The sequence below is a fragment of the Orcinus orca genome, chromosome 4 (genome assembly GCF_937001465.1).
Source record: "Orcinus orca chromosome 4, mOrcOrc1.1, whole genome shotgun sequence".
In the NCBI taxonomy this organism is placed as follows: domain Eukaryota; kingdom Metazoa; phylum Chordata; class Mammalia; order Artiodactyla; family Delphinidae; genus Orcinus; species Orcinus orca.
Window position 1 is genome coordinate 59,769,226 of NC_064562.1, and position 72,089 is coordinate 59,841,314.

The following is a 72,089-nucleotide window of genomic DNA, read 5'->3' on the forward strand; positions in this document are numbered from 1 at the left end:
CTCCTTGCTCAACGAAGTGGACTCAACACCCCATATTAAAAGCCTAAGAATATACCTGACTGGTAAGAATCTGAAAACCTATCGATTTATATGTCTCCGAAAGAGAATCAAGCGTGTGTACAGCGGCATAAACGCAGCAGTGACAGGATTGGTGAGGTTCGGTGAGCAAATGCAGACCCTCTGAAGTAAGACTGCATGGTACCCATTCCATGGGTCTCAACTCTGCAGGTTTAAGGGATTCTTCCTTCAGCTAAAACATGCATGTGGAACCCAGAGTATGATCCACCGTGTGATCAGGAAATGTGTTCAAATGTCTCTCAGTTTTCTTCCCCTGGTACTCGGGTGCAACATTCCAGACGCTTTACTAACACTCTTCCCACTTAGAGAGTCAGTGCGTTTAACCTCCTGTTTGGCCCAGTTTGCAATATCTGCAGAAGATGAACAGCAATAGGGAGAACCAATGAGAGACTAGCTGGAGGTGTCTGGACTGGCAAATTTAACTCTCATTTCCCACCAGGAAGAGGAATTAACCAAAGGCTCAACGTGCCGTGCCGGAACCACACTAGGGCCTGAAGAATTCTTGCGGTGTTGCGGCCAGCTTACAAGAAAGCGAGTTGAAGAAAGGAGCTCAGGGGCACTGTAATTCACAAACCTGCAGAGTTATAAATGACAGCTCTCCTCCAAAAATATATTGAAGTAGTCTGCCAAGAGGACTTGAAAGCGGGGCAGAATTGCAGGAAACCGATTTCAGGACGTAGACTGGAACTGAATGTAAAGCATAGGAAAAGAGGCAGAACGTCCACAATGATGCACTTGGACAAAAAGGGTGTATGCTTTTCTCCTGAATATATTCATGAAAAAACGCATACGAACTTTTTGGCCAACCAAGAAAGCTTGCAAAGGAAATCGGCACTACAATGAAGTCTCACTGCCCCCCTGTCAAAAGGGCCATCTGAAAAAAATGTAAAATCCAGAAAGGCAGGACAGGCCATGGAGAACTGGGAGCCTTGTTATGCTGATGGGCGGGATGTAAATTGCCAACAGCCACTCTGGAGAAGTGTATGGTGTTTCCTGAAACATGTAAAAAACAAAGCAACAGAGCCTAGGGCACTTCCACTTATGGTCCTATAGTTTAGGGAAATTAAAATCAAAAAGACACAGCCACCCCAAAGTTTGGGACGGCTCTGTTTACAAGAATATCATTTTGAAAAAGAAAAAAAAAGAACATTGTTTACGGTACAAGTTCAATATCACAGAAAGCGAAAAATGGATAAAGAAGATGTGGTACTTACGTAAAATGCAATATCACTCAGCAATGAAATCTATGTCATCAGGTCTGTAGCAGCATAATGAGTGGATTCACGTACGATGATTCTAAGTGAAATAATTCATACAGAAAAAGAAACATCATAAGGTATCACTAATAAACGGAATGTAAACTTGGCTACACAGGAACTGAATTACAAAACAGAACAGGGTCTCAAATGTAGAAAACCAACTTATGCTTGCTTAAGGGGAAAGGTGAGTTGGGGTGCTGCATAAAACCAGAGATTGAAATTAGCACAGATACCATTCCATAAGCCAAATATGTAATAGACAAGAGCTACTCCTTGCTCAACGAAGTGGACACAACACCCCATATTAAACGCCTAAGAATATACCTGACTAGAAAGAATCTTAAAACCTATGGATTTATATGTCTCCGAAAGAGAATCAAGCATGTGTACAGTGGCAAAAACGCAACAGTGATAGGACTGGTGAGGTTCGGTGAGCAAATTGAGACCCTTTGAAGTCATATTGCATGGTACCCATTCCATGGGTCTCAACTCTCCAGGTTGAAGAGATACTTCCTTCAGCTAAAACATGCATGTGGAACCCAGAGTATGATCCACCGTGTGATTGGGAAATGGGTTCAAATGTGTCTCAGTTTTCGTCCCCTGGTACTCGGGTGCAACATTCCAGACGCCTTACTAACACTCTCCCCGCTTGGAGAGTCAGTGCCTTTAACCTCCTGTTTGGCCCACTTTGCAATTTCTGCGGAAGATGAACAGGAATAGGGAGAACCAATGAGAGACTAGCTGGAGGTGTCTGGACGGGCAAATTTAACTCTCATTTCCAACCAGGAACAGGAATTAACCAAAGGCTCAGCGTGCCGTGCCGGAACCACACTAGGGCCTGAAGCAATCCTGCGGCTTTGCGGCCAGCTCACAAGAAAGCGAGTTGAAGAAAGGAGCTCAGGGGCACTGTCATTCACAAAGCTGCAGAGTTATAAATGAGAGCTATCGTCCAAAAATATATTGAAGTAAGGCTGCCAAGAGGACTTGAAAGCGGGGCAGAATTGCAGGAAACCGATTTCAGGAGGTAGACTGGAATTGCATGTAAAGCATAGGAAAAGAGGCAGAACGTCCACAGTGATGCTCTTGGCCAAAAAGGGCGTATGCGTTTTTTCCTGAATATATTCAGGAAAAAACGCATACGCCCTTTTTGGCCAACCAAGCAAGCTTGCAAAGGAAATCTGCACTACAATGAAGTCTCACTGCCCCCTGGTCAAAAGGGACATGTGAAAAAAGTGTAAAATCCAGAAAGGCATGACAGGCCATGGAGAAATGGGAGCCTTGTTATGCTGATGGGCGGGATGTAAATTGCCAACAGCCACTCTTGAGAAGTGTATGGTGTTTCCTGAAACATCCAAAAAAAAAAGCAACAGAGCCTAGGGCACTTCCACTTATGGTCCTATAGCTTAGGGAAATTAAAATCAAAAACACACAGCCACCCCAAAGTTTGGGACGGCTCTGTTTACATGAACCTCGTTTACGGTACAAGTTCAATATCACAAAAAGCGAAAAATGGATAAAGAAGTTGTGGTACATATGTACAATGCAATATCACTCAGCAAAGAAATCTATGTCATCAGGCCTGTAGCAGCATAATGAGTGGATTCAGGTACGATGATTCTAAGTGAAATAAGTCACAGAGAAAAAGAAACATCATAAGATATCACTACTACATGGAATGTAAACTTGGCTACACAGGAACTGAATTACACAACAGAACAGTGTCTCAAATGTAGAACTCCAACTTATGCTTGCTTAAGGGCAAAGGTGAGTTGGGGTGCTGCATAAAACAAGAGATTGAAATTAGCACAGATACCGTTCCATAAGCCAAATATGTAATAGACAAGAGCTACTCCTTGCTCAACGAAGTGGACTCAACACCCCATATTAAACGCCTAAGAATATACCTGACTAGTAAGAATCTTAAAACCTGTGGATTTATATATCTCTGAAAGAGAATCAAGTGTGTGTACAGCAGCATAAACACAGCAGTGATAGGATTGGTGAGGTTCGGTGAGCAAATGCAGACCCTTTGAAGTCATATTGCATGGTACCCATTCCATGGGTCTCAACTCTCCAGGTTTAAGGGATTCTTCCTTCATCTAAAACATGCATGTGGAACACAGATCATGATCCACCGTGTGATCGGGAAACGTGTTTAAATGTGTCTCAGTTTAAGTCCCCTGGTACTCGGGTGCAACATTCCAGACGCTTTACTAATACTCTCCTGACTTGGAGAGTCTGGGCCTTTAAACTCCTGTTGGCCCAGTTTGCAATGTCTGCGGAAGATGAACAGGAATAGGGAGAACCAATGAGACACTAGCTGGAGGTGTCTGGACGGGCAAATTTAACTCTCATTGCCCACCAGGAACAGGAATTAACCAAAGGCTCAGCGTGCCATGCCGGAAGCACACTAGGGCCTGAAGCAATCCTGCGGTGTTGCGGCCAGCTCACAAGAAAGCGAGTTGAAGAAAGGAGCTCAGGGGCACTGTCATTCACAAACGTGCAGAGTTATAAATGACAGCTATCGTCCAAAAATATATTGAAGTAAGGCTGCCAAGAGGACTTGAAATTGGGGCAGAATTGCAGGAAACCGATTTCAGGAGGTAGACTGGAATTGCATGTAAAGCATAGGAAAAGAGGCAGAACGTCCACAATGATGCACTTGGCCAAAAAGGGCGTATGCGTTTTTTCCTAAATATATTCAGGAAAAAACGCATACGCAGTTTTTGGCCAACCAAGCAAGCTTGCAAAAAAATCTGCACTACAATGAAATCTCATTTCCCCCTGGTTAAAAGGGCCATCTGAAAAAAGTGTAAAATCCAGAAAGGCAGGACAGGCCATGGAGAACTGGGAGCCTTGTTATGCTGATGGGCGGGATGTAAATTGCCAACAGCCACTCTGGAGAAGTGTATGGTGTTTCCTGAAACATCTAAAAAACAAAGCAACAGAGCCTAGGGCACTTCCACTTATGGTCCTATAGGTTAGGGAAATTAAAATCAAAAAGACACAGCCACCCCAATGTTTGGGACAGCTCTGTTTACAAGAACCTCGTTTACGGTACAAGTTCAATATCACAGAAAGCGAAAAATGGATAAAGAAGTTGTGGTACTTACGTACAATGCAATATCACTCAGCAATGAAATCTATGTCATCAGGCCCATAGCAGCATAATGAGTGGATTCAGGTACGATGATTCTAAGTGAAATAAGTCACACAGAAAAAGAAACATCATAAGATATCACTACTACACGGAATGTAAACTTGGCTACACAGGAACTGAATTACAAAACAGAACAGGGTCTCAAATGTAGAAAACCAACTTATGCTTGCTTAAGGGGAAAGGTGAGTTGGGGTGCTGCATAAAACCAGAGATTGAAATGAGCACAGATACCATTCCATAAGCCAAATATGTAATAGACCAGAGCTACTCCTTGCTCAACGAAGTGGACTCAACACCCCATATTAAACGCCTAAGAATATACCTGACTAGTAATCTTAAAACCTATGGATTTATATATCTCCGAAAGAGAATCAAGCGTGTGTACAGCGGCATAAACACAGTAGTGATAGGATGGGTGAGGTTCGGTGAGCAAATGCAGACCCTTTGAAGTCATATTGCATGGTACCCATTCCATGGGTCTCAACTCTCCAGGTTTAAGGGATTCTTCCTTCAGCTAAAACATGCATGTGGAACCCAGAGTATGATCCACCGTGTGAACGGGAAACGTGTTCAAATGTGTCTCAGTTTTTGACCCCTGATACTCGGGTCCAACATTCCAGACACTTTACTAACACTCTCCCCACTTGGAGAGTCAGTGCCTTTAACCTCCTGTTTGTCCCAGTTTGCAATTTTGCGGAAAATGAACAGGAATAGGGAGAACCCATGAGAGACTACATGGAGGTGTCTGGACCGGCAAATTTAACTCTCATTTCCCACCAGGAAGAGGAATTAACCAAAGGCTCAGCGTGCCATGCCGGAACCTCACTAGGGCCTGAAGCAATCCTGCGGTGTTGCGGCCTGCTCACAAGAAAGCAAGTTGAAGAAAGGAGCTCAGGGGCACTGTAATTCACAAACCTGCAGAGTTATAGATGTCAGCTATCGTCCAAAAATATATTGAAGTAAGGCTGCCAAGAGGACTTGAAAGCGGGGCAGAATTGCAGGAAACCGATTTCAGGAGGTAGACTGGAATTGCATGTAAAGCATAGGAAAAGAGGCAGAACGTCCACAATGATGCACTTGGCCAAAAAGGGCGTATGCGTTTTTTCCAGAATATATTCAGGAAAAAACGCATACGCACTTTTTGGCCAAGCAAGCAAGCTTGCAAAGGAAATCTGCACTAAAATGAAGTCTCACTGCCCCCCGGTCTAAAGGGCCATCTGAAAAAAGTGTAAAATCCAGAGAAGCAGGACAGGCCATGGAGAACTGGGAGCCTTGTTATGCTGATGGGCACGATGTAAATTGCCAACAGCCACTCTGGAGAAGTGTATGGTGTTTCCTGAAACATCTAAAAAACAAAGCAACAGAGCCTAGGGCACTTCCAATTATGGTCCTATAGCTTAGGGAAATTAAAATCAAAAAGACACAGCCACCCCAAAATTTGGGCCGGCTCTGTTTACAAGAACCTCGTTTACGGTACAAGTTCAATATCGAAGAAAGCGAAAAATGGATAAAGAAGTTGTGGTACTTACGTACAATGCAATATCACTCAGCAATGAAATCTATGTCATCAGGCCCGTAGCAACATAATGAATGGATTCAGGTACGATGATTCTAAATGAAATAAGTCACACCGAAAATGAAACATTATAAGATATCATTAATACACGGAATGTAAACTTGGCTACACAGGAACTGAATTACAAAACAGAACAGGGTCTCAACTGTAGAAAACCAACTTATGCTTGCTTAAGGAGAAAGGTGAGTTGGGGAGCTGCATAAAACCAGAGATTGAAATTAGCACAGATACCGTTCCATAAGCCAAATATGTAATAGACAAGAGCTACTCCTTGCTCAACGAAGTGGACTCAACACCCCATATTAAACGGCTAAGAAAATACCTGACTAGTAAGAATCTTAAAACCTATGGATTTATATGTCTCCGAAAGAGAATCAAGCGTGTGTACAGTGGCATAAACGAAGCAGTGATAGGATTGTTGAGATTCAGTGAGCAAATGCAGACCCTTTGAAATCATATTGCATGGTACCCATTCCATGGGTCTCAACTCTCCAGCTTTAAGGGATTCTTCCTTCAGCTAAAACATGCATGTGGATCCCAGAGTATGATCCACCGTGTGATCGAGAAATGTGTTCAAATGTGTCTCAGTTTTCATTCCCTGGTACTCGGCTGAAACATTCCAGACGCTTTACTGCCACTCTCCCCACTTGGAGAGTCAGTGCCTTTAAACTCCTGTTTTGCCCAGTTTGCAATTTCTGCGGAAAATGAACAGGAATAGGCAGAACCAATGAGAGACTAGCTGGAGGTGTCTGGACGGGCAAATTTAACTCTCATTTCCCACCAGGAAGAGGAATTAACCAAAGTCTCAGCGTGCCATCCCGGAACCACACTAGGTCCTGAAGCAATCCTGCAGTGTTGCAGCAGGCTCACAAGAAAGCGAGTTGAAGAAAGGAGCTCAGGGACACTGTCATTCACAAACCTGCAGAGTTATAAATGACAGATATCGTCCAAAAATATATTGAAGTAAGGCTGCCAAGAGGACTTGAAAGCGGGGCAGAATTGCAGGAAACCGATTTCAGCAGGTAGACTGGAATTGCATGTAAAGCATAGGAAAAGAGGCAGAACGTCCACAATGATGCACTTGGCCAAAAAGTGCGTATGCGTTTTTTCCTGAATGTATGCAGGAAAAAACGCATACGCCCTTTTTGGCCAACCAAGCAAGCTTGCAAAGGAAATCTGCACTACAATGAAGTCTCACTGCCCCCCGGTCAAAAGGGCCATGTGAAAAAAGTGTAAAATCCAGAAATCAGGACAGGCCATGGAGAACTGGGAGCCTTGTTATGCTGATGGGCGGGATGTAAATTGCCAACAGCCACTCTGGAGAAGTGTATGGTGTTTCCTGAAACATCTACAAAACAAAGCAACAGAGCCTAGGGCACATCTACTTATGGTCCTATAGCTTAGGGAAATTAAAATAAAAAAGACACAGCCACCCCAAAGTTTGGGACGGCTCTGTTTACAAGAACCTCATTTACGGTACAAGTTCAATATCACAGAAAGCGAAAAATGGATAAAGAAGTTGTGGTACTTACGTACAATGCAATATCTCTCAGCAATGAAATCTATGTCATCAGGCCCGTAGCAGCATAATGGGTGGATTCAGGTACGATGATTCTAAGTGAAATAAGTCACACAGAAAAAGAAACATGATAAGATATCACTACTACACGGAATGTAAACTTGGCTACACAGCAACTGAATTACAAAACAGAACAGGGTCTCAAATGTAGAACACCAACTTATGCTTGCTTAAGGGGAAAGGTGAGTTGGGGTGCTGCATAAAACCAGAGATTGAAATTAGCACAGATACCGTTCCATAAGCCAAATATGTAATAGACAAGAGCTACACCTTGCTCAACGAAGTGGACTGAACACCCCATATTAAACGCCTAAGAATATACCTGACTAGTAATAATCTAAAAACCTATGGATTTATATGTCTCCGAAAGAGAATCAAGCATGTGTACAGCAGCGTAAATGCAGCAGTGATAGGATTGGTGAGGTTCGGTGAGCAAATGCAGACCCTTTGAGGTCATATTGCATATTACGCATTCCATGGGTCTCAACTCTCCAGGTTTAAGGGATTCTTCCTTCAGTTAAAATATGCATGTGGAACCCAGAGTATGATCCACCGTGTGATCGGGAAACGTGTTCAAATGTGTCGTAGTTTTCGTCCCCTGGTACTCAGGTGCAACATTCCAGACGCTTTACTAACACTCTCCCCACTTGGAGAGTCAGTGCCTTTAACCTCCTGTTTGGCCCAGTTTGCAATTTCTGCGGAAAATGAACAGGAATAGGGAGAAGCAATGAGAGACTAGCTGGAGGTGTCTGGACGGGCAAATTTAACTCTCATTTCACACCAGGAAGAGGAATTAACCAAACGCTCAGCGTGTCATGCCGGAACCACTCTAGGGTCTGAAGCAATCCTGCGGTGTTGCGGCCAGCTCACAAGAAATCGAGTTGAAGAAAGGAGCTCAGGGGCACTGTAATTCACAAACATGCAGAGTTATAAATGACAGCTATTGTCCAAAAATATATTGAAGTAAGGCTGCCAAGAGGACTTGAAAGCGGGGCAGAATTGCAGGAAACCTATTTCAGGAGGTATACTGGAATTGCATGTAAAGCATAGGAAAAGGGGCAGAACGTGCACAATGATGCACTTGGCCAAAAATGGTGTATGCGTTTTTTCCTGAATATATTCAGGAAAAAACCAATACGCCCTTTTTGGCCAACCAAGCAAGCTTGCAAAGGAAATCTGCACTACAATGAAGTCTCACTGCTCCCCGGTCAAAAGGGACATCTGAAAAAAGTGTAAAATCCAGAAAGGCAGGACAGTCCGTGGACAACTGGGAGCCTTGTCCTGCTGAAGTGCGGGATGAAAATTGCCAACAGCCACTCTGAAGAAGTGTATGGTGTTTCCTGAAACATCTAAGAAACAAAGCAACAGAGCCTAGGGCACTTCCACTTATGGTCCTATAGCTTAGGGAAATTAAAATAAAAAAAAAACAGCAACACCAAATTTTGGGACGGCTCTGTTTACACAACCTCGTTTACGGTACAAGTTCAATCTCACAGAAAGCGAAAAATGGATAAAGAAGTTGTGGTACTTATGTACAATGCAATATCACTCAGCAATGAAATCTATGTCATCAGGCCCGTAGCAGCATAATGAGTGGATTCAGGTACGATGATTCTAAGTGAAATAAGTCATACAGAAAAAGAAACATCATAAGATATCACTACTACACGGAATGTAAACTTGGCTACACAGGAACTGAATTACAAAACAGAACAGGGTCTCAAATGTAGAAAACCAACTTATGCTTGCTTAAGGAGAAAGGTGAGTCGGGGTGCTGCATAAAACCAGAGATTGAAATTAGCACAGATACCGTTCCATAAACCAAATATGTTATAAACAAGAGCTACTCCTTGCTCAACGAAGTGGACTCAAGACGCCATATTTAACGCCTAAGAATATACCTGACTAGTAAGAATATTAAAATCTATGGATTTCTATGTCTCCGAAAGATAATCAAGCGTGCGTACAGCGGCATAAACGCAGCAGTGATAGGATTGGTGAGGTTCGGTGAGCAAATGCAGACCCTTTGAAGTCATTTTGCATGGTACCCATTCCATGGGTCTCAACTCTCCAGGTTTAAGGGATTCTTCCTTCAGCTAAAACATGCATGTGGAACACAGATCATGATCCAACGTGTCATCGGGAAACGTGTTCAAATGTGTCTCAGTTTTCGTCCCCTGGTACTCGCGTGCAACATTCCAGATGCTTTACTAACACTCTCCCCACTTGGAGAGTCAGTGCCTTTAAACGCCTGTTTGGCCCAGTTTGCAATTTCTGCGGAAAATGAACAGGAATAGGGAGAACCAATGAGAGACTAGCTGGAGGTGTCTGGACGGGCAAATTTAACTCTCATTTCCCACCAGGAAGAGGATTTAACCAAAGGCTAAGTGTGCCGGCCCGGAAGCACACTAGGGCCTGAAGCAATCCTGCGGTGTTGCGGCCAGCTCACAAGAAAGCGAGTTGAAGAAAGGAGCTCAGGGGCACTGTAATTCACAAACCTGCAGAGTTATAAAAGACAGCTATCGTCCAAAAATATATTGAAGTAAGACTGCCAAGAGGACTTGAATGCGGGGCAGAATTGCAGGAAATCGATTTCAGGAGTTAGACTGGAATTGCATGTAAAGCATAGGAAAACAGGCAGAAGGTCCACAATGATGCACTTGGCCAAAAAGGGCGTATACGTTTTTTCATGAATATATTCAGGAAAAAACGCATACGCCCTTTTTGGCCAACCAAGCAAGCTTGCAAAGGAAATCTGCACTACAATGAAGTCTCACTGCCCCCCGGTCAAAAGGGCCATCTGAGAAAAGTGTAAAATCCAGAAAGGCAGGACAGGTCATGGAGAACTGGGAGCCTTGTTATGCTGATGGGCGAGATGTAAATTGCCAACAGCCACTCTGGAGAAGTGTATGGTGTTTCCTGAAACATCTAAGAAACAAAGCAACAGAGCCTAGGGCACTTCCACTTATGGTCCTATAGCTTAGGGATATTAAAATCAAAAAGACACAGGCACCCCAAATTTTGGGATGGCTCTGTTTACACAACCTCGTTTACGGTACAAGTTCAATATCACAGAAAGCGAAAAATGGATAAAGAAGTTGTGGTACTTACGTACAATGCAATGTCACTCAGCAATGAAATCTATGTCATCAGGCCCATAGCAGCATAATGAGTGGATTCAGGTACGATGATTCTAAGTGAAATAAGTCACACAGAAAAAGAAACATCATAAGATATCACTAATACACGGAATATAAACTTGGCTACACAGGAACTGAATTACAAAACAGAACAGTGTCACAAATATAGAAAACCAACTTATGCTTGCTTAAGGGGAAAGGTGAGTTGGGGTGCTGCATAAAACCAGAGATTGAAATTAGCACAGATACCGTTCCATAAGCCAAATATGTAATAGGCAAGAGCTACTCCTTGCTCAACGAAGTGGACTCAACACCCCATATTAAATGCCTAAGAATATACCTGACTAGTAAGAATCTTAAAACCTATGGATTTATATGTCTCCGAAAGAGAATCAAGCGTGTGTACAGCGGCATAAACACAGCAGTGATAGGATTGGTGAGGTTCGGTGAGCAAATGCAGACCCTTTGGATTCATATTGCATGGTACCCATTCCATTGGTCTCAACTCACCAGGTTTAAGGGATTCTTCCTTCAGCTAGAACATGCATGTGGAACCCAGAGTATGATCCACCGTGTGATCAGGAAACGTGTTCAAATGTGTCTTACTTTTCGCCCCCTGGTACTCGGGTGCAACATTCCAGACGCTTTACTAACATTCTCCCCACTTGGAGAGTCAGTGCCTTTAAACTCCTGTTTGGCCCAGTTTGCAATTTCTGCGGAAAATGAACAGGAATAGGGAAAACCAATGAGAGACTAGCTGGAGGTGTCTGGACGGGCAAATTTAACTCTCATTTCCCACCAGGAAGGGGATTTAACCAAAGGCTAAGCGTGCATTGCTGGAAGCACACTAGGGCCTGAAGCAATCTTGCGGTGTTGCGGCCAGCTCACAAGAAAGAGAGTTGAAGAAAGGAGCTCAGGGGCACTGTCATTCACAAAACTGCAGAGTTATAAATGACAGCTATCGTCCAAAAATATATTGAAATAAGGCTGCCAAGAGGACTTGAATGCGGAGCAGAATTGCAGGAAACCGATTTCAGGAGGTAGACTGGAATTGCATGTAAAGCATAGGAAAAGAGGCAGAACGTCCACAATGATGCACTTGGCCAAAGAGGGCGTATGCGTTTTTTCCTGAATATATTCAGGAAAAAACGCATACGCCCTCTTTGGCCAACCAAGCAAGCTTGCAAAGGAAATCTGCACTACAATGAAGTCTCACTTCCCCCCGGTCAAAAGGGCCATCTGAAAAAAGTGTAAAATCCAGAAAGGCAGGACAGGCCATGGAGAACTGGGAGCCTTGTTATGCTGATGGGCGTGATGTAAATTGCCAACAGCCACTCTGGAGAAGTGTATTATGTTTCCTGAAACATCTACAAAACAAAGCAACAGAGCCTAGGGCACTTCCACTTATGGTCCTATAGCTTAGGGAAATTAAAGTCAAAAAGACACAGCCACCCCAAATTTTGGGACGGCTCTGTTTACACAACCTCGTTTACGGTACAAGTTCAATATCACAGAAAGTGAAAAATGGATAAAGAAGTTGTGGTACTTACGTACAATGCAATATCACTCAGCAATGAAATCTATGTCATCTGGCCTGAAGCAGCATAATGAGTGGATTCAGGTACGATGATTCTAAGTGAAATAAGTCACAAAGAAAAAGAAATATCATAAGATATCAATAATACACGGAATGAAATCTTGGATACACAGGAACTGAATTACAAAACAGAACAGGGTCTCAAATGTAGAAAACCAACTTATGCTTGCTTAAGGGGAAAGGTGAGTTGGTGTGCTGCATAAAACAAGAGATTGAAATTAGCACAGATACCGTTCCATAAGCCAAATATGTAATAGACAAGAGCTACTCCTTGCTCAACGAAGTGGACTCAACACACAATATTAAACGCCTAAGAATATACCTGACTAGTAACAATCTTAAAACCTACGGATTTATATGTCTCCGAAAGAGAATCAAGCGTGTGTACAGTGGCATAAAGGCAGCAGTGATAGGACTGGTGAGGTTCGGTGAGCAAATGCAGACCCTTTGAAGTCATATTGCATGGTACCCATTCCATGGGTCTCAACTCTCCAGGTTTAAGGGATTCTTCCTTCAGCTAAAACATGCATGTGGAACCCAGAGTATGATCCACCGTGTGATCGGGAAACGTGTTCAAATGTTTGTCAGTTTTCATCACCTGGTACTCGGGCAGAACATTCCAGAAGCTTTACTAAAACTCACCCCACTTGGAGAGTCAGTGCATTTAAACTCCTGTATGGCCCAGTTTACAATTTCTGCGGAAAATGAACAGGAATAGGGAGAACCAATGAGAGACTAGCTGGAGGTGTCTGGACGGGCAAATTTAACTCTCATTTCCCACCAGGAAGAGGAATTAACCAAAGGCTCAGCGTGCCATGCCAGAACCACACTAGGGCCTGAAGCAATCCTGCGGCTTTGCGGCCAGCTCACAAAAAAGCGAGTTGAAGAAAGGAGCTCAGGGGCACTGCAATTCACAAACCTGCAGAGTTATAAATGACAGCTATCGTCCAAAAATATATTGAAGTAAGGCTGCCAAGAGAAACTGAAAGTGGGGCAGAATTGCAGGAAACCGATTTCAGGAGGTAGACTGGAATTGCATGTAAAGCATTGGAAAAGAGGCAGAACGTCCACAATGATGCACTTGGCCAAAAAGTGCGTATGCGTTTTTTCCTGAATATATTCAGGAAAAAACGCATACGCCCTTTTTGGCAAACCAAGCAAGCTTGCAAAGGAAATCTGCAATACAATGAAGTCTCGCTGCCACCTGGTCAAAAGGACCATCTGAAAAAAGTATAAAATCCAGAAAGGCAGGACAGGCCATGGAAAACTGGGAGACTTGTTATGCTGATGGGCGAGATGTAAATTGCCAACAGCCACTCTGGAGAAGTGTATGGTGTTTCCTGAAACATCTAAAAAACAAAGCAACAGAGCCTAGGGCACTTCCACTTATGGTCCTATAGCTTAGGGAAATTAAAATCAAAAAGACACAGCCACCCCAAAGTTTGGGACGGCTCTGTTTACAAGAACCTCCTTTACGGTACAAGTTCAATATCACAGAAAGCGAAAAATGGATAAAGAAGTTGTGGTACTTACGTACAATGCAATATCACTCAGCAAAGAAATCTATGTCATCAAGCCCATAGCAGCATAATGAGTGGATTCAGGTACAATGATTTAAGTGAAATAAGTCACACAGAAAAAGAATCATCATAAGATATCACTACTACACGGAATGTAAACTTGGCTACACAGGAACTGAATTACAAAGCAGAACAGGGTCTCAAATGTAGAAAACCAACTTATGCTTGCTTAAGGGGAAAGGTGAGTTAGGGTGCTGCATAAAACCAGAGATTGAAATTAGCACAGATACCGTTCCATAAGCCAAATATTCAATAGACAAGAGCTACTCCTTGCTCAACGAAGTGGACTCAACACCCCATATTAAACGCCTGAGAATATACATGACTAGTAGGAATCTTAAAACCTATGGATTTATATGTCTCTGAAAGAGAATCAAGCGTGTGTACAGTGGCATAAGCGCAGTAGTGATAGGATTGGTGAGATTCGGTGAGCAAATGCAAACCCTTTGAGGTCATATTGCATGGTACCCATTCCATGGGTCTCAACTCTCCAGGTTTAAGGGATTCTTGCTTCAGCTAAAACATGCATGTGGAACCCAGAGTATGATCCACCGTGTGATCGGGAAACGTGTTCAATTGTGTCTCAGTTTTTGTCCCCTGGTACTCGGGTGCAACATTCCAGACGCTTTACTAACATTCTCCCCACTTGGAGAGTCAGGGCCTTTAAACTCCTCTTGGCCCAGTTTGCAATTTCAGCGGAAGATGAACAGGAATAGGGAGAACCAATGAGAGACTAGCTGGAGGTGTCTGGACGGGCAAATTTAACTCTCATTTCCCACCAGGAAGAGGAATTAACCAAAGGCTCAGCGTGCCATGCCGGAACCACTCTAGGGTCTGAAGCAATCCTGCGGTGTTGCGGCCAGCTCACAAGAAAGCGAGTTGAAGAAAGGAGCTCAGGGGAACTGTCATTCACAAACCTGCAGAGTTATAAATGACAGCTATCGTCCAAAAATATATTGAAGTAAGGCTGCCAAGAGGACTTGAAAGCGGGGCAGAATTGCAGGAAACCGATTTCAGGAGGTAGACTGAAATTGCATGTAAAGCATTGGAAAAGAGGCAGAAGGTCCACAATGATGCACTTGGCCAAAAAGGGCGTATGAGTTTTTTCCTGAATATATTCAGGAAAAAACGCATACGTCCTTTTTGGCCAAGCAAGCAAGCTTGCAAAGGAAATCTGCACTACAATGAAGTCTCACTGCCCCCCGGTCAAAAGGGCCATCTGAGAAAAGTGTAAAATCCAGAAAGGCAGGACAGGCCATGGAGAATTGGGAGCCTTGTTATGCTGATGGGCGGGATGTAAATTGCCAACAGCCACTCTGGAGAAGTGTATGGTGTTTCCTGAAACATCTAAAAAACAAAGCAACAGAGCCTAGGGCACTTCCACTTATGGTCCTATAGCTTAGGGAAATTAAAATCAAAAAGACACAGCCACCCCAAAGTTTGGGACGGCTCTGTTTACAAGAACCTCGTTTACGGTACAAGTTCAATATCACAGAAAGCGAAAAATGGATAAAGAAGTTGTGGTACTTACGTACAATGCAATATCACTCAGCAATGAAATCTATGTCATCAAGCCCATAGCAGCATAATGAGTGGATTCAGGTACGATGATTCTAAGTGAAATAAGTCACACAGAAAAAGAAACATCATAAGATATCACTACTACACGGAATGTAAACTTGGCTACACAGGAACTGAATTACAAAACAGAACAGGGTCTCAAATGTAGAAAACCAACTTATGCTTGCTTAAGGGGAAAGGTGAGTTAGGGTGCTGCATAAAACCAGAGATTGAAATTAGCACAGATAGCATTCCATAAGCCAAATATGCAATAGACAAGAGCTACACCTTGCTCAACGAAGTGGATTCAACACCCCATATTAAACGCCTAAGAATATACATGACTAGTAGGAATCTTAAAACCTATGGATTTATATGTCTCTGAAAGAGAATCAAGCGTGTGTACAGCGGCATAAGCGCAGTAGTGATAGGATTGGTGAGGTTCGGTGAACAAATGCAGACCCTTTGAGGTCATATTGCATGGTACCCATTCCATGGGTCTCAACTCTCCAGTTTTAAGGGATTCTTGCTTCAGCTAAAACATGCATGTGGAACCCAGAGTATGATCCACCGTGTGATCGGGAAACGTGTTCAAATGTGTCTCAGTTTTCGTCCCCTGGTACTCAGGTGCAACATTCCAGATGCTTTACTAACACTCTCCCCACTTGGAGAGTCAGTGCCTTTAAACTCCTGTTTGGCACAGTTTGCAATTTCTGCGGAAGATGAACAGGAATATTGAGAACCAATGAGAGACTAGCTGGAGGTGTCTGGATGGGCAAATTTAACTTTCATTTCCCACCAGGAACAGGAATTAACCAAAGGCTCAGCGTGCCATGCCGGAACCACTCTATGGTCTGAAGCAATCCTGCGGTGTTGCGGCCAGCTCACAAGAAAGCGAGTTGAAGAAAGGAGCTCAGGGGAACTGTCATTCACAAACCTGCAGAGTTATAAATGACAGCTATCGTCCAAAAATATATTGAAGTAAGGCTGCCAAGAGGACTTGAAAGCGGGGCAGAATTGCAGGAAACCGATTTCAGGAGGTAGACTGAAATTGCATGTAAAGCATAGGAAAAGAGGCAGAACGTCCACAATGATGCACTTGGCCAAAAAGGGCGTATGCGTTTTTTCCTGAATATATTCAGGAAAAAACGCATACGCACTTTTTGGCCAACCAAGCTAGCTTGCAAAGGAAATCTACACTACAATGAAGTCTCACTGCTCCCCGCTCAGAAGGGCCATCTGTGAAAAGTGTAAAATCCAGAAAGGCAGGACAGGCCATGGAGAACTGGGAGCCTTGTTATGCTGATGGGCGGGATGTAAATTGCCAACAGCCACTCTGGAGAAGTGTATGGTGTTTCCTGAAACACCTCAAAAACAAAGTAACAGAGCCTAGGACACTTCCACTTATGGTCCTATAGCTTAGGGAAATTAAAATCAAAAAGACACAGCCACCCCAAAGTTTGGGAAGGCTCTGTTTACAAGAACCTCGTTTACAGTACAAGTTCAATATCACAGAAAGCGAAAAATGGATAAAGAAGGTGTGGTACTTACGTACAATGCAATATCACTCAGAAATGAAACCTATGTCATCAGGCCCGTAGAAGCATAATGAGTGGATTCAGGTACGATGATTCTAAGTGAAATAAGTCACACAGAAAAAGAAATATCATAAGATATCACTACTACACAGAATGTAAACTTGGCTACACAGGAACTGAATTACAAAACAGAAGAGGATCTCAAATGTAGAAAACCAACTTATGTTTGCTTAAGGGGAAAGGTGAGTTGGGGTGCTGCATAAAACCAGAGATTGAAATTAGCACAGATACCATTCCATAAGCCAAATATGTAATAGACTAGAGCTACTCCTTGCTCAACGAAGAGGACACAACACCCCATATTAAACGCCTAAGAATATACCTGAGTAGTAAGAATCTTAAAACCTATGGATTTATATGTCTCCGAAAGAGAATCAAGCGTGTGTACTGTGGCATAAACGCAGCAGTGATAGGATTGGTGAGGTTCGGTGAGCAAATGCAGACCCCTTGAAGTCATATTGCATGGTACCCATTCCATGGGTCTCAACTCTCCAGGTTTAAGGGATTCTTCCTTCAGCTAAAACATGCATGTGGAACCCAGAGTACGATCCACTGTGTGATCGGGAAACGTGTTCAAATGTGTCTCAGTTTTTGTCCCCTGGTACTCGGGCGCAACATTCCAGATGATTTACTAACACTCTCCCCACTTGGAGAGTCAGTGCCTTTAAACTCCTCTTTGCCCAAGTTTGCAATTTCTGCGGAAAATGAACAGGAATAGGGTGAACCAATGCGAGACTAGCTAGAGGTGTCTGGACGGGCAAATTTAACTCTCATTTCCCACCAGGAAGAGGAATTAACCAAAGGCTCAGCATGCCGTGCCGGAACCACACTAGGGCCTGAAGCAATCCTGCAGTGTTGCGGCCAGATCACAAGAAAGTGAGTTGAAGAAAGCAGCTCAGGGGCACTGTAATTCACAAACCTGCAGAGTTATAAATGAGAGCTATCGTCCAAAAATATATTGAAGTAAGGCTGCCAAGAGGACTTGAAATCGGGGCAGAATTGCAGGAAACCGATTTCAGGAGGTAGAATGGAATTGCATGTAAAGCATAGGAAAACAGGCAGAACGTCCACAATGATGCACTTGGCTAAGAAGGGTATATGCGTTTTTTCCTGAATATATTCAGGAAAAAACGCATACGCCCTTTTTGGCCAATCAAGGAAGCTTGCAAATGAAATCTGCACTACAATGAAGTCTCACTGACTCCCGGTCAAAAGGGCCATCTGAAAAAAGTGTAAAATCCAGAAAGGCAGGACAGGCCATGTAGAACTGGGAGCCTTGTTATGCTGATGGGCGGGATGTAATTGCCAACAGCCACTCTGGAGAAGTGTTTGGTGTTTCCTGAAACATCTAAAAAACAAAGCAACAGAGCCTAGGGCACTTCCACTTATGGTCCTATAGCTTAGGGAAATTAAAATAAAAAACACAGCCACCCAAATGTTCAGGACGGCTCTGTTTACAAGAACCTCGTTTACGGTACAAGTTCAATATCACAGAAAGTGAAAAATGGATAAAGAAGTTGTGGTACTTACGTACAATGCAGTATCACTCAGCAATGAAATCTATGTCATCAGGCCCGTAGCAGCATAATGAGTGGATTCAGGTACGATGATTCTAAGTGAAATAAATCAAAGAGAAAAAGAAACATCATAAGATGTCACTACTACACGGAATGTAAACTTAGCTACACAGGAACTGAATTACAAAACAGAACAGGGTCTCAAATGTAGAAAACCAACGTATGCTTGCTTAAGGGGAAAGGTGAGTTGGGGTGCTGCATAAAACCAGAGATTGAAATGAGCACAGATACCGTTCCATAAGCCAAATATGTAATAGACCAGAGCTACTCCTTGCTCAATGAAATGCACACAACACCCAATATTAAACGCCTAAGAATGTACCTGACTAGTAAGAATCTTAAAACCTATGGATTTATATGTCTCCGACAGAGAATCAAGCGTGTGTACAGCGGCATAAATGCAGCAGTGACAGGATTGTTGAGGTTCGGTGAGCAAATGCAGACCCTCTGAAGTCATACTGCATGGACCCATGCCATGGGTCTGAACTCTGCAGGTTTAAGGGATTCTTCCTTCAGCTAAAACATGCATGTGGAACCAAGAGTATGATCCACCGTGTGATCGGGAAATGTGTTCAAATGTGTCTCAGTTTTCTTCCCCTGGTACTCGGGTGCAACATTCCAGACGCTTTACTAACACTCTCCCCACTTAGAGAGTCAGTGCGTTTAACCTCCTGTTTGGCCCAGTTTGCAATATCTGCAGAAGATGAACAGCAATAGGGAGAACCAATGAGAGACTAGCTGGAGGTGTCTGGACGGGCAAATTTAACTCTCATTTCCTACCAGGAAGAGGAATTAACCTAAGGCTCAGCGTGCCGTGCCGGAACCACACTAGGGCTGAAGCAATCTTGCGGTGTTGCGGCCAGCTCACAAGAAAGCGAGTTGAAGAAAGGAGCTCAGGGGCACTGTCATTCACAAACCTGCAGAGTTATAAATGACAGCTATCGTCCAAAAATATATTGAAGTAAGGCTGCCAAGAGGACTTGAAAGCGGGGCAGAAATGCAGGAAACCGATTTCAGGAGGTAGACTGGAATTGCATGAAACGCATAGGAAAAGAGGCAGAACGTCCACAATGATGCACTTGGCCAAAAAGGGCGTATGCGTTTTTTCCTGAATATATTCAGGAAAAAACGCATACGCCCTTTTTGGCAAACCAAGCAAGCTTGCAAAGGAAATCTGCACTACATTGAAGTCTCACTGACCCCCGGTCAAAAGGGCCATCTGAAAAAAGTGTAAAATCCAGAAAGGCAGGACAGGCCATGGAGAACTGGGAGCCTTTTTATGCTGATGGGCGGGATGTAAATTGCCAACAGCCACTCTGGAGAAGTGTATGGTGTTTCCTGAAACATCCAAAAAACAAAGCAACAGAGTCTATGGCACTTCCAATTATGGTCCTATAGTTTAGGGAAATTAAAATCAAAAAGAAACAGCCACCCCAAATTTTGGGACAGCTCTGTTTACAAGAACCTCGTTTACGGTACAAGTTCAATATCACAGAAAGCGAAAAATGTATAAAGAAGTTGTGGTACTTACGTACAATGCAATATCACTCAGCAATGAAATCTATGTCATCAGGCCTGTAGCAGCATAATGAGTGGATTCAGGTACGATGATTCTAAGTGAAATAAGTCACACAGAAAAAGAAACATCATAAGATATCACTACTACACGGAATGTAAACTTGGCTACACAGGAACTGAATTACAAAACAGAACAGGGTCTCAAATGTAGAAAACCAACTTATGCTTGCTTAAGGGGAAAGGTGAGTTGGGGTGCTGCATAAAACCAGAAATTGAAATGAGCACAGATACCGTTCCATAAGCCAAATATGTAATAGACCAGAGCTACTCCTTGCTCAACGAAGTGGACTCAACACCCCATATTGAACGCCTCAGAAAATACCTGACTAGTAAGAATCTTAAAACCTATGGATTTATATGTCTCCGAAAGAGAATCAAAGGTGTGTACAGCGGAATAAACGCAGTAGTAATAGGATGGGTGAGGTTCGGTGAGCAAATGCAGACCCTTTGAAGTCATATTGCATGGTACCCATTCCATGGGTCTCAACTCTCCAGGTTTAAGGGATTCTTCCTTCAGCTAAAACATGCATGTGGAACCCAGAGTATGATCCACCGTGTGATCGGGAAACGTGTTCAAATGTGTCTCAGTTTTCGTCCCCTGGTACACGGGTGCAACATTCCAGACACTTTAGTAACACTCTCCCCACTTGGAGAGTCAGTGCCTTTAACCTCCTGTTTGGCCCAGTTTGCAATTTCTGTGGAAAATGAACAGGAATAGGGAGAACCCATGAGAGACTAGCTGGAGGTGTCTGGACGGGCAAATTTAACTCTCATTTCCCACCAGGAAGAGGAATTATCCAAAGGCTCAGTGTGCCATGCCGGAAAAACACTAGGGCCTGAAGCAATCCTGTGGTGTTGCGGACTGCTCACAAGAAAGCAAGTTGAAGAAAGGAGCTCAGGGGCACTGTAATTCACAAACCTGCAGAGTTATAAATGTCAGGTATCGTCCAAAAATATATTGAAGTAAGGCTGCAAAGAGGACTTGAAAGCGGGGCAGAATTGCAGGAAACCGATTTCAGGACGTAGACTGGAATTGCATGTAAAGCATAGGAAAAGAGGCAGAACGTCCACAATGATGCACTTGGCCAAAAAGGGCGTATGCGTTTTTTCCAGAATATATTCAGGAAAAAACGCATACGCCCTTTTTGGCCAACCAAGCAAGCTTGCAAAGGAAATCTGCACTACATTGAAGTCTCACTGCCCCCCGGTCAAAAGGGCCATCTGAAAAAAGTGTAAAACCCAGAAAGGCAGGACAGACCATGGAGAACTGGGAGCCTTCTTATGCTGATGGGTGGGATGTAAATTGTCAACAGCCACTCCGGAGAAGTGTGTGGTGTTTCCTGAAACAACCAAAAAACAAAGCAACAGAGCCTAGGGCACTTCCAATTATGGTCGTATAGCTTAGGGAAATTAAAATCAAAAAGACACAGCCACCCCAAAGTTTGGGACGGCTCTGTTTACAAGAACCTCGTTTACGGTACAAGTTCAATATCGCAGAAAGCGAAAAATGGATAAAGAAGTTGTGGTACTTACGTACAATGCAATATCACTCAGCAATGAAATCTATGTCATCAGGCCCGTAGCAGCATAATGAGTGGATTCAGTTACGATGATTCTAAGTGAAATAAGTCACACAGAAAAAGAAACATGATAAGTTATCACTACTACACGGAATGTAAACTTGGCTACACAGCAACAGAATTACAAAACAGAACAGGGTCTCAACTGTAGAAAACCAACTTATGCTTGCTTAAGGAGAAAGGTGAGTTGGGGAGCTGCATAAAACCAGAGATTGAAATTAGCACATATACCGTTCCATAAGCCAAATATGTAATAGACTAGAGCTACTCCTTGCTCAACGAAGTGGACTCAACACCCCATATTAAACGCCTAAGAAAATACCTGACTAGTAAGAATCTTAAAACCTATGGATTTATATGTCTCCAAAAGAGAATCAAGCGTGTGTACAGTGGCATAAACGCAGCAGTGATAGGATTGTTGAGATTCAGTGAGCAAATGCAGACCCTTTGAAGTCATATTGCATGGTACCCATTCCATGGGTCTCAACTCTCCAGGTTTAAGGGATTCTTCCTTCAGCTAAAACATGCATGTGGAACCCAGAGTATGATCTACCGTGTGAACGGGAAACGTGTTCAAATGTGTCTCAGTTTTTGTCCCCTGGTACTCGGGTGCAACATTCCAGACACTTTACTAACACTCTCCCCACTTGGAGAGTCAGTGCCTTTAACCTCCTGTTTGGCCCAGTTTGCAATTTCTGCGGAAAATGAACAGGAATAGGGAGAACCCATGAGAGACTACATGGAGGTGTCTGGACGGGCAAATTTAACTCTCATTTCCCACCAGGAAGAGGAATTAACCAAAGGCTCAGCGTGCCATGCCGGAACCACACTAGGGCCTGAAGCAATCCTGCGGTGTTGCGGCCTGCTCACAAGAAAGCGAGTTGAAGAAAGGAGCTCAGGGGCACTGTAATTCACAAACCTGCAGAGTTATAAATGTCAGCTATCGTCCAACAATATATTGAAGTAAGGCTGCCAAGAGGACTTGAAAGCGGGGCAGAATTGCAGTAACCTAATTTCAGGAGGTAGACTGGAATTGCATGTAAAGCATAGGAAAAGAGGCAGAACGTCCACAATGATGCACTTGGCCAAAAAGGGCGTATGCGTTTTTTCCTGAATATATTCAGGAAAAAACGCATACGCCCTTTTTGGCCAACCAAGAAAGCTTGCAAAGGAAATCTGCACTACAATGAAGTCTCAATGCCCCCCAATAAAAAGGGCCATCTGAAAAAAGTGTAAAATCCAGAAAGGCAGGACAGGCCATGGAGAACTGGGAGCCTTGTTATGCTGATGGGCGGGATGTAAATTGCCAACAGCCACTCTGGAGAAGTGTATGGTGTTTCCTGAAACATCTACAAAACAAAGCAACAGAGCCCAGGGCACTTCCACTTATGGTCCTATATCTTAGGGAAATTAAAATCAAAAAGACACAGCCACCCCAAAGTTTCGGACGGCTCTGTTTACAAGAACCTCATTTATGGTACAAGTTCAATATCGCAGAAAGCGAAAAATAGATAAAGAAGTTGTGGTACTTACGTACAATGCAATATTACTCAGCAATGAAATCTATGTCATCAGGCCCGAAGCAGAATAATGACTGGATTCAGGTATGATGATTCTAAGTGAAATAAGTCACACAGAAAAAGAAACATCATAAGATATCAATAATACACGGAATGTAAACTTGGCTACACAGGAACTGAATTACAAAACAGAAGAGGGTCTCAAATGTAGAAAACCAACTTATGCTTGCTTAAGGGAAAAGGTGAGTTGGGGTGCTGCATAAAACCAGAGATTGAAATTAGCACAGATACCGTTCCATAAGCCAAATATGTAATAGACAAGAGCTACTCCTTGCTCAACGAAGTGGACTCAACACCACATATTAAACGCCTAAGAATATACCTGACTAGTAAGAATTTTAAAACCTATGGATTTATATGTCTCCAAAAGAGAATCAAGCGTGTGTACAGCGGCATAAACGCAGCAGTGATAGGATGGTGAGGTTCGGTGAGCAAATGCAGATCCTTTGAAGTCATATTGCATGGTACCCATTCCATGGGTCTCAACTCTCCAGGTTTAAGGGATTCTTCCTTCAGTTAAAACATGCATGTGGAACCCAGAGTATGATCCACCGTGCGTTCGGGAAACGTGTTCAAATGTGTCTCAGTTTTCGTCCCCTGGTACTCGGGTGCAACATTCCAGACGCTTTACTAACACTGTCCACACTTGGAGAGTCAGTGCCTTTAAACTCCTGTTTGGCCCAGTTTGCAATTCCTTTGGAAAATGAACAGGAATAGGGAGAACCAATGAGAGACTAGCTGGAGGTGTCTGGACGGGCAAATTTAACTCTCATTTCCCACCAGGAAGAGGAATTAACCAAAGGCTCAGCGTGCCATGCCGGAACCACTCTAGGGTCTGAAGCAATCCTGCGGTGTTGCGGCCAGCTGACAAGAAAGCGAGTTGAAGAAAGGAGCTCAGGGGAACTGTCATTCACAAACCTGCAGAGTTATAAATGACAGCTATAGTCCAAAAATATATTGAAGTAAGGCTGCCAAGAGGACTTGAAAGCGGGGCAGAATTGCAGGAAACCGATTTCAGGAGGTAGACTGGAATGGCATGTAAAGCATAGGAAAAGAGGCAGAACGTCCACAATGATGCACTTGGCCAAAAAGTGTGTATGCGTTTTTTCCTGAATGTATGCAGGAAAAAACGCATACGCCCTTTTTGGCCAACCAAGCAAGCTTGCAAAGGAAATCTGCACTACAATGAAGTCTCACTGCCCCCCGGTCAAAAGGGCCATGTGAAAAAAGTGTAAAATCCAGAAATCAGGACAGGCCATGGCGAACTGGGAGACTTGTCATGCTGATGCGCGGGATGTAAATTGCCAACAGCCACTCTGGAGAAGTGTATGGTGTTTCCTGAAACATCTACAAAACAAAGCAACAGAGCCTAGGGCACTTCTACTTATGGTCCTATAGCTTAGGGAAATTAAAATAAAAAAGACACAGCCACCCCAAAGTTTGGGACGGCTCTGTTTACAAGAACCTCATTTACGGTACAAGTTCAATATCACAGAAAGCGAAAAATGGATAAAGAAGTTGTGGTACTTACGTACAATGCAATATCACTCAGCAATGAAATCTATGTCATCAGGCCCGTAGCAGCATAATGAGTGGATTCAGTTACGATGATTCTAAGTGAAATAAGTCACACAGAAAAAGAAACATGATAAGATATCACTACTACACGGAATGTAAACTTGGCTACACAGCAACTGAATTACAAAACAGAACAGGGTCTCAAATGTAGAACACCAACTTATGCTTGCTTAAGGGGAAAGGTGAGTTGGGATGCTGCATAAAACCAGAGATTGAAATTAGCACAGATACCGTTCCATAAGCCAAATATGTAATAGACAAGAGCTACTCCTTGCTCAATGAAGTGGAATCAACACCCCATATTAAACGCCTAAGAATATACCTGACTAGTAAGAATCTTAAAACCTATGGATTTATATGTCTCCGAAAGAGAATCAAGCATGTGTACAGCAGCATAAATGCAGCAGTGATAGGATGGTGAGGTTCGGTGAGCAAATGCAGACCCTTTGAAGTCATATTGCATATTACGCATTCCATGGGTCTCAACTCTCCAGGTTTAAGGGATTCTTCCTTCAGTTAAAACATGCATGTGGAACCCAGAGTATGATCCACCGTGTGATCTGGAAACGTGTTCAAATGTGTCATAGTTTTCGACCCCTGGTATTCGGGTGCAACATTCCAGACGCTTTACTAACACTCTCCCCACTTGGAGAGTCAGTGCCTTTAACCTCCTGTTTGGTCCAGTTTGCAATTTCTGCGGAAAATGAACAGGAATAGGGAGAACCAATGAGAGACTAGCTGGAGCTGTCTGGACGGGCAAATTTAACTCTCATTTCCCACCAGGAAGAGGAATTAACTAAAGGCTCAATGTGCCATGCCGGAATCACATTAGGGCCTGAAGTAATCCTGCGGTGTTGCGGCCAGCTCACAAGAAACCGAGTTGAAGAAAGGAGCTCAGGGGCACTGTAATTCACAAACCTGCAGACTTATAAAACAGCTATCGTCCAACAATATATTGAAGTAAGGCTGCCAAGAGGACTTGAAAGCGGGGCAGAATTGCAGTAACCTAATTTCAGGAGGTAGACTGGAATTGCATGTAAAGCATAGGAAAAGAGGCAGAACGTCCACAATGATGCACTTGGCCAAAAAGGGCGTATGCGTTTTTTCCTGAATATATTCAGGAAAAAACGCATACGCCCTTTTTGGCCAACCAAGAAAGCTTGCAAAGGAAATCTGCACTACAATGAAGTCTCAATGCCCCCCAATAAAAAGGGCCATCTGAAAAAAGTGTAAAATCCAGAAAGGCAGGACAGGCCATGGAGAACTGGGAGCCTTGTTATGCTGATGGGCGGGATGTAAATTGCCAACAGCCACTCTGGAGAAGTGTATGGTGTTTCCTGAAACATCTACAAAACAAAGCAACAGAGCCCAGGGCACTTCCACTTATGGTCCTATATCTTAGGGAAATTAAAATCAAAAAGACACAGCCACCCCAAAGTTTCGGACGGCTCTGTTTACAAGAACCTCATTTATGGTACAAGTTCAATATCGCAGAAAGCGAAAAATAGATAAAGAAGTTGTGGTACTTACGTACAATGCAATATTACTCAGCAATGAAATCTATGTCATCAGGCCCGAAGCAGAATAATGAGTGGATTCAGGTATGATGATTCTAAGTGAAATAAGTCACACAGAAAAAGAAACATCATAAGATATCAATAATACACGGAATGTAAACTTGGCTACACAGGAACTGAATTACAAAACAGAAGAGGGTCTCAAATGTAGAAAACCAACTTATGCTTGCTTAAGGGAAAAGGTGAGTTGGGGTGCTGCATAAAACCAGAGATTGAAATTAGCACAGATACCGTTCCATAAGCCAAATATGTAATAGACAAGAGCTACTCCTTGCTCAACGAAGTGGACTCAACACCACATATTAAACGCCTAAGAATATACCTGACTAGTAAGAATTTTAAAACCTATGGATTTATATGTCTCCAAAAGAGAATCAAGCGTGTGTACAGCGGCATAAACGCAGCAGTGATAGGATGGTGAGGTTCGGTGAGCAAATGCAGATCCTTTGAAGTCATATTGCATGGTACCCATTCCATGGGTCTCAACTCTCCAGGTTTAAGGGATTCTTCCTTCAGTTAAAACATGCATGTGGAACCCAGAGTATGATCCACCGTGCGTTCGGGAAACGTGTTCAAATGTGTCTCAGTTTTCGTCCCCTGGTACTCGGGTGCAACATTCCAGACGCTTTACTGACACTGTCCACACTTGGAGAGTCAGTGCCTTTAAACTCCTGTTTGGCCCAGTTTGCAATTCCTTTGGAAAATGAACAGGAATAGGGAGAACCAATGAGAGACTAGCTGGAGGTGTCTGGACGGGCAAATTTAACTCTCATTTCCCACCAGGAAGAGGAATTAACCAAAGGCTCAGCGTGCCATGCCGGAACCACTCTAGGGTCTGAAGCAATCCTGCGGTGTTGCGGCCAGCTGACAAGAAAGCGAGTTGAAGAAAGGAGCTCAGGGGAACTGTCATTCACAAACCTGCAGAGTTATAAATGACAGCTATAGTCCAAAAATATATTGAAGTAAGGCTGCCAAGAGGACTTGAAAGCGGGGCAGAATTGCAGGAAACCGATTTCAGGAGGTAGACTGGAATGGCATGTAAAGCATAGGAAAAGAGGCAGAACGTCCACAATGATGCACTTGGCCAAAAAGTGTGTATGCGTTTTTTCCTGAATGTATGCAGGAAAAAACGCATACGCCCTTTTTGGCCAACCAAGCAAGCTTGCAAAGGAAATCTGCACTACAATGAAGTCTCACTGCCCCCCGGTCAAAAGGGCCATGTGAAAAAAGTGTAAAATCCAGAAATCAGGACAGGCCATGGCGAACTGGGAGACTTGTCATGCTGATGCGCGGGATGTAAATTGCCAACAGCCACTCTGGAGAAGTGTATGGTGTTTCCTGAAACATCTACAAAACAAAGCAACAGAGCCTAGGGCACTTCTACTTATGGTCCTATAGCTTAGGGAAATTAAAATAAAAAAGACACAGCCACCCCAAAGTTTGGGACGGCTCTGTTTACAAGAACCTCATTTACGGTACAAGTTCAATATCACAGAAAACGAAAAATGGATAAAGAAGTTGTGGTACTTACGTACAATGCAATATCACTCAGCAATGAAATCTATGTCATCAGGCCCGTAGCAGCATAATGAGTGGATTCAGTTACGATGATTCTAAGTGAAATAAGTCACACAGAAAAAGAAACATGATAAGATATCACTACTACACGGAATGTAAACTTGGCTACACAGCAACTGAATTACAAAACAGAACAGGGTCTCAAATGTAGAACACCAACTTATGCTTGCTTAAGGGGAAAGGTGAGTTGGGATGCTGCATAAAACCAGAGATTGAAATTAGCACAGATACCGTTCCATAAGCCAAATATGTAATAGACAAGAGCTACTCCTTGCTCAATGAAGTGGAATCAACACCCCATATTAAACGCCTAAGAATATACCTGACTAGTAAGAATCTTAAAACCTATGGATTTATATGTCTCCGAAAGAGAATCAAGCATGTGTACAGCAGCATAAATGCAGCAGTGATAGGATGGTGAGGTTCGGTGAGCAAATGCAGACCCTTTGAAGTCATATTGCATATTACGCATTCCATGGGTCTCAACTCTCCAGGTTTAAGGGATTCTTCCTTCAGTTAAAACATGCATGTGGAACCCAGAGTATGATCCACCGTGTGATCTGGAAACGTGTTCAAATGTGTCATAGTTTTCGACCCCTGGTATTCGGGTGCAACATTCCAGACGCTTTACTAACACTCTCCCCACTTGGAGAGTCAGTGCCTTTAACCTCCTGTTTGGTCCAGTTTGCAATTTCTGCGGAAAATGAACAGGAATAGGGAGAACCAATGAGAGACTAGCTGGAGCTGTCTGGACGGGCAAATTTAACTCTCATTTCCCACCAGGAAGAGGAATTAACTAAAGGCTCAATGTGCCATGCCGGAATCACATTAGGGCCTGAAGTAATCCTGCGGTGTTGCGGCCAGCTCACAAGAAACCGAGTTGAAGAAAGGAGCTCAGGGGCACTGTAATTCACAAACCTGCAGACTTATAAAACAGCTATCGTCCAACAATATATTGAAGTAAGGCTGCCAAGAGGACTTGAAAGCGGGGCAGAATTGCAGTAACCTAATTTCAGGAGGTAGACTGGAATTGCATGTAAAGCATAGGAAAAGAGGCAGAACGTCCACAATGATGCACTTGGCCAAAAAGGGCGTATGCGTTTTTTCCTGAATATATTCAGGAAAAAACGCATACGCCCTTTTTGGCCAACCAAGAAAGCTTGCAAAGGAAATCTGCACTACAATGAAGTCTCAATGCCCCCCAATAAAAAGGGCCATCTGAAAAAAGTGTAAAATCCAGAAAGGCAGGACAGGCCATGGAGAACTGGGAGCCTTGTTATGCTGATGGGCGGGATGTAAATTGCCAACAGCCACTCTGGAGAAGTGTATGGTGTTTCCTGAAACATCTACAAAACAAAGCAACAGAGCCCAGGGCACTTCCACTTATGGTCCTATATCTTAGGGAAATTAAAATCAAAAAGACACAGCCACCCCAAAGTTTCGGACGGCTCTGTTTACAAGAACCTCATTTATGGTACAAGTTCAATATCGCAGAAAGCGAAAAATAGATAAAGAAGTTGTGGTACTTACGTACAATGCAATATTACTCAGCAATGAAATCTATGTCATCAGGCCCGAAGCAGAATAATGAGTGGATTCAGGTATGATGATTCTAAGTGAAATAAGTCACACAGAAAAAGAAACATCATAAGATATCAATAATACACGGAATGTAAACTTGGCTACACAGGAACTGAATTACAAAACAGAAGAGGGTCTCAAATGTAGAAAACCAACTTATGCTTGCTTAAGGGAAAAGGTGAGTTGGGGTGCTGCATAAAACCAGAGATTGAAATTAGCACAGATACCGTTCCATAAGCCAAATATGTAATAGACAAGAGCTACTCCTTGCTCAACGAAGTGGACTCAACACCACATATTAAACGCCTAAGAATATACCTGACTAGTAAGAATTTTAAAACCTATGGATTTATATGTCTCCAAAAGAGAATCAAGCGTGTGTACAGCAGCATAAACGCAGCAGTGATAGGATGGTGAGGTTCGGTGAGCAAATGCAGATCCTTTGAAGTCATATTGCATGGTACCCATTCCATGGGTCTCAACTCTCCAGGTTTAAGGGATTCTTCCTTCAGTTAAAACATGCATGTGGAACCCAGAGTATGATCCACCGTGCGTTCGGGAAACGTGTTCAAATGTGTCTCAGTTTTCGTCCCCTGGTACTCGGGTGCAACATTCCAGACGCTTTACTAACACTGTCCACACTTGGAGAGTCAGTGCCTTTAAACTCCTGTTTGGCCCAGTTTGCAATTCCTTTGGAAAATGAACAGGAATAGGGAGAACCAATGAGAGACTAGCTGGAGGTGTCTGGACGGGCAAATTTAACTCTCATTTCCCACCAGGAAGAGGAATTAACCAAAGGCTCAGCGTGCCATGCCGGAACCACTCTAGGGTCTGAAGCAATCCTGCGGTGTTGCGGCCAGCTGACAAGAAAGCGAGTTGAAGAAAGGAGCTCAGGGGAACTGTCATTCACAAACCTGCAGAGTTATAAATGACAGCTATAGTCCAAAAATATATTGAAGTAAGGCTGCCAAGAGGACTTGAAAGCGGGGCAGAATTGCAGGAAACCGATTTCAGGAGGTAGACTGGAATGGCATGTAAAGCATAGGAAAAGAGGCAGAACGTCCACAATGATGCACTTGGCCAAAAAGTGTGTATGCGTTTTTTCCTGAATGTATGCAGGAAAAAACGCATACGCCCTTTTTGGCCAACCAAGCAAGATTGCAAAGGAAATCTGCACTACAATGAAGTCTCACTGCCCCCCGGTCAAAAGGGCCATGTGAAAAAAGTGTAAAATCCAGAAATCAGGACAGGCCATGGCGAACTGGGAGACTTGTCATGCTGATGCGCGGGATGTAAATTGCCAACAGCCACTCTGGAGAAGTGTATGGTGTTTCCTGAAACATCTACAAAACAAAGCAACAGAGCCTAGGGCACTTCTACTTATGGTCCTATAGCTTAGGGAAATTAAAATAAAAAAGACACAGCCACCCCAAAGTTTGGGACGGCTCTGTTTACAAGAACCTCATTTACGGTACAAGTTCAATATCACAGAAAACGAAAAATGGATAAAGAAGTTGTGGTACTTACGTACAATGCAATATCACTCAGCAATGAAATCTATGTCATCAGGCCCGTAGCAGCATAATGAGTGGATTCAGTTACGATGATTCTAAGTGAAATAAGTCACACAGAAAAAGAAACATGATAAGATATCACTACTACACGGAATGTAAACTTGGCTACACAGCAACTGAATTACAAAACAGAACAGGGTCTCAAATGTAGAACACCAACTTATGCTTGCTTAAGGGGAAAGGTGAGTTGGGATGCTGCATAAAACCAGAGATTGAAATTAGCACAGATACCGTTCCATAAGCCAAATATGTAATAGACAAGAGCTACTCCTTGCTCAATGAAGTGGAATCAACACCCCATATTAAACGCCTAAGAATATACCTGACTAGTAAGAATCTTAAAACCTATGGATTTATATGTCTCCGAAAGAGAATCAAGCATGTGTACAGCAGCATAAATGCAGCAGTGATAGGATGGTGAGGTTCGGTGAGCAAATGCAGACCCTTTGAAGTCATATTGCATATTACGCATTCCATGGGTCTCAACTCTCCAGGTTTAAGGGATTCTTCCTTCAGTTAAAACATGCATGTGGAACCCAGAGTATGATCCACCGTGTGATCTGGAAACGTGTTCAAATGTGTCATAGTTTTCGACCCCTGGTATTCGGGTGCAACATTCCAGACGCTTTACTAACACTCTCCCCACTTGGAGAGTCAGTGCCTTTAACCTCCTGTTTGGTCCAGTTTGCAATTTCTGCGGAAAATGAACAGGAATAGGGAGAACCAATGAGAGACTAGCTGGAGCTGTCTGGACGGGCAAATTTAACTCTCATTTCCCACCAGGAAGAGGAATTAACTAAAGGCTCAATGTGCCATGCCGGAATCACATTAGGGCCTGAAGTAATCCTGCGGTGTTGCGGCCAGCTCACAAGAAACCGAGTTGAAGAAAGGAGCTCAGGGGCACTGTAATTCACAAACCTGCAGACTTATAAAACAGCTATCGTCCAACAATATATTGAAGTAAGGCTGCCAAGAGGACTTGAAAGCGGGGCAGAATTGCAGTAACCTAATTTCAGGAGGTAGACTGGAATTGCATGTAAAGCATAGGAAAAGAGGCAGAACGTCCACAATGATGCACTTGGCCAAAAAGGGCGTATGCGTTTTTTCCTGAATATATTCAGGAAAAAACGCATACGCCCTTTTTGGCCAACCAAGAAAGCTTGCAAAGGAAATCTGCACTACAATGAAGTCTCAATGCCCCCCAATAAAAAGGGCCATCTGAAAAAAGTGTAAAATCCAGAAAGGCAGGACAGGCCATGGAGAACTGGGAGCCTTGTTATGCTGATGGGCGGGATGTAAATTGCCAACAGCCACTCTGGAGAAGTGTATGGTGTTTCCTGAAACATCTACAAAACAAAGCAACAGAGCCCAGGGCACTTCCACTTATGGTCCTATATCTTAGGGAAATTAAAATCAAAAAGACACAGCCACCCCAAAGTTTCGGACGGCTCTGTTTACAAGAACCTCATTTATGGTACAAGTTCAATATCGCAGAAAGCGAAAAATAGATAAAGAAGTTGTGGTACTTACGTACAATGCAATATTACTCAGCAATGAAATCTATGTCATCAGGCCCGAAGCAGAATAATGAGTGGATTCAGGTATGATGATTCTAAGTGAAATAAGTCACACAGAAAAAGAAACATCATAAGATATCAATAATACACGGAATGTAAACTTGGCTACACAGGAACTGAATTACAAAACAGAAGAGGGTCTCAAATGTAGAAAACCAACTTATGCTTGCTTAAGGGAAAAGGTGAGTTGGGGTGCTGCATAAAACCAGAGATTGAAATTAGCACAGATACCGTTCCATAAGCCAAATATGTAATAGACAAGAGCTACTCCTTGCTCAACGAAGTGGACTCAACACCACATATTAAACGCCTAAGAATATACCTGACTAGTAAGTATTTTAAAACCTATGGATTTATATGTCTCCAAAAGAGAATCAAGCGTGTGTACAGCGGCATAAACGCAGCAGTGATAGGATGGTGAGGTTCGGTGAGCAAATGCAGATCCTTTGAAGTCATATTGCATGGTACCCATTCCATGGGTCTCAACTCTCCAGGTTTAAGGGATTCTTCCTTCAGTTAAAACATGCATGTGGAACCCAGAGTATGATCCACCGTGCGTTCGGGAAACGTGTTCAAATGTGTCTCAGTTTTCGTCCCCTGGTACTCGGGTGCAACATTCCAGACGCTTTACTAACACTGTCCACACTTGGAGAGTCAGTGCCTTTAACCTCCTGTTTGGCCCAGTTTGCAATTCCTTTGGAAAATGAACAGGAATAGGGAGAACCAATGAGAGACTAGCTGGAGGTGTCTGGACGGGCAAATTTAACTCTCATTTCCCACCAGGAAGAGGAATTAACCAAAGGCTCAGCGTGCCATGCCGGAACCACTCTAGGGTCTGAAGCAATCCTGTGGTGTTGCGGCCAGCTGACAAGAATACGAGTTGAAGAAAGGAGCTCAGGGGAACTGTCATTCACAAACCTGCAGAGTTATAAATGACAGCTATAGTCCAAAAATATATTGAAGTAAGGCTGCCAAGAGGACTTGAAAGCGGGGCAGAATTGCAGGAAACCGATTTCAGGAGGTAGACTGAAATTGCATGTAAAGCATAGGAAAAGAGGCAGAACGTCCACAATGATGCACTTGGCCAAAAAGGGCGTATGCGTTTTTTCCTGAATATATTCAGGAAAAAACGCATACGCACTTTTTGGCCACCCAAGCTAGCTTGCAAAGGAAATCTGCACTACAATGAAGTCTCACTGCTCCCCGGTCAAAAGGGCCATCTGTGAAAAGTGTAAAATCCAGAAAGGCAGGACAGGCCATGGAGAACTGGGAGCCTTGTTATGCTGATGGGCGGGATGTAAATTGCCAACAGCCACTCTGGAGAAGTGTATGGTGTTTCCTGAAACACCTCAAAAACAAAGCAACAGAGCCTAGGGCACTTCCACTTATGGTCCTATAGCTTAGGGAAATTAAAATCAAAAAGACACAGCCACCCCAAAGTTTGGGAAGGCTCTGTTTACAAGAACCTTGTTTACAGTACAAGTTCAATATCACAGAAAGCGAAAAATGGATAAAGAAGGTGTGGTACTTACGTACAATGCAATATCACTCAGAAATGAAACCTATGTCATCAGGTCCGTAGAAGCATAATGAGTGGATTCAGGTACGATGATTCTAAGTGAAATAAGTCACACAGAAAAAGAAATATCATAAGATATCACTACTACACGGAATGTAAACTTGGCTACACAGGAACTGAATTACAAAACAGAAGAGGATCTCAAATGTAGAAAACCAACTTATGGTTGCTTAAGAGGAAAGGTGAGTTGGGGTGCTGCATAAAACCAGAGATTGAAATTAGCACAAATACCGTTCCATAAGCCAAATATGTAATAGACTAGAGCTACTCCTTGCTCAACGAAGTGGACTCAACACCGCATATTAAACGCCTAAGAATATACCTGACTAGTAAGAATTTTAAAACCTATGGATTTATATGTCTCCAAAAGAGAATCAAGCGTGTGTACAGTGGCATAAACGCAGCAGTGATAGGATGGTGAGGTTCGGTGAGCAAATGCAGACCCTTTGAAATCATATTGCATGCTACCCATTCCATGGGTCTCAACTCTCCAGGTTTAAGGGATTCTTCCTTCAGTTAAAACATGCATGTGGAACCCAGAGTATGATCCACCGTGCGTTCGGGAAACGTGTTCAAATGTGTCTCAGTTTTCGTCCGCTGGTACTCGGGTGCAACATTCCAGACGCTTTACTAAAACTCTCCACACTTGGAGAGTCAGTGCCTTTAACCTCCTGTTTGGCCCAGTTTGCAATTCCTTCGGAAAATGAACAGGAATAGGGAGAACCAATGAGAGACTAGCTGGAGGTTTCTGAACGGGCAAATTTAACTCTCATTTCCCACCAGGAAGAGGAATTAACCAAAGGCTCAGCGTGCCATGCCAGAACCACACTAGGGCCTGAAGCAATCCTGCGGTGTTGCGGCCAGCTCACAAGAAAACAAGTTGAAGAAAGGAGCTCAGGGGCACTGTCATTCACAAACCTGCAGAGTTATAAATGACAGCTATGGTCCAAAAATATGTTGAAGTAAGGCTGCCAAGAGGACTTGAAAGTGGAGCAGAATTGCAGGAAACCGATTTCAGGAGGTAGACTGGAATTGCATGTAAAGCATAGGAAAAGAGGCAGAACTTCCACAATGATGCACTTGGCCGAAAAGGGCGTATGCGATTTTTCCTGAATATATTCAGGAAAAAACGCATATGCCCTTTTTGGCCAATCAAGCATTGTTGCAAAGGAAATCTGCATTACAATGAAGTCTCAGTGCCCCCAGGTCAAAAATGCCATCCTAAAAAAGTATAAAATCCAGAAAGGCAGGAGAGGCCATGGAGAACTGGGAGCCTTGTCATGCTGAAGGGCGGGATGAAAATTCCCAACAGCCACTCTTGAGAAGTGTATGGTGTTTCCTGAAACATCCAAAAAACAAAGCAACAGAGCCTAGGGCACTTCCACTTATGGTCCTATAGCTTAGGGAAATTAAAATCAAAAAGACACAGCCACCCCAAAGTTTGGGACGGCTCTGTATACAAGAACCTCGTTTACGGTACAAGTTCAATATCACAGAAAGCGAAAAATGGATAAAGAAGTTGTGGTACTTACGTACAATGCAATATCACACAGCAATGAAATCTATGTCATCAGGCCCGTAGCAGCATAATGAGTGGATTCAGGTACGATGATTCTAAGTGAAATAAGTCACACAGAAAAAGAAACATCATAAGTTATCACTACTACACGGAATGTAAACTTGGCTACAAAGGAACTGAATTACAAAACAGAACAGGGTCTCAAATGTAGAAAACCAACTTATGCTTGCTTAAGGGGAAAGGTGAGTTGGGGTGCTGCATAAAACCAGAGATTGAAATTAGCACAGATACCGTTCCATAAGCCAAATATGTAATAGACAAGAGCTACTCCTTGCTCAACCAAGTGGACTCAACACCCCATATTAAACGCCTAAGAATATACCTGACTAGTAAGAATCTTAAAACCTATGGATTTATATGTCTCCGAAAGAGAATCAAGCGTGTGTACAGCGGCATAAACGCAGCAGTGATAGGATTGGTGAGGTTCGGTGAGCAAATGCAGACCCTTTGAAGTCATATTGCATGGTACCCATTCAATGGGTCTCAACTCTGCAGGTTTAAGGGATTCTTCCTTCAGCTAAAACATGCATGTGTAACCCAGAGTATGATCCACCGTGCGTTCGGGTAACGTGTTCAAATGTGTCTCAGTTTTCGTCCGCTGGTACTCGGGTGCAACATTCCAGACGCTTTACTAAAACTCTCCACACTTGGAGAGTCAGTGCCTTTAACCTCCTGTTTGGCCCAGTTTGCAATTCCTTCGGAAAATGAACAGGAATAGGGAGAACCAATGAGAGACTAGCTGGAGGTTTCTGAACGGGCAAATTTAACTCTCATTTCCCACCAGGAAGAGGAATTAACCAAAGGCTCAGCGTGCCATGCCAGAACCACACTAGGGCCTGAAGCAATCCTGCGGTGTTGCGGCCAGCTCACAAGAAAGCAAGTTGAAGAAAGGAGCTCAGGGGCACTGTCATTCACAAACCTGCAGAGTTATAAATGACAGCTATGGTCCAAAAATATGTTGAAGTAAGGCTGCCAAGAGGAGTTGAAAGTGGAGCAGAATTGCAGGAAACCGATTTCAGGAGGTAGACTGGAATTGCATGTAAAGCATAGGAAAAGAGGCAGAACTTCCACAATGATGCACTTGGCCGAAAAGGGCGTATGCGATTTTTCCTGAATATATTCAGGAAAAAACGCATATGCCCTTTTTGGCCAATCAAGCATTGTTGCAAAGGAAATCTGCATTACAATGAAGTCTCACTGCCCCCAGGTCAAAAATGCCATCCTAAAAAAGTATAAAATCCAGAAAGGCAGGAGAGGCCATGGAGAACTGGGAGCCTTGTCATGCTGAAGGGCGGGATGAAAATTCCCAACAGCCACTCTTGAGAAGTGTATGGTGTTTCCTGAAACATCCAAAAAACAAAGCAACAGAGCCTAGGGCACTTCCACTTATGGTCCTATAGCTTAGGGAAATTAAAATCAAAAAGACACAGCCACCGCAAAGTTTGGGACGGCTCTGTATACAAGAACCTCGTTTACGGTACAAGTTCAATATCACAGAAAGCGAAAAATGGATAAAGAAGTTGTGGTACTTACGTACAATGCAATATCACTCAGCAATGAAATCTATGTCATCAGGCCCGTAGCAGCATAATGAGTGGATTCAGGTACGATGATTCTAAGTGAAATAAGTCACACAGAAAAAGAAACTTCATAATATATCACTACTACACGGAATGTAAACGTGGCTACACAGGAACTGAATTACAAAACAGAACAGGGTCTCAAATGTAGAAAACCAACTTACGCTTGCTTAAGGGTAAAGGTGAGTTGGGGTGCTGCATAAAACCAGAGATTGAAATTAGCACAGATACCGTTCCATAAGCCAAATATGTAATAGACCAGAGCTACTCTTTGCTCAACGAAGTGGACTCAACACACCATATTAAACGCCTAAGAATATACCTGACTGGTAAGAATCTTAAAACCTATGGATTTATATGTCTCCGAAAGAGAATCAAGCGTGTGTACAGCGGCATAAACGCAGCAGTGATAGGATTGGTGAGGTTCGGTGAGCAAATGCAGACCCTTTGAAGTCATATTGCATGGTACCCATTCCATGGGTCTCAACTCTCCAGCTTTAAGGGATTCTTCCTTCAGCTGAAACATGCATGTGGAACCCAGATTATGATCCACCATGTGATCGGGAAACGTGATCAAATGCATCTCAGTTTTTGTCCCCTGGTACTCGGGTGCAACATTCCAGACACTTTACTAACACTCTCCCCACTTGGAGACTCAGTGCCTTTAACCTCCTGTTTGGCCCAGTTTGCAATTTCTGCGGAAAATGAACAGGAATAGGGAGAACCCATGAGAGACTAGCTGGAGGTGTCTGGACGGGCAAATTTAACTCTCATTTCCCACGAGGAAGAGGAATTAAACAATGGCTCAGCGTGCCATGCCAGAACCACACTAGGGCCTGAAGCAATCCTGCTGTGTTGCGGCCAGCTCACAAGAAAAAGAGTTGAAGAAAGGAGCTCAGGGGCACTGTAATTCACAAACCTGCAGAATTATAAATGACAGCTATCGTCCAAAAATATATTGAAGTAACGCTGCCAAGAGGACTTGAAAGCGGGGCAGAATTGCAGGAAACCGATTTCAGGAGGTAGAGTGGAATTGCATGTAAAGCATAGGAAAAGAGGCAGAACGTCCACAACGATGCACTTGGCCAAAAATGGTGTATGCGTTTTTTCCTGAATATATTCAGGAAAAAACGCATACGCCCTTTTTGGCCAACCAAGCAAGCTTGCAAAGGAAATCTGCACTACAATGAAGTCTCACTGCCCCCCGGTCAAAAGGGCCATCTGAAAAAAGTGTAAAATCCAGAAAGGCAGGACAGGCCATGGAGAACTGGGAGCCTTGTTATGCTGATGGGCGGGATGTAAATTGCCAACAGCCACTCTGGAGAAGTGTATGGTGTTTCCTGAAACATCCAAAAAACAAAGCAACAGAGCCTAGGGCACTTCCACTTATGGTCCTATAGCTTACGGAAATTAAAAACAAAAAGACACAGCCACCCCAAAGTTTGGGACGGCTCTGTTTACAAGAACCTCGTTTACGGTACAAGTTCAATATCACAGAATGCGAAAAATGGATAAAGAAATTGTGGTACTTACGTACAATGCAATATCACTCAGCAATGAAATCTATGTCATCAGGCCCGTAGCAGCATAATGAGTGGATTCAGGTACGATGATTCTAAGTGAAATAAGTCACACAGAAAAAGAAACTTCATAATATATCACTACTACACGGAATGTAAACGTGGCTACACAGGAAGTGAATTACAAAACAGAACAGGGACTCAAATGCAGAAAACCAACTTATGCTTGCTTAAGGGGAAAGGTGAGTTGGGGTGCTGCATAAAACCAGAGATTGAAAGTAGCACAGATACCTTTCCATAAGCCAAATATATAATAGACAAGAGCTACTCCTTTCTCAATGAAGTGGAATCAACACCCCATATTAAACGCCTAAGAATATACCTGACTAGTAAGAATCTTAAAACCTATGGATTTATATGTCTCCGAAAGAGAATCAAGCATGTGTACAGCGGCATAAACGCAGCAGTGATAGGACTGGTGAGGTTCGGTGAGCAAATGCAGACCCTTTGAAGTCATATTGCATGGTACCCATTCCATGGGTCTCAACTCTCCAGGTTTAAGGGATTCTTCCTTCAGCTAAAACATGCATGTGCAACCCAGATTATGATCCACCATGTGATCGGGAAACGTGTTCAAATGCATCTCAGTTTTTTTCCCCTGGTACTCGGGTGCAACATTCCAGACACTTTACTAACACTCTCCCCACTTGGAGACTCAGTGCCTTTAACCTCCTGTTTGGCCCAGTATGCAATTTCTGCAGAAAATGAACAGGAATAGGGAGAACCAATGAGACACTAGCTGGAGGTGTCTGGACGGGCAAATTTAACTCTCATTCCCACCAGGAAGAGGAATTAACCAAAGGCTCAGCGTGCCTTGTCGGAACCACACTAGGGCCTGAAGCAATCCAGCGGTTTTGCGGCCAGCTCACAAAAAAGCGAGTTGAAGAAAGGAGCTCAGGGGCACTGTAATTCACAAACCTGCAGAATTATAAATGACAGCTATCCTCCAACAATATATTGAAGTAAGGCTGCCAAGAGGACTTGAAAGCGGGGCAGAATTGAGGGAAACCGATTTCAGGAGGTAGACTGGAATTGCATGTAAAGCATAGGAAAAGAGGCAGAACGGCCACAATGATGCACTTGGCCAAAAAGGGCGTATGCGTTCTTTCCTGAATATATTCAGGAAAAAACGCATACGCCCTTTTTGGCCAACCAAGCAAGCTTGCAAAGGAAATCTGCACTACAATGAAGTCTCAGTGCCCCCCGGTCAAAAGGGCCATCTGAAAAAAGTGTAAAATCCAGAAAGGCAGTACAGGCCTTGGAGAACTGGGAGCCTTGTCATGCTGAGGGGGGGAGTTGAAAATTGCCAACAACCACTCTGGAGAATTCTATGGTGTTTCCCGAAACATTTACAAAACAAAGCAACAGAGCCTAGGGCACTTGCACTTATGGTCCTATAGATTAGGTAAATTAAAATCAAAAAGACACAGCCACCCCAAAGTTTGGGACGGCTCTGTTTACAAGAACCTCTTTTACGGTACAAGTTCAATATCACAGAAAGCGAAAAATGGATAAAGAAGTTGTGGTACTTACGTACAATGCAATATCACTCAGCAATGAAATCTATGTCATCAGGCCCGTAGAAGCATAATAAGTGGATTCAGGTACGATGATTCTAAGTGAAATAAGTCACACAGAAAAAGAAACATCATAAGATATCACTACTACACGGAATGTAAACTTGGCTACACAGGAACTGAATTACAAAGCAGAACAGGGTCTCAAATGTAGAAAACCAACTTATGCTTCCTTAAGGGGAAAGGTGAGTTGGGGTGCTGCATAAAACCAGAGATTGAAATGAGCACAGATACCATTCCATAAGCCAAATATGTAATAGACAAGAGCAACTCCTTGCTCAACGAAGTGGACTCAACACCCCACATTAAACGCCTAAGAATATACCTGACTAGTAAGAATCTTAAAACCTATGGATTTATATGTCTCCGAAAGAGAATCAAGCGTGTGTACAGCGGCATAAATGCAGCAGTGATAGGATTGGTGAGGTTCGGTGAGCAAATGCAGACCCTTTGAAGTCATATTGCATGGTACCCATTCCATGGGTCTCAACTCTCCAGGTTTAAGGGATTCTTCCTTCAGCTAAAACATGCATGTGGAACCCAGAGTATCATCCACCGTGTGATTGGGAAACGTGTTCAAATGTGTTTCAGTTTTCGTCCCCTGGTACTCGGGTGCAACATTGCAGACGCTTTACTAACACTCTCCCCAATTGGAGAGTCTGTGCCTTTAACCTCCTGTTTGGCCCAGTTTGCAATATCTGCGGAAAATGAACAGGAATAGGGAGAACAAATGAGAGACTAGCTGGAGGTGTCTGGACGGGCAAATTTAACTCTCATTTCCCACCAGGAATAAGAATTAACCAAAGGCTCATCGTGCCATGCCGGAACCGCACTAGGGCCTGAAGCAATCCTGCAGTGTTTCGGCCAGCTCACAAGAAAGCGAGTTGAAGAAAGGAGCTCAGGGGCACTGTCTTTCACAAACCTGCAGAGTTATAAATGACAGCTATCGTCCAAAAATATATTGAAGTAAGGCTGCCAAGAGGACTTGAAAGTGGGGCAGAATTGCAGGAAACCGATTTCAGGAGGTAGACTGGAATTGCATGTAAAGCATAGGAATAGAGGCAGAACGTCCACAATGATGCACTTGGCCAAAAAGGGCGTATGCGTTTTTTCCTGAATATATTGAGGACAAAACGCATATGCCCTTTTTGGCCAACCAAGCAAGCTTGCAAAGGAAATCTGCACTACAATGAAGTCTCAGTGCCCCGTGGTCAAAAGGGCCATCTGAGAAAATTGTAAAATCCAGAAAGGCAGGACAGGACGTGGAGAACTGTGAGCCTTGTCATGCTGAGGGGGGGAGTTGAAATTTGCCAACAGCCACTCTGGAGAATTGTATGGTGTTTCCTGAAACATCTACAAAACAAAGCAACAGAGCCCAGGGCACTTCCACTTATGGTCCTATAGCTTAGGGAAATTAAAATAAAAAAGACACAGCCACCCCAAAGTTTGGGATGGCTCTGTTTACAAGAACCTCGTTTACGGTACAAGTTCAATATCACAGAAAGCGAAAAATGGATAAAGAAGTTTGGTACTTACGTACAATGCAATATCACTCAGCAATGAAATCTATGCCATCAGGCCTGTAGCAGCATAATGACTGGATTCAGGTACGATGATTCTAAGTGAAATAAGTCACACAGAAAAAGAAACATCATAAGATATCACTACTACACGGAATGTAAACTTGGCTACACAGGAACTGAATTACAAAACAAAACAGAGTCTCAAATGTAGAAAACCAACTTATGCTTGCTTAAGGGGAAAGGTGAGTTGGGGTGCTGCATAAAACCAGAGATTGAAATTAGGACAGATACCGTTCCATAAGCCAAATATGTAATAGACAAGAGCTACTCCTTGCTCAACGAAGTGGACTCCACACCCAATATTAAACGCCTAAGAATATACCTGACTACTAAGAATCTTAAAACCTATGGATTTATATGTCTCTGAAAGAGAATCAAGCGTGTGTACAGCAGCATAAATGAAGCAGTGATAGGACTGGTGAGGTTCGGTGAGCAAATGCAGACCCTGTAAAGTCATATTGCATGGTACCCATTCCGTGGGTCTCAACTCTCCAGGTTTAAGGGATTCTTCCTTCAACTAAAACATGCATGTGGAACCCAAAGTATGATCCACCGTGTGATCGGGAAACGTGTTCAAATGTGTCTCAGTTTTCGTCCCATGGTACTCGGGTGCAACATTCCAAACGCTTTACTAACACTCTCCCCACTTGGAGAGTCAGTGCCTTTAACCTCCTGATTGGCCCAGTTTGCAATTTCGGCGGAAAATGAACAGGAATAGGGAAAACCCATGAGAGACTAGCTGGAGGTGTCTGGATGGGCAAATTTAACTCTCATTTCCCACCAGGAAGAGGATTTAACCAAAGGCTCAGTGTGCCGTGCCGGAACCACACTAGGGCCTGAAGCAATCCTGCGGTGTTGCAGCCAGCTCACAAGAAAGCGAGTTGAAGAAAGAGCTCAGGGGCACTGTAATTCACAAACCTGTAGAGTTATAAATGACAGCTATCGTCCAAAAATATATTGAAGTAAGGCTGCCAAGACGACTTGAAAGCAGGGCAGAATTGCAGGAACCTGATTTCAGGAGGTAGTCTGGAATTGCATGTAAAGCATAGGAAAAGAGGCAGAACGTCCACAATGATGCACTTGGCCAAAAAGGACGTATGCGTTTTATCCTGAATATATTCAGGATAAAACGCATATGCAATTTTTGGCCAACCAAGCAAGATTGCAAAGGAAATCTGCACTACAATGAAGTCTCTCTTCCCCCCTCTCAAAAGGGCCATCTGAAAAAAGTGTAAAGTCCAGAAAGGCAGGACAGGCCATGGAGAACTGGGTGCCTTGTTATGCTGATGGGCGGGATGTAAATTGCCAACAGCCACTCTGGAGAAGTGTATGGTGTTTCCTGAAACATCTAAAAAACAAAGCAACAAAGCCTAGTGCACTTTCACTTATGGTCCTATAGCTTAGGGAAATTAAAATCAAAAAGACACAGCCACCCCAAAGTTTGGGATGGCTCGGTTTACAAGAACCTCGTTTACGTTACGAGTTCAATATCACAGAAAGCGAAAAATGGATAAAGAAGTTGTGGTACTTACGTACAATGCAATATCACTCAGCAATGAAATCTATGTCATCAGGCCCGTAGCAGCATAATGAGCGGATTCAGGTACGATGATTCTAAGTGAAATAACTCACACAGAAAAAGAAACATCATAAGATATCACTACTACACGGAATGTAAACTTGGCTACACAGGAACTGAATTACAAAACAGAATAGGGTCTCAAATGTAGAAAACCAACTTATGCTTGCTTAAGGGGAAAGGTGAGTTGGGGTGCTGCATAAAGCCAGAGATTGAAATTAGCACAGATACCATTCCATAAGCCAAATATGTAATAGACAAGAGCTACTCCTTGCTCAACAAAGTGGACTCAACACCCCATATTAAACGCCTAAGAATATACCTGACTAGTAAGAATCTTAAAACCTATGGATTTCTATGTCTCCGAAAGAGAATCAAGCATGTGTACAGTGGCATAAACGCAGCAGTGATAGGATTGGTGAGATTTGGTGAGCAAATGCAGACCCTTTGAAGTCATATTGCATATTTCCCATTCAATGGGTCTCAAATCTCCAGGTTTAAGGGATTCTTCCTTCATCTAAAACATGCATGTGGAACCCAGAGTATGATCCACCGTGTGATCGGGAAACGTGTTCAAATGTGTCTCAGTTTTCGTCCCCTTGTACTCGGGTGCAACATTCCAGACACTTTACTAACACTCTCCTCACTTGGAGAGTCAGTGCCTTTAACCTCCTGTTTGGCCCAGTTTGCAATTTCTGCATAAGATTTACAGGAATAGGGAGAACCAATGAGAGACTAGCTGGAGGAGTCTGGACGGGCAAATTTAACTCTCATTTCCCACCAGGAAGAGGAATTAACCAAAGGCTCAGCGTGCCATTCCGGAACTACACTAGGACCTGAAGCAATCCTGCGGTGTTGCGGAGAGCTCACAAGAAAGCGAGTTGAAGAAAGGAGCTCAGGGGCACTGTCATTCACAAACCTGCAGAGTTATAAATGACAGCTATGGTCCAAAAATATATTGAAGTAAGGCTGCCAAGAGGACTTGAAAGTGGGGCAGAATTGCAGGAAACCGATTTCAGAAGTTCACGGGAGTCGTTCTTAAAGCATAGGAAAAGAGACAGAACTTGGAAAATAATGCACTTGGCAAAAAAGTGCATATGTATTTTATCCAGAGCTCTCATAACTGAGGGGAGGAGATTCCCAGCAGGCTCCAACTGCCACCTGAGGGATCACGTTGCCAACGCAACGTGATCAAACCAGGCAGGAGTTATCTCACAGCAGAGGTCCCACCTCACAGAAGGGTGAGAAAGCCAGCCAACATCAGACTCTCACCAGAGGGCCCACATCACCAAGGGGATGGGAACCAGGAAGGAGTGTCTTCACACCAGTGGGGCCACATCATCGAAAGGTGAGGTACTCAGTACATGTGTCCTCCAACCAGAGGACCCACATCACCAAGGGCCTCGGAGTGAGGCAGGCAGGAGTAGCCTCACAACACTGGGCACATAGAATAAAAAAGTGAGGAATCCAGCAGTTGGAACCTCCCAGCAGGCGGCCCAGAGCACCGAGGCTATGGGATCCAGGCCACAGTGAACTCACAGAAGAGGGCTCATGTCATGAAACTGAGCAACCCAGCCATTGGGACCTCAGAGCAGGAGGCCCACATCCCCATGGGGATGGAAATCTGGTAGGAGTGTCCTCGCACCACTGAGAACGTATCAGAAAATTTTGGGAGGCCAGCACTTAGGGCCTGACGCCAGAGGGCCCTCATCACCAAGGGAAACAGGCTCCCAGCAGGCTCCAACTGTCACCAGAGGGCTGACGTCGCCAAGGCAATGTGTGCCAACCAGGCACGAATGACCTCACAGCAGAGGGCCCACCTCAGAGAAGTGTGACGAACCCAGTCAGGATCAGCCTCATACCAGAGGGCCCACTTCACCAAGGGGATGGGAACCAGGCAGGAGTGTCCCCACACCAGTGGGACAACATCATCGAAAGGTGAGGATCCCAGCACATGTGTCCTCAAACCAGAGGAACCACATCACCAAGGGGTTCGGAATGATGCTGGCAGGACCGGCCTCACAACACAGGGTCCATAGAATATAAAAGTTGAGGAATCCAGCAGTTGGAACCTCCCAGCAAGTGGCCCAGAGCACCGAGGCTATGGGATCCAGGCCGCAGTGAACTCACAGCAGAGGGCCCACATCATGAACCTGTGAGCAGCCCAGCCGTTGGGACCTCAGAACAGAAGGCCCACATCCCCATTGGGATGGGAACCTGGCAGGAGTGGCTTCGCACCACTTAGCACATATCAGAAAATGTTAGGAGCCCAGCAGTTAGGGCCTGACGCCAGGGGGCCCTCATAACTGAGGGGAGGAGACTCCCAGCAGGTTCCAACTGTCAACAGAGGGCCGACGTCTACAAGGTGGCATGCGCCAGCCAGGCAGTAGTGACCTCACAGCAGAGGGCCTATCTCACAGAAGGGTGAGGAACCGAGGCAGGATGAGACTCTCACCAGAGGGCCCACAACACCAAGGGGATGGGAACCAGTCAGGACTGTCCTCCCACCAGTGGGGCCACATCATCGAAAGGTGAGGAACCCAGCACATGTGGCCTCATATCAGAGGACATACATCACAAAGGGGATGGGAGTGAGGCAGGTAGGAGTAGCCTAAAAACAGAGGTCCCAAAGAATAAAAAAGGTGAGGAATCCAGCATTTGGAACCTCCCAGCAGGCGGCCGAGAGCACAGAAGCTATGGGATGCAGGCAGGAGTGAACTAACACCAGAGAGCCCACATCATGAAACTGTGAGCAACCCAGGCGTTGGGAACTCAGAGCAGAAAGCCCACATCCCCATGGGGATGGGAACCTGACAGGAGTGTCCTGGCATCACTGGGCTCACATCCGAAAACGTGGGGAACCCAGCAGTTAGAGCCTGATGCTAGAGGGCCGTCATCACTGAGGGCAGGAGGCTCCCAGCAGGTTCCATGTGCCAACAGAGGGCCCACGTCGCCAAGGTGATGTGTGCAAGTCAGGCAGGATTGACCTCACAGCAGAGGGCCTACCTCACAGAAGAGTGAGGAACCCAGCCAGGATAAGACTGTCACCAGAAGGCCCACATCACCAAGGGGATGGGAACCAGGCAGGAGTGTCCTCACACCAGTGGGGCCACATTATTGAAAGTTGCGGAACCCAGCACATGTGGCCTCAAACCAGAAGACCCACATCACGAAGGGGTTGCGAGTGAGGCAGGCAGGAGGAGCATCACAACACAGGACCCATAGAATACAAAAATTGAGGAATCGAGCAGTTGGAACCTCCCAGCAGGCGGCCAAGAGCACAGAGGCTATGGGATCCAGGCCAGAGTGAACTAACACCAGAGAGCCCACATCATGAAATTGTGATCAACACAGCCGTTGGAACCTCAGAGCAGAAGGTCCACATCCCCATGGAGATGGGAACCTAAGAGGAGTGCCCGAGCATCACTGGGCTCACTAAGAAAAGTTGGGGAGCCGAGCAGTTAGGGCCTGACGTCAGAGGGCCCTCATCACAGAGGTGAGGAGGCTCCCAGCAGGGTCCAAGTGCCACCAGAGGGCTCATGTCAACAAGGCGAGGTGAGCAAGCAGGCAAGAATTACCTGATAGTAGAGGGCCCACCTCACAGATGGGTGAGGAACCCAGCCAGGATCAGACTCTCACCAGAGGGCCCACATCACAAAGGGGATGGGAACCAGTCAGGATTATCCTCACACCAGTGGGGCCTCATCATCGAAAGGTGAGGTACTCAGCACATGTGTCCTCAAACCAGAGGACCCACATCACCAAGGGCCTCGGAGTGAGGCAGGCAGGAGTAGCCTCACAACACTGGGCACATAGAATAAAAAAGTGAGGAATCCAGCAGTTGGAACCTCCCAGCAGGCGGCCCAGAGCACCGAGGCTATGGGATCCAGGCCACAGTGAACTCACAGAAGAGGGCTCATGTCATGAAACTGAGCAACCCAGCCATTGGGACCTCAGAGCAGGAGGCCCACATCCCCATGGGGATGGAAATCTGGTAGGAGTGTCCTCGCACCACTGAGAACGTATCAGAAAATTTTGGGAGGCCAGCACTTAGGGCCTGACGCCAGAGGGCCCTCATCACCAAGGGAAACAGGCTCCCAGCAGGCTCCAACTGTCACCAGAGGGCTGACGTCGCCAAGGCAATGTGTGCCAACCAGGCACGAATGACCTCACAGCAGAGGGCCCACCTCAGAGAAGTGTGACGAACCCAGTCAGGATCAGCCTCATACCAGAGGGCCCACTTCACCAAGGGGATGGGAACCAGGCAGGAGTGTCCCCACACCAGTGGGACAACATCATCGAAAGGTGAGGATCCCAGCACATATGTCCTCAAACCAGAGGAACCACATCACCAAGGGGTTCGGAATGAGGCTGGCAGGACCGGCCTCACAACACAGGGTCCATAGAATATAAAAGTTGAGGAATCCAGCAGTTGGAACCTCCCAGCAAGTGGCCCAGAGCACCGAGGCTATGGGATCCAGGCTGCAGTGAACTCACAGCAAAGGGCCCACATCATGAACCTGTGAGCAGCCCAGCCGTTGGGACCTCAGAACAGAAGGCCCACATCCCCATTGGGATGGGAACCTGGCAGGAGTGGCTTCGCACCACTTAGCACATATCAGAAAATGTTAGGAGCCCAGCAGTTAGGGGCTGACGCCAGGGGGCCCTCATAACTGAGGGGAGGAGACTCCCAGCAGGTTCCAACTGTCAACAGAGGGCCGACATCTACAAGGTGGCATGCGCCAGCCAGGCAGTAGTGACCTCACAGCAGAGGGCCTATCTCACAGAAGGGTGAGGAACCGAGGCAGGATGAGACTCTCACCAGAGGGCCCACAACACCAAGGGGATGGGAACCAGTCAGGACTGTCCTCCCACCAGTGGGGCCACATCATCGAAAGGTGAGGAACCCAGCACATGTGGCCTCATATCAGAGGACATACATCACAAAGGGGATGGGAGTGAGGCAGGTAGGAGTAGCCTAAAAACAGAGGTCCCAAAGAATAAAAAAGGTGAGGAATCCAGCATTTGGAACCTCCCAGCAGGCAGCCGAGAACACAGAAGCTATGGGATGCAGGCAGGAGTGAACTAACACCAGAGAGCCCACATCATGAAACTCTGAGCAACCCAGGCGTTGGGACCTCAGAGCAGAAAGCCCACATCCCCATGGGGATGGGAACCTGACAGGAGTGTCCTGGCATCACTGGGCTCACATCCGAAAACGTGGGGAACCCAGCAGTTAGAGCCTGATGCTAGAGGGCCGTCATCACTGAGGGCAGGAGGCTCCCAGCAGGTTCCATGTGCCAACAGAGGGCCCACGTCGCCAAGGTGATGTGTGCAAGTCAGGCAGGATTGACCTCACAGCAGAGGGCCTACCTCACAGAAGAGTGAGGAACCCAGCCAGGATAAGACTGTCACCAGAAGGCCCACATCACCAAGGGGATGGGAACCAGGCAGGAGTGTCCTCACACCAGTGGGGCCACATCATTGAAAGTTGCGGAACCCAGCACATGTGGCCTCAAACCAGAAGACCCACATCACGAAGGGGTTGCGAGTGAGGCAGGCAGGAGGAGCATCACAACAGAGGACCCATAGAATACAAAAGTTGAGGAATCGAGCAGTTGGAACCTTCCAGCAGGCGGCCAAGAGCACAGAGGCTATGGGATCCAGGCCACAGTGAACTAACACCAGAGAGCCCACATCATGAAATTGTGATCAACACAGCCGTTGGAACCTCAGAGCAGAAGGCCCACATCCCCATGGAGATGGGAACCTAAGAGGAGTGTCCGAGCATCACTGGGCTCACTAAGAAAAGTTGGGGAGCCCAGCAGTTAGGGCCTGACGTCAGAGGGCCCTCATCACAGAGGTGAGGAGGCTTCCAGCAGGGTCCAAGTGTCACCAGAGGGCTCATGTCAACAAGGCGAGGTGAGCAAGCCAGGCAAGAATTACCTGATAGTAGAGGGCCCACCTCACAGATGGGTGAGGAACCCAGCCAGGATCAGACTCTCACCAGAGGGCCCACATCACAAAGGGGATGGGAACCAGTCAGGATTATCCTCACACCAGTGGGGCCTCATCATCTTAAGATGAGGAACCCAGCACATGTGTCCTCAAACCAGAGGACCCACATCACCAAGGGCCTTGGAGTGAGGCAGGCAGGAGTAGCCTCACAACACAGGGCACATAATATAAAAAACGTGAGGATTCCAGCATTTAGACCTTCCAGCAGGCGGCCCAGAACACCGAGGCTATGGGATCCAGGCCACAGTGAACTCACAGCAGAGGGCCCACATCATAAAACTGTGAGCAACCCAGGCGTTGGGACCTCAGCGCAGAAGGCCCACATCCCCATGGGAATGGGAACCTGGCTGGAGTGTCCTGACACCACTGGGCACACATCAGAAAAAGTGGGGAGCCCACCATTTAGGGCCTGACGCCAGAGGGCCGTCATCACCGAGAGGAGGAGGCACCCTGCACGCTCCAACTGCCACCAGAGGGCTCACGTCTCCAAGGTGACGTGTGCCAGCCAGGCAGGAGTGACCTCACAGCAGAGGGCCTACCTCACAGAACGTTGAGGAACCCAGCCAGGATTAGACTCTCGCCAGAGGGCCCACCTCACCAAGGGGATGGGAACCAGGCAGGAGTGTCCTCACACGAGTGGGGCCACATCATCGAAAGGTGAGGAACGCAGCACATGTGGCCTCAAGCCATAGGACAGTCATCACCAAGGGGCTGGCAGTGAGGCAGGCAGGAGGAGCCTCACAACAGAGGGCACATAGAATACAAAAGTTGAGGAATCCAGCAGTTGGAACCTCCCAGCAGGCAGCTCAGAGCACCGATGATAAGGGATCCTTGCCAGAGTGAACTCACAGCAGAGGGCCCACATCATGGTACTGTGAACAAGCCAGCCGTTTTGACCTCAGAGCAGAAGGCCCATATCCCCATGGGGATGGGAACCTGGCAAGAGTGTCCTCACTCACTTGGCGCACATCAGAAAATGTGGGGAGCCCAGCAGTTATGGCCTAAGGCAAGAGGGCCCTCATCACCGAGGGGAGGAGGATCCCAGCACACTCCAACTGCCACCAGAGGGCCCACGTCGCCAACGTGACGTGTGCCAGACAGGCATGATTGACCTCACAGCAGAGGGCCCACCTCACAGAAGGGTGAGGAACCCAGCCAGGATCAGACGCTCACCTGAGGGCCCACATGAGCAAGGGGATGGGAACCAGTCAGGACTGTCTTCCCTCCAGTGGGGCCACATCATCGAAAGGTGCGGAACCCAGCACATGTGGCCTCAAATCAGAGGACACATATCACAAAGGGAATGGGAGTGAGGCAGGCAGGAGTAGCCTAAAAACAGAGGGCCCAAAGAATAAGAAAGGTGAGGAATCCAGCAGTTGGAATCTCCCAGCAGGCGGCCGAGAGCACAGAAGCTATGGGATGCAGACAGGAGTGAACTAACAGCAGAGAGCCCACATCATGAAACTGTGAGCAACCCAGGCGTTGGGACCTCAGAGCAGAAGGCCCACATCCCAATGGGGATGTGAACCTGGCTGGAGTGTCCTCGCACCACTGGGCGCACATCACAAAATGTGGGGAGCCCAGCAGTTAGGGCCTGACGCCAGAAGGCCCTCATCACCAAGGGGAGGAGGCTCCCAGCAGGCTCCAAGTGCCACCAGAGGGCTCATGTCCACAAGGCGAGGTGAGCAAGCCAGGCAGGAGTGACCTCACAGCAGACGGCCCACCTCACAGATGGGTGAGGAACCCAGCCAGGATCAGACTCTCAACAGAGGGCCCACATCACCAAGGGGATGGGAACCAGGCAGGAGTCTCCTAAGACCATTGGTCCCACATCATCGAAAGGTGAGGAACCGAGCACATGTGGCCTCAAACCAGACGACACACATCACGAAGGGGCTGGGAGTGAGGCAGGCAGGAGGATCCTCACAACAGAGGGCCCAAAAAATTAAAAAAGTGAGGAATCCAGCAGTTGGAACCTCCCAGCAGGCGGCCAAGAGCACAGAGGCTATGGGATCCAGGCCTCTGTGAACTAACACCAGAGAGCCCACATCATGAAAATGTGAACAACCCAGCCGTTGGGACCTCAGAGCAGAAGGCCCACATCCCCATGGAGATGGGATCCTAAGAGGAGTGCCAAAGCATCACTGGGCTCACTAAGAAAAGTTGGTGAGCCCAGCAGTTAGGGCCTGACCCAAGAGGGCCCTCATCACCGGGGGGAGGAGATTCCCAGCATGCTCCAACTGCCACCACACGGCTGACTTCACCAAGGCAATGTGTGCCAGCCATGCAGGAGTGACCTATCAGCAGAGGGTCTCCCTCACAGGTGGGTGAGGAACACAGCCAGGAACAGACTGTCACCAGGGGGTCCACATAACCACGTGGATGAGAACCAGGCAGGAGTGTCCTCACACTAGTGGGGCCACATCATCGAAAGGTGAGGAACCCAGCAAATGTGGCCACAAACCAGAGGACTCACATCACCAAGGGGTTGAGAGTGAGGTAGGTGTCTGGACGGGCATATTTAACACTCATTTCCCACCAGGAAGAGGAATTAACCAAAGGCTCAGCGTGCCCTGCCAGAAGCAGATTAGGGCCTGAAGCAGTCTTGCGGGTTTGCGGCCAGCTCACAAGAAAGCGAGTTGAAGAAAGGAGCTCAGGGGCCCTGTAATTCACAAACCTGCAGGGTTATAAATGACAGATAACGTCCAAAAATATATTGAAGTAAGGCTGCGAAGAGGACTTGAAAGCGGGGCAGAATTTCAGGAAACCGATTTCAGGAGGTAGACTGGATTTGCATTTAAAGCATAGGAAAAGAGGCAGAACCTCGACAATGATGCACTTGGCAAAAAAGGACGTATGAGTTTGTTCCTGAATATATTCAGGAAAAAACAAATACGCCCTTTTTGGCAAACCAAGCAAGCTTGCAATGGAAATCCGAAATACTATGAAGTGTCACTTCCCCCCGGTCTAAAGGGCCATCTGAGAAAAGTGTAAAATCCAGAAAGGCAAGACAGGCCATGGGGAAAAAGGAGCCTTGTTATGCTGTTGGGCGGGATGTAAATTGCCAACAGCCACTCTGGAGAAGTGTATGGTGTTTCCTGATACATCTGAAAAACAAAGCAACAGAGTCTAGGGCATTTCCACTTATGGTCCTATAGCTTAGGGAAATTAAAATCAAAAAGACACAGCCACCCCAAAATTTGGGATGGCTCTGTTTACAGGAACCTCTTCTACAGTACAAGTTAAATATCCCAGAGAACAAATAATTGATAAAGAAGTTGCGGTACTTACGGACAACAGAATACCACTCAGCAATGAAATCTGTGTCACCAGGCCTGTACCAGCATAATGAGTGGATTGAGGCACGATGATTCTAAGTGAAATAAGTCACACAGAAAAAGAAACATCATAAGGTATCACTAATGCACGGAATGTAAACTTGGCTACACATGAACTGAATTACAAAACAGAACAGGGTCTCAAGTTTAGAAAACCAACTTATGCTTGCTTAAGGGGAAAGGTGAGTTGGGGTGCTGCATAAAACCAGAGTTTGAAATTAGCACAGATACCGTTCCATAAGCCAAATATGTAATAGACAAGACCTACCCCTTGCTCAACGAAATGGACTCAACAATGAGGTATCACCTCACACCTGTTAGAATGGGCATCATCTGAAAATCTACAAACAACAAATGCTGGAAAGGGTGTGGAGAAAAGGAAGCCTCTTCCACTATTGTTGGGAATATAAATTGATACAGTCACTATGGAGAACAATATGGAGTTTCTTAAGAAACTAATAATAGAATTACCATATGATACAGCAATGCCAGTACTGGACATATACCCAGACAAAACCATAAATCAAAAAGAGACATTCACCGCAATGTTCATTGCATCACTATTTACAATATCGAGGTAATGGAAGCAACCTAAATGCCCACAGACAGACGAATGCATAAAGATGTGGTACATATATAAAATGGAATATTACTAAGCCATGAAAGGAATGAAATTGGGTCATTTGTAGAGACGTCGATGGATCTAGAGACTGTCATACAGAGTGAAGTAAGTCAGAAAGAGAAAAACAAATCTTGTATATTCATGCATATATGTGGAACCTAGAAAAACTGTACAGATTAACCGTTTTGCAAGGCATAAATAGAGCAACAGATGCAGACAACAATCGTATGGACAACAAGGTGTCAAAGCTCTTGGGGGGGTGGTGGTGGGAGGAGTTGAGAGATTGGGATTGGCATGTAAACATTTATATGTATAAAATAGATAACCAATAAGAACCTGCTGTATAAAAATATAAAATAAAATTCAAAATTAAAAAGAAATAAAATTTAAAAAATAAAACAGAAAAAACAATTATTCCCTTCACATACATGTATTTATATGAATAAATTATTTCCATGCTTATATCTGTAAATACAAAAAAGAGGAATAAAATCTACCTTGAACCAAAAACGAAAAAGAGAAAAAAAAAAAAAAAACAGAACCCACCAGTTACACAGAGGAAAACCGTATCAAGGCACTTGCTCCAGTTGTAAACAATTCTGAAGTTGGTCAGTGGTGGGGAATCGTCTCCCATTCAGCCAGCAGCCCCCACACAACAAGCGTCCTCATTGCAAAGCTGGGGCACCGTGCCGAGGCATCTGTGAGTAAACGTGAGCTGAGCCCCAGGCCAGTTGCTGCTGAACTGTTCCCACCCTTCCCAGGTAAAACACCTGAATATATACAAGGACTTGAAAGCCTAGAGGAAGGGCCATGGAGCCACACGAGTGACAGCATGCCAGCTGACTTGGTGCCTGCAGGCCAGCCAGGATGGTCCTGGCCCTGGGTGCTCTTCTGGAAGATTTCCATTTCCCTGCCTGAGATACCCGTCCTGTCCCTGCCCCCACTGCTTTTTTCCTTCCTCACCTCTGCCCAGGGAGAAATTCCAGCAGCAGGTATGGGTGACACATCCTCTTCTTTAGCAGGTGGCAGCCTGGCAACTGCTGCAGAAAGTCCAGCAGAGCCCCACTCACACTGGGCCACCCACAAAGCCATGGCCTCTCACTCCCTCCCACCAGCCCAGCCCCGAGACTGCTGACAGGGCAGAGAAAATGGCGTCAGGCACAGCTGCAGGGGCTCTTCCTGCCTGTAGTGGTATGTATATTGATCTCAACCCAGGCAATCATCACCCCTCAGGGGCTCACAGTTGCAGAAAATGGAACTTGCTGAACTGGCCAGGTCCAAGGAACAGGTGTGGGCTCCTGAGAGTCAGGATAGACAAGGGGCTGCAGCTTTGGCTTGTTTTCTAATCATTTTATCTGCCCATGAGTGGGAGACAACTTCAAGAAAACCCTCTCCTAATGAGAGGAACCCAGGAGTCAGGGAGAGGAGGGGGTGGGTGGTGGTTGGAGACAGAGGCCTGGTGCCCTGGGTGCAGTGGAAGTCTCTGGAAGACCAGGTGGAGGGAGGCCACACACAGTGATGCCCAGGGTCACAGACCTGTCGGAGCTGCTGTTTGTTAGTCCAAGTCCTGCTATGAGGTGCTCTGTGTCAGCTCTGAGCGACAGGTGAGCTGGGGATCCTCTTCAATGAGGGCTATGTGCACGGTTCCTGTGTGCCCAGCCCTGCCACGGTACCTGCAAGGGTAGCTCTGTATCCTGGGAGGGGCCTGACCATGAGAGCCCCGTGGGCTGGGTTGGGGGTGGGGTACCTGCCCAGGAGAGCTCCATATCCTGGGATTGGCCTGACCACGAGAGCCCCATGGGCTGCTGCGGACCTGGTAAAGGATGTCAGGACAGTCAGTGAAGTCACCGAGGATATACCTCCAGTTGCTCCTGATTCCTACACGCTGCTGGTCATTCTACCAACCACCAGGACATGGTATTCTGTATTAGTCTTCAATGATGCCTTCTTTTGTATTCCATTAGTCCCAGAGTCACAAGAAATTTTGGCTTGTGAGTGGCAGGACTCAACATACAACTAAAACAATACTTCCGGGCCGTCTTGCCCCAAGGGTTCAAAAATTCCCACACCATCTTTGGGGAAAGCTTAGCTAAAGACCGAAAAGTTCTACCTCTGGAAAAGGAAACCCTCCTTCAATATGCAGATGACATTCTGATCGCCAGCCCTACTAAGGAGGCCTCTGAACTACCAAGCCAATAAAGGATAGAAGTTGTCCAAGAAAAAGCTCAAATATCACAGACTGCGGTGACCTGCCTGGGCTTCATTCTCACACAAGGTCAGAGAAGCCCATCCCAGGAAAGGGAAGAAACCATTTGCAGCCTTACCCCTTTCTAAAACTAGAAGACAGCTTAGGGGCTCCTGGGGAGGCCAGGGTTTGCTGCTTCAGGATCCCTAACTACAGTCTACTAGCTGGGCCTCTATATGAAACACTGAAAGGAAAAGATGATGATCCTTTTGAACAGAATCCAGAAGTGGCCTTTCAAGAATGGAAAGAGCAGTCAATTCAGACCCTTGCCCTGGACCTCCCTAATTGAGCTAAACCCTTTGACCTTTCCATTCACGGTGAAAGGTGAATCGCCATTGGAGAATTAGTGCAAAAACTGGGACCACTTGAAATGGAACAACTCAAGAATGCCATCCAGGTAGGATAAACTACAGTCACCAAGGGGCTTGGCCCACTGCCACATCTGGCCAAGATACTGGCGGTATCTAAAAACCTGGAAATCAGCAGCCCAAAAGGCCACCTCCCTCCTAAGGGAAAAGGACCCCACGTGGTGATCCTAATCACCAGCCATGCCCTGAAGTTGCAGGGTTCGCTCCATGGGCACACCGACCTCGAGTGAGGAGGCCCTCCAACTCCAACATCCAGAGAGATAACCGGGGGCAACAGGGCACCATGACGACTCGTGTGAACATCACTTGACCTGGAGTTTCTCTCATAAAACAACAATAGTGTTTCCCGAAGGAGTAGACTACTGCTTGCAGGACTTACTGCACCCGGAGGGGAGCTAATAATCTTGGCGGGGGAACCGTATATCACACTGTCACCATAGAAAAGCTTACAGACACCGTGATGATGGTGGCCAATAAGACCGGCTGGACTCCTGTTTACTTCAAAAGGCTGTTGACTCAGTGGCCATCATGGTCCTTGATCACCACTGACCCTGGACTGTCTGGGAGTTGAGCGGGCAGGGCTCTGACACCTGGTGCTGTTTTTACGTTAATTCAGGGGCCTAATTGAAGAAAGAGCAGACTACTGGTCAGAGCATCTAGGCTGGCAGAAACGGTCAGCCTAAGGTGGCCAAACAAATGTGGGGCGGGGTGAAACCGGCCCCCACAGCGTCTCTGCACATCTCTTTCCTGGACCCTTAAAGGTCATTAGAATCTATAACACTTCCAATGCTGGTGCTCAGGCGGACGAGCAGGGAGGCAGGGGTCCTGGGGCCAATCAACGTCACCTGGAGGCTGCTGGGGAGAAGTTCTGACCCTCGTCCCCTGGTATGAGGGCTCCCAACTCAGCACTCAGCAGTTACAGAAGAAGGGTCTGCACCCTCAGCACTCCAAGAATGAGGAACGGGACAAAAGGCAGAGGAGGGGTTTGTCCCCAGCAAAGCCCATTAAAAATCCCTGGGAGATAAAAATAGAATCTGGGCAATAAAGTCAAGTCTGACCTTTTTTATCCTTTGTGCTTTGTCTAATTTCACGTGCTCCTAGGGTCCCGCATGCAGAGGTTCCACACCCGGCACTTCAGACCAGATTTCCTAGTGCAGAATGGCTGGGTCGACACCTCAGCTCCTGGGGCCCAGTGCAGACTCCGAGATATAGAGCCTGAGCTGCAGCCAACCCGGCCCTCGAGAGCTCCGCCCCCTCCCTCCCACTGACTCTCACAGGATCTCTACACAGCAGCCCAGCCCACAGCCCACGGGGTAGTGCATGCTCTCACCTCTCCATTCTCTGATCAAAATATAAAGTTTCCTTTGCTTGTGAACCAAACTCAGTCTCGATCTGTTGGCCCCAATGACACTGGGCAGGGGGACACTTGTTGGGGTCCACTCTGGAGGATCAGTAACAGAAATTGAGACTATTGTAACTTCAATGAACAGATGTGTGAGCCAAACTGTAGTTAACATAGAACAGTTTATAAGGCTCAGGTAAAATAAGATGTTTCTAACACTTCCATTTGATATTTCCATCACTTTATTATAAGCAAGTTCAGTGAAAAGGTTTGTCTTATTTGTCAGGTCAATATTAGAGAAATGAAGTGATTTCTTTCCAAGGATGGACATCTAATAATCTTGGTTAAAGCTTCAATCTTGTTTTAAATGCTTTTCCATTGAAAATGATACCTCTCTTTCAGCTCCCCCATTTCTGAGAAGTATAAAATCTTATAATTTATTATTACCAAAGGGGAAAGGTGGGAGGAGGGATAAATTAACAGTTTGGAATTAACACATACACACTGCTATGTATAAAATAGATCATCAACAAGGAACTACTGTATAGCACAGGGAACTACACTCAATATTTTGCAATAACCTATAAGGGGAAATAATCGGAAAAAGAATAGATATTTTTATTGACATCATCTATCAATGACAGTTAAAGTGTAACCTAAGGGAAGATGGTGGTGAGTGCTTCTGACCCTGAAGACTTCAATCATCTAAAGTTTGGACTCTGCCTACTTCCCAAGGCCCTTAATGAACATATGTGTAGCCGTAGCTTAAAAAACTCCCCAGTTTGGGTTTCGGGGAGACACTGATTTTGAAAAAGCCCTGGTGTTCTCCTTACATGAATGGGACTCTTCCTACTGCTAAAACATGTCTGTCACACCCAGAGGATGGTATACCGTCTGATCGGGAAGAGTTTGGAAAAGGCATCTCATCTCCTCATCTCCTGGTGCTCGGGTTCACCCCTCCAGCGTCTTTACTAACAGTCTCCCCACTTGCAGATGTCAGCACTGTCAACATCCTGTTGCGTACAGTTTGGAATTTGTCCAGAGGATGAAGCGGAAGGATGAGGAACAATGAGAGACAAGTCCTAGGTGTTCAGACAGGCACATGTCACTCTAATTTCCAATCAGGAAGATGAATTGACCAAAGGCTAGGGTTGCCCATGGAAACAGTATAGGGCTTGAGGAAATCCCACTGCTCTGTGGACAGTTCCCATAAACACAAGTTGAACAATGGAACTCAGGGGCAGTAAAATTCATGAAACTGCAGAGTTGAAAATATCTATCACTGAAAAATGTTTTGAGGAAAGTCAGAGAAAAGGATTGGTAAGCAAGGGAGAATGGCAGGAAAGGGATTTGAGGAGGTAGAAAGGACTCGCCATTAAGCACAAGAAAAGGGGCTGAACATTGCCAACATTGCAGTTGGCCAAAAAGGCTGTATGCATTTTTTTCTGTATATATTCAAGAAAAGGGCATACACTTTTTTAGCCAACCAAACAAGTGGGCACTGGAAATCAATACTACAAAAGATATCACTTCGCATCGGTCAGAAGAGCCATCCTCATAAAGTGTAAACACCAGAAATGCAGGACAGGGCAAGGAGAAGAGGGAGCCCTGTGAGGCTTATAGTGGAAATGTATATTGCCAATGGCCATTCAGGAGAAGTGTATTGTGTTTACTAAAGCATCTATAAAATGAGCTACAGAGCATAGGGCACTTGCACTCATGGGCGTATATCTTGGGAAAAACAAAAATCGAGAGGACACAGGCACCCCAATGTTTACTGCCTCTCTGTTTAAAAGATCCTCGACTAGGATATAACTTAAATGTCTCTGGAGGGAAAAAATGGATAGAGATGTGGTACTTATGTAGAGTGGAATATTACTCAGCCTGGAAATCAATGAAATATGGCCAGTTGTAACAACTCCGGAGGAGTTACGTATGATCATTCTAAGTGACATAATTCAAAAAGAAAAAGACACATATCATAAGATATCACTTAAAGGTGGAATCCAAAATGGCTACACATGAAATAAATTACAAAACAAAAACATAGTCAAATATGTAGAAAACACGCGTAAGGCTGCTAAAGGTGGGGAGGGATGAGGCATCATCCAGGAGGTTGAAATTAGCAAAGATACCATTCCAAATACCAAACTGATAATCAACAAGGCCTACACGGTAGCTAAAAGAACTGCACTCAGCACACTCAAGTCACCGGAAAAGAATATCTATGACTGGTAAGAATCTGAAAAAGAATTTATTGATGTCTCTCTGTACGTGAATCAAGTGGATGTACAGCAGCAAGAAACAGAGCTTTGAAAATCAGCTGTAACCAATATAGTAATAAATTGAAAAAAATAAACGACAGAGAGACAGAGAAAACCTCTTACAACTTTTCCTCAGGGACGGTGATGCAACATGGATTGAACACATCTAGACCCACAGCAGGATGAGACATAAGGCTGGAAACTGTTCGTGCTAAGAGAAATGTGAGGTTGGGTGAGGAAATGCACACCCTTTAAAGTAATACTACCTGGTACCCATTCAATGGGTCCCAAATCTGCAGGTTCAAGGAATCTTCCTACAGCTAAAACATGCATGGAAAACCCAGAGGACTGTACACCATGTGATCGGGAGATGTGTCTAAAATGCACCTCATTTATCCTCTCCTGGTGCTCCTGTTCATCATTCCAGCCACGTTACTTAGAATCTCCCCACTTAGAGAATCAGCACATTTAAACTTCTGTTTCACACATTTTGCAAATTGTGAGGAGGATGAACGGGAAGAGGGGGAACCAATGAGAGAATAGTTGTAGGGGTTTGGACGGGCACATGTCACTCTAATTTCCCATTAAGAATAAGAATTAAAAAAAGGCTCAGCCCGCCTCGCCGGAGCCAAAATAGGGCCTGAAGCAATCCTGCGGCTTTGAGGCCAGCTCACAAAAGAGCAACTTCAAAAATGGAGCTCAGGGTCACTGCAATTCACAAACCTGCAGAGTTATAAATGAAAACTAACGTCCAAAAATATGTTGAGGTAAGGCAAAGAAGAGGATCTGAATGCAAGACAGAATTGCAAGAAACAGATTTCAAGAGATAGATTGGACTCGTCTTTAAAGCACATGAAAAGCGGCAGAATTTCGACAATGATGCAGTTGGCCCAAAAGGGAGTATGCATTTTTTCCTGAATATATCCAGGAAAAAACGCATACGCACTTTATGGGCAACCAAGCAAGCAAGCAATGCAAATGTGCACAACAAAGAACTCTCATTTCCCACTGGTCAAAAGGGCCATCCAAAAAAATTGTAAAAACCAGAAATGCAGGACAGGCCATGGAGAACAGGGAGCCTTTATACGCTGATGGACAGTGTGTGAACTGCCAAGAGCCACTCCGGAGAAGTGTATGGTGGTTCCTAAATCATCTAAAAAACAGAGCTACAGAGCATAGGGCACTTCCAATAACGGGAGTATATCTAGGGAAGTCTAAAAATCAACAAGACACAAGCACACCACAGTTTAGGGCTACTCTGTTTACAAGAACCTCAACTTCAGTACACCTTAAATATCCCAGGAAAGAGAACAATGGATAAAGAAAATGTGGTACTTATGTACAATGGAATATCTCTTCACCATGAAATCAATGTAATAGGGCTAGTAGAAGGATAAAGAGTGGATTTAGGTCCGATAATACTACTTGAAATAAGTCAAACAGAAAAAGAAACATATCATAAGATATCACTTATAGAGGGAGGATAAATATGGCTGCACAAAAAATGAATTACAAAACAGAACAGTGTATCACATTTAGAAAACACACTTATGTCAGCTTAAGGGGAAAGGAGAGGTGGGGTGATGCATAAAACCAGAGTTTGAAATTAGCACAGATACCATTCAATAAACCAAATAGGTATTAGACAAGATCTACACCTTGCTCAATGAACTGACCTCAACACACCCTATACACCGCAGAGAAATATATCTGAGTAATAAGAATCTTAAAACCCATGTATTGATATATCTCCATAAGGGAATCAAGTGTGTGCAGAGCGGCACAAACACAGCAGTGAAAATGAGCTAAACCCCATTATAGAAATAAATTTTAAAACCAAAACGCAGAAACAATGAAAGAGAGAAAAATTCTTACAAAATTCGCTCAGGGGCTGTGATGCAACCTGGAATGACCACATATAAACCCACAGCTGGATAAGACATAAGGCTGGACACTTGGGGCTGAGAGGATTGGTGAGCTTTGGTGAGCAACTGCCAAAAGCTTAATGCAATACTTCATGCTACTCATTCCAAGGGTCCCAACACTCCAGGTTGAAGGGAATCTTCCTACAGCTAAACCATGCATGGGAAATCCAGCAGATGGTATACCATATGACCGGGAAGGGTTTCTAAAACGCACCTCATTTTCCTCTCCTGGGGCTCCAGATCAACATTCCAGCCACTTTACTAACAACGTCCCCACATGGAGAGTCAATGCCTTTAAGTTCCGGTATCGCACAGTCTGCAGTTAGTGCGGAGGATGAATGGGAATAGGGGGAACCAGTGAGAAAATAGCTGTAGCGGTTTCAATGGCCACATGTCACTCTAATTTCACATAGGAAGAGGAATTAACAAAAGGCACAGCAAGGCGCCCCAGAAGAAGAATAGGGCCTGAAGAAATCCTGTGGATATGAGGCATGATCACAAAAATAAGAGCTGAAAAATGGAACTAAGGGAAACTGCAATTCAAAAACCTGCAGAGTCATACAGGCCAACTATTTTCCAAAAGTATATTGAGGTAAGGCTATGAAGAGGCACTGACAGCAAGGCAGAATTGCAGGAAACCGATTTCAGGAGGTAGACTGGAATTGCATCGAAAACATATGAAAAGACTCAGAACATCGACAATCATGCACTTAGCCAAAAAGGGCGTATGCGTTTCTTCCTGAATATATTCAGGAAGAAATGCACACGCCCTTTCTGGCCAACCAAGCAAGCTTGCAAAGGAAATCTGCACTAAAATGAAGTCTCACTGCCCCCCAGTCAAAAGGGCCATCTGAAAAAAGTGTAAAATCCAGAAAGGCAGGACAGGCCATGGAGAACTGGGAGCCTTGTTATGCTGATGGGCAGGATGTAAATTGCCAACAGCCACTCTGGAGAAGTGTATGGTGTTTCCTGAAACATCTAAAAAACAAAGCAACAGAGCCTAGGGAACTTCCACTTATGGTCCTATAGCTTAGGGAAATTAAAATCAAAAAGACACAGCCACCCCAAATTTTGGGACGGCTCTGTTTACAAGAACCTCGTTTACGGTACAAGTTCAATATCACAGAAAGCGAAAAATGGATAAAGAAGTTGGGGTACTTACGTACAATGCAATATCACTCAGCAAAGAAATCTATGTCATCAGGCCCATAGCAGCATAATGAGTGGATTCAGGTACGATGATTCTAAATGAAATAAGTCACACAGAAAAAGAAACATCATAAGATATCACTAATACATGGAATGTAAACTTGGCTACACAGGAACTGAATTACAAAACAGAACAGGGTCTCAATTGTAGAAAACCAACTTATGCTTGCTTAAGGGAAAAGGTGAGTTGGGGTGCTGCATAAAACCAGAGATTGAAATTAGCACAGATACAGTTCCATAAGCCAAATATGTAATAGACAAGAGATACTCCTTGCTCAACGAAACGGACTCAACACCCCATATTAAATGCCTAAGAATATAACTGACGAGTAAGAATCTTAAAACCTATGGATTGATATGTCTCCGAAAGAGAATCAAGCGTGTGTACAGCGACATAAATGCAGCAGTGATAGGATTGGTGAGGTTTGGTGAGCAAATGCAGACGCTTTGAAGTCATATTGCATGGTACCCATTCCATGGGTCTCAACTCTCCAGGTTTAAGGGATTCCTCCTTCAGCTAAAACATGCATGTGGAACCCACAGTATGATCCACCGTCTGATCGGGAAACGTGTTCAAATGTGTCTCAGTTTTCGTCCCCTGGTACTCGGGTGCAACATTCCAGACGCTTTACTAACACTATCCCCACTTGGAGAGTCAGTGCCTTTAACCTCCTGTTTGGCCCAGTTTGCAATTTCTACGGAAAATGAACAGGAATAGGGAGAACCAATGAGAGACTATCTGGAGGTGTCTGGACGGGCAAATTTAACTCTCATTTCCCACCAGAAAGAGGAATTAACCAAAGGCTCAGCGTGCCGTGCCGGAACCACACTAGGGCCTGAAGCAATCCTGCGGTGTTGCGGGCAGCTCACAAGAAAGCGAGTTGAAGAACGGAGCTCAGGGGTACTGTCATTTACAAACCTGCAGAGTTATAAATGACAGCTATCGTCCAAAAATATATTGAAGTAAGGCTGCCAAGAGGACTTGAATGTGGGGCAGAATTGCAGGAAACCGATTTCAGGAGGTAGACTGGAATTGCATGTAAAGCATAGGAAAAGAGGCAGAACGTCCACAATGATGCACTTGGCCAAAAAGGGCGTATGCGTTTTTTCCTGAATATATTCAGGAAAAAACGCATTCGCCCTTTTTGGCCAACCAAACAAGCTTGCAAAGGAAATCTGCACTACAATGCAGTCTCACTGCCCCCCGGTCAAAAGGGCCATCTGAAAAAAGTGTAAAATCCAGAAAGGCAGGACAGGCCATGGAGAACTGGGAGCCTTGTTATGCTGATGGGCGGGATGTAAATTGCCAACAGCCACACTGGAGAAATGTATGGTGTTTCCTGAAACATCTAAAAAACAAAGCAACAGAGCCTAGGGCACTTCCACTTATGGTCCTATAGCTTAGGGAAATTAAAATCAAAAACACACAGCCACCCCAAAGTTTGGGACGGCTCTCTTTACAAGAACCTCGTTTACGGTACAAGTTCAATATCACAGAAAGCGAAAAATGGATAAAGAAGTTGTGGTCCTTATGCAAAATGCAATATCACTCAGCAATGAAACCTATGTCATCAGGCCCGTAGCAGCATAATGAGTGGATTCAGGTACGATGATTCTAAGTGAAATAACTCACACAGAAAAAGAAACATCATAAGATATCACTAATCCACGGAATGTAAACTTGGCTACACAGGAACTGAATTACAAAACAAAACAGGGTCTCATATGTAGAAAACCAACTTATGCTTGCTTAAGGGGAAAGGTGAGTTGGGGTGCTGCATAAAACCAGAGATTGAAATTAGCACAGATACCGTTCCATAAGCCAAACATGTAATAGACAAGAGCTACTCCTTGCTCAACCAAGTGGACTCAACACCCCATATTAAATGCCTAAGAATATAACTGACGAGTAAGAATCTTAAAACCTATGGATTTATATGTCTCCGAAAGAGAATCAAGCGTGTGTACAGTGGCATAAACGCAGCAGTGATAGGATTGGTGAGGTTCGGTGAGCAAATGCAGACCCTTTGAAGTTATATTGCATGGTACCCATTCCATAGGTCTCAACTCTCCAGGTTTAAGGGATTCTTCCTTCAGCTAAAACATGCATGTGGAACCCAGAGTATGATCCACCGTGTGATCGGGAAACGTGTTCAAATGTGTCTCAGGTTTTTTCCCCTGGTACTCGGGTGCAAAATTCCAGACGCTTTACTAACACTCTCCCCACTTGGAGAGTCAGTGCCTTTAACCTCCTGTTTGGCCCAGTTTGCAATTTCTGCGGAAAATGAACAGGAATAGGGAGAACCCATGAGAGACTAGCTGGAGGTGTCTGGACGGGCAAATTTAACTCTCATTTCCCACCAGGAAGACGAATTATCCAAAGGCTCAGCGTGCCATGTCGGAACCACACTAGGGCTTGAAGCAATCCTGCGGTGTTGCGGCCAGCTCACAAGAAAGCGAGTTGAAGAAAGGAGCTCAGGGGCACTGTCATTCACAAAACTGCAGAGTTATAAATGACAGCTATCCTCGAAAAATATATTGAAGTAAGGATGCCAAGAGGACTTGAAAGTGGGGCAGAATTGCAGGAAACCGATTTCAGGAGGTAGACTGGAATTGCATGTAAAGCATAGGAAAAGAGGCAGAACGTCCACAATGATGCACTTGGCCAAAAAGGGCGTATGCGTTTTTTCCTGAATATATTCAGGAAAAAACGCATACGCCCTTTCTGGCCAACCAAGCAAGCTTGCAAAGGAAATCTGCACTACAATGAAGTCTCACTGCCCCCTGGTCAAAAGGGCCATGTGAAAAAAGTGTAAAATCCAGAAAGGCAGGACAGGCCATGGAGAACTGGGAGCCTTGTTATGCTGATGGGCAGGATGTAAATTGCCAAGAGCCACTCTGGAGAAGTGTATGGTGTTTCCTGAAACATCTAAAGAACAAAGCAACAGAGCCTAGGGCACTTCCACTTATGGTCCTATAGCTTAGGGAAATTAAAATCAAAAAGACACAGCCACCCCAAAGTTTGGGATGGCTCTGTTTACAAGAACCTCGTTTACGGTACAAGTTCAATATAGCAGAAAGTGAAAAATGGATAAAGAAGTTGTGGTACTTATGTACAATGCAATATCACTCAGCAATGAAATCTATGTCATCAGGCCCGTAGCAGCATAATGAGTGGATTCAGGTACGATGATTCTAAGTGAAATAAGTCACACAGAAAAAGAAACATCATAAGATATCACTAATACACGGAATGTAAACTTGGCTACAGAGGAACTGAATTACAAAACAGAACAGGGTCTCAAATGCAGAAAACCAACTTATGCTTGCTTAAGGGGAAAGGTGAGTTGGGGTGCTGCATAAAACCAGAGATTGAAATTAGCACAGATACCGTTCCATAAGCCAAATATGTAATAGACAAGAGCTACTCCTTGCTCAACCAAGTGGACTCAACACCCCATATTAAACGCCTAAGAATATACCTGACTAGTAAGAATCTTAAAACCTATGGATTTATATGTCTCCGAAAGAGAATCAAGCGTGTGGACAGCGGCATAAACGCAACAGTGATAGGATTGGTGAGGTTCGGTGAGCAAATGCAGACCCTTTGAAGTCATATTGCATGGTACCCATTCCATGGGTCTCAACTCTGCAGGTTTAAGGGATTCTTCCTTCAGCTAAAACATGCATGTGGAACCCAGAGTATGATCCACCGTGTGATCGGGAAACATGTTCAAATGGGTCTCAGTTTTCATCCCCTGGTACTCGGGTGCAACATTCCAGATGCTTTACTAACACTCTCCCCACTTGGATAGTCAGTGCCTTTAACCTCCTGTTTGGCCCAGTTTGCAATTTCTGCGGAAAATGAACAGGAATAGGGAGAACCAATGAGCGACTAGCTGGAGGTGTCTGGACGGGTAAATTTAACTCTCATTTCCCACCAGGAAGAGGAATTAACCAAAGGCTCAGCAGGCCATGCTGGAACCACACTAGGGCCTGAAGCAATCCTGCGGTGTTGCGGCCAGCTCACAAGAAAGCGAGTTGAAGAAAGGAGCTGAGGGGCACTGTCATTCACAAACCTGCAGAGTTATAAATGACAGCTATCGCCCAAAAATATATTGAAGTAAGGCTGCCAAGAGGACTTGAAAGTGGGGCAGAATTGCAGGAAACCGATTTCAGGAGGTAGACTGGAATTGCATGTAAAGCATAGGAAAAGAGGCAGAACGTCCACAATGATGCACTTGGCCAAAAAGGGCGTATGCGTTTTTTCCTGAATATATTCAGGAAAAAACGCATATGCCCTTTTTGGCCAACTAAGCAAGCTTGCAAAGGAAATCTGCACTACAATGAAGTCTCACTGCCTGCCGGTCAAAAGGGCCATCTGAAAAATGTGTAAAATCCAGAAAGGCAGGACAGGCCATGGAGAACTGGGAACCTTGTGATGCTGATGGGCGGGATGTAAATTGCCAACAGCCACTCTGGAGAAGTGTATGGTTTTTCCTGAAACATCTAAAAAACAAAGCAACAGAGGCTAGGGCACTTCCACTTATGGTCCTATAGCTTAGGGAAATTAAAATCAAAAACACACAGCCACCCCAAAATTTGGGATGGCTCTGTTAACAAGAACCTTGTTTACGGTACAAGTTCAATATCGCAGAAAGCGAAAAATGGATAAAGAAGTTGTGGTACTTACGTACAATGCAATATCACTCAGCAAAGAAATCTATGTCATCAGGCCCACAGTAGCATAATGAGTGGATTCATGTACGATGATTCTAAGTGAAATAAGTCACACAGAAAAAGAAACATCATAAGATATCACTAATACACGGAATGTAAACTTGGCTACACAGGAACTGAATTACAAAACAGAAAAGGGTCTCAAATGTAGAAAACCAACTTATGCTTGCTTAAGAGGAAAGGTGAGTTGGGGTGCTGCATAAAACCAGAGATTGAAATTAGCACAGATACCGTTCCATTAGCCAAATATGTAATAGACAAGAGCTACTCCTTGCTCAACGAAGTGGACTCAACACCCCATATTAAACGACTAAGACTATGCCTGACTAGTAAGAACCTTAAAACCTATGGATTGATATGTCTCCAAAAGAGAATCAAGCGTGTGTACAGCGGCATAAACGCAGCAGTGATAGGATTGGTGAGGTTCGGTGAGCAAATGCAGAACCTTTGAAGTCATATTGCATGGTACCCATTCCATGGGTCTCAACTCTCCAGGTTTAAGGGATTCTTCCTTCAGCTAAAACATGCATGTGGAACCCAGAGTATGATCCACCGTGTGATCGGGAAACGTGTTCAAATGTGTCTCAGTTTTCGTCCCCTGGTACTCGGGTACAACATTCCAGACGCTTTACTAACTCTCCCCACTTGGAGAGTCAGTGCCTTTAACCTCCTGTTTGGCCCAGTTTGCAATTTCTGCGGAAAATGAACAGGAATAGGGAGAACCCATGAGAGACTAGCTGGAGGTGTCTGGACGGGCAAATTTAACTCTCATTTCCCACCAGGAAGACGAATTATCCAAAGGCTCAGCGTGCCATGTCGGAACCACACTAGGGCTTGAAGCAATCCTGCGGTGTTGCGGCCAGCTCACAAGAAAGCGAGTTGAAGAAAGGAGCTCAGGGGCACTGTCATTCACAAACCTGCAGAGTTATAAATGACAGCTATCCTCGAAAAATATATTGAAGTAAGGATGCCAAGAGGACTTGAAAGTGGGGCAGAATTGCAGGAAACCGATTTCAGGAGGTAGACTGGAATTGCATGTAAAGCATAGGAAAAGAGGCAGAACGTCCACAATGATGCACTTGGCCAAAAAGGGCGTATGCGTTTTTTCCTGAATATATTCAGGAAAAAACGCATACGCCCTTTCTGGCCAACCAAGCAAGCTTGCAAAGGAAATCTGCACTACAATGAAGTCTCACTGCCCCCTGGTCAAAAGGGCCATGTGAAAAAAGTGTAAAATCCAGAAAGGCAGGACAGGCCATGGAGAACTGGGAGCCTTGTTATGCTGATGGGCGGGATGTAAATTGCCAACAGCCACTCTGGAGAAGTGTATGGTTTTTCCTGAAACATCTAAAAAACAAAGCAACAGAGGCTAGGGCACTTCCACTTATGGTCCTATAGCTTAGGGAAATTAAAATCAAAAACACACAGCCACCCCAAAATTTGGGATGGCTCTGTTAACAAGAACCTTGTTTACGGTACAAGTTCAATATCGCAGAAAGTGAAAAATGGATAAAGAAGTTGTGGTACTTACGTACAATGCAATATCACTCAGCAATGAAATCTATGTTTTCTGTCCCATAGCAGCATAATGAGTGGATTCAGGTACGATGATTCTAAGTGAAATAAGTCACACAGAAAAAGAAACATCATAAGATATCACTAATACACGGAATGTAAAATTGGCTACACAGGAACTGAATTACAAAACAGAACAGGGTCTCAAATGTAGAAAACCAACTTATGCTTGCTTAAGGGGAAAGGTGAGTTGGGGTGCTGCATAAAACCAGAGATTGAAATTAGCACAGATACCGTTCCGTAAGCCAAATATGTAATAGACAAGAGCTACTCCTTGCTCAATGAAGTGGACTCAACACCCCATATTAAACGCCTAAGAATATACCTGACTAGTAAGAATCTTAAAACCTATGGATTGATATGTCTCCAAAAGAGAATCAAGCGTGTGTACAGCGGCATAAACGCAGCAGTGATAGGATTGGTGAGGTTCGGTGAGCAAATGCAGACCCTTTGAAGTTATATTGCATGGTACCCATTCCATGGGTCTCAACTCTCCAGGTTTAAGGGATTCTTCCTTCAGCTACAACATGCATGTGGAACCCAGAGTATGATCCACCGTGTGATCGGGAAACGTGTTCAAATGTGTCTCAGTTTTCGTCCCCTGGTACTCGGGTGCAACATTCCAGACGCTTTACTAACTCTCCCCACTTGGAGAGTCAGTGCCTTTAACCTCCTGTTTGGCCCAGTTTGCAATTTCTGCGGAAAATGAACAGGAATAGTGAGAACCAATGAGAGACTAGCTGGAGGTGTCTGGAAGGGCAAATTTAACTCTCATTTCCCACCAGGAAGAGGAATTAACCAAAGGCTCAGCATGCCGTGCCGGAACCACACTAGGGCCTGAAGCAATCCTGCGGTGTTGCGGCCAGCTCACAAGAAAGCGAGTTGAAGAAATGAGCTCAGGGGCACTGTCATTCACAAACCTGCAGAGTTATAAATGACAGCTATCGTCCAAAAATATATTGAAGTAAGGCTGCCAAGAGGACTTGAAAGCGGGGCAGAATTGCAGGAAACCGATTTCAGGAGGTAGACTGGAATTGCATGTAAAGCATAGGAAAAGAGGCAGAACGTCCACAGTGATGCACTTGCCGGAAATGGCGTATGCGTTTTTTCCTGAATATATTCAGGAAAAAACGCATACGCCCTTTTTGGCCAACCAAGCAAGCTTGCAAAGGAAATCTGCACTACAATGAAGTCTCACTGCCCCCCGGTCAAAAGGGCCATCTGAAAAAAGTGTAAAATCCAGAAAGGCAGGACAGGCCATGGAGAACTGGGAGCCTTGTTATGCTGATGGGCGGGATGTAAATTGCCAACAGCCACTCTGGAGAAGTGTATGGTGTTTCCTGAAACATCTAAAAAACAAAGCAACAAAGCCTAGGGCACTTCCACTTATGGTCCTATAGCTTAGGGAAATTAAAATCAAAAACACACAGCCACCCCAAAGTTTGGGACGGCTCTGTTTACAAGAACCTCGTTTACACTATAAGTTCAATATCACAGAAAGCAAAAAATGGATAAAGAAGTTGTGGTACTTACGTACAATAAATATCACTCAGCAATGGAATCTATGTCATCAGGCCCACAGTAGCATAATGAGTGGATTCATGTACGATGATTCTAAGTGAAATAAGTCACACAGAAAAAGAAACATCATAAGATATCACTACTACATGGAATGTAAACTTGGCTACACAGGAACTGAATTACAAAACAGAAAAGGGTCTCAAATGTAGAAAACCAACTTATGCTTGCTTAAGAGGAAAGGTGAGTTGGGGTGCTGCATAAAACCAGAGATTGAAATTAGCACAGATACCGTTCCATTAGCCAAATATGTAATAGACAAGAGCTACTCCTTGCTCAACGAAGTGGAATCAACACCCCATATTAAACGACTAAGACTATACCTGACTAGTAAGAACCTTAAAACCTATGGATTGATATGTCTCCAAAAGAGAATCAAGCGTGTGTACAGCGGCATAAACGCAGCAGTGATAGGATTGGTGAGGTTCGGTGAGCAAATGCAGAACCTTTGAAGTCATATTGCATGGTACCCATTCCATGGGTCTCAACTCTCCAGGTTTAAGGGATTCTTCCTTCAGCTAAAACATGCATGTGGAACCCAGAGTATGATCCACCGTGTGATCGGGAAACGTGTTCAAATGTGTCTCAGTTTTCGTCCCCTGGTACTCGGGTACAACATTCCAGACGCTTTACTAACTCTCCCCACTTGGAGAGTCAGTGCCTTTAACCTCCTGTTTGGCCCAGTTTGCAATTCCTGCGGAAAATGAACAGGAATAGGGAGAACCAATGAGAGACTAGCTGGAGGTGTCCGGACGGGCAAATTTAACTCTCATTTCCCACCAGGAAGAGGAATTAACCAAAGGCTCAGCGTGCCATGCCGGAACCACACTAGGGCTTAAAGCAATCCTGCGGTGTTGCGGCCGGCTCACAAGAAAGCGAGTTGAAGAAAGGAGTTCTGGGG